Raw genomic sequence first — 72,089 nt, forward strand, 5'->3', positions numbered from 1 at the left:
CACGGTTCATGAAATATGTTAGTGGATCACTAGTTTAATGGACCACGCAAGAGCTTTGGTCCATGTAAGCATGAGTGTGAAATTATTAAAAAAAAAAAAAACAGTAAGTGTGTTACAAGATATTTGACTATTCAACTTATTTTGATTTATTTTACGTCATCGAATTTTCTGTTGTAGAGTGTTAACACTTATTGGAACTTGTAAGAACTTATTACAAATATTCTGAACTTATAATGTCTTCGTTCTTAGTCTATTGCAATAATAGGATTTTTACAATATTTATTCACCACCTTTTAACTACCTATTTTGATTTTTACATAAGGAAAAATATAGTCATATGGGGGTCTGGTTAGATTCATCTCGACAAGATATATTTTCAAAATATCGAATTTGTATAGTGTTTTTACCAAAAAGTACTTAAATATATTGAGGATTAGAGTTCTGCATTGACAAGCGTAAAAACTCAAATATTAAAAAAGAAAACGGATCAAGAAAGTATTAGTAAAAGATAAGTTGATAAAGGCTTATGGTTGTGCTTTTTGTATAAGATAAGTCAAAAAAAATTGATAAAGACTTAAAGAGTTGTAGTTGAAATTTATAAATATAGACCCTAAGATTCTTTGTTGTGTGGCAATGTAGTAATATCTAATATGATGACTATACCATGTGTACACTCCTAATTGATGTTTTAATTATATAAAGGGTTCAATACTACAAAGATAATTACCAAATATTTCTATGTGTGCGTTTGGTTTGTAACCTCTATTTTTTTTTTTTCCTTAGTATTATTCTCTACATTAGTCCCACTAATTCCTTAAATCATCACTTGTTAGATGTTGAACCATTAAAATGGTGACCTTGTTGTCAAAAAGAAAAGAAGTTGAAATCACCACTTTATCTATCCAGTGGGTCAACAACTCAATGCTAATAGAAATAAATAAATAGTGAAATCCAACTCATCAGTTCTAATAGTTTTTTAATGTTCTATTTCTAATGGGTTAACTACCCACCGAATTAATGTAACATTGCCCAAAGTGATCCATACAGTACTCCAATCCAAATGCAAACAGGTCAAAATCGAACATAGGGCTAGCTAGTAAAGCATAGATTGTGCAGTGCACTTGATAAAAATAAAAGTGATGGATGGTCCACTAATTGAAGCTGACCTACCAACGATACAAATTAAAGTGTGACATAGCAATAATGTAATGCTCTGTTTTTAATTATATAAGCTCAGCACTTGACTAATGTATACATCAAACAGAATATTATGCAAGACTTGTATATAAGGCCGCCTCATGATGCAACTATGGGTTCCACAATTTAGGTTGGTGACAAATATAGCTACCAAAACTATAATCAATTTACATACATTCACTCTATACTTTAATTCCATTTTTTTTGTCACTAGATGTCAAGTACTAACTATTATGGAACTAATCTTTGAAAACTATATCATCCTCTTCCAGATATCGTTGGCAATCATATGAACTACACATTTTTATCGTCTACCAGAATTCCATATGCTTCTATCTTTGTTTTACGGAATAAATATTTAACTTTATTTTTCACTAATACATTTGCAAATATATATGATATCGAATTTTCATAATCCCTTCTTGAATAATAAGTAATTATAAATTTTTGATGGTCAAAGTATACATTGAATAAGAGGAGAAAGTAAAAGCCACAACGAATTACTCACTTTGTATTCTTTTTATCTTTCCTATCTTCATTAATTTTTTTTGGCCCCCTTTCGAGAATTCGTGGTAAGATGTGTTAGGAAACAGGGTGTTGTAGTTTGATTAATGTGGAACAAAATCAATGAAATAATAAAGTTGAGAAAAAACAATAAAGATGAACAAACAAAGAACACAAGAATTTATGAAGTTCAGTCAATTTGACCTACGTCCACAGATGGAGGATTAGAACTTCTTTACTATAATGGAGAAAAACCAGAGTCCAAACAGAGTAATACAAGAAGTCCTAAAATTACCAGAGGCTAAAAGTGTTTCTAAAATTGTGTATTAAATAATGAACACCAGGAAACCCTTTTATAACACAAGGAACCCCGTCCAAAACCCTACAAGATTACTCAAAAACGGAAAAATCGAAAACCGCGTAGCTGCTAAGCCGCCCGATCGGATCGGGCGACACCCGCACGATCGACCGGTCAATTTTTCCAATCCTGTTGACCCCTCGAGCGCGTAGCTGCTAAGCCGCCCAATCGGACGGGCCTGCGGAACCGAATTCTGACGAATTTCAAGGCACAAAACTTAACAAGATGAATATCCTCTGAACTGCCCTCGCACAGAGCCACTCACCCAGAAAGCCAACACTCCCAAAAATGATGGCTTGGGTGACTTCCCAAAATTTATCTTCTTGAAATTTTCATTTCCCATTTTACACTTAATTATGCCTTGAACAAAAATGATGGCGTGTCAATTCAATTCTTTTAGAAAAGCGATTTTTCACCTTTTTTTCCTGATGTTCACCAGGTAATCCCTTATAAACCAACCCAACAAATATGAGCATATGACCTACTCAGAACTTATGAGAGATGGAAACCTTCAAAGTTTTTGCAGTCTATATGCTCTCAGCTCTATAGTAACCAAAACATTGCATGTTCCCTTGTGCTGCTTTGATAGAAATTTACTTTTGGAAGAAAAAAGATGAGCCACAATCATACCCATGGAGGGTACACAGTACACACCCTACAGAGTACAGAGACACATGCAATGACCGCAATGTAAGGGGGAAAGCTTGTGAAACTAACATGAAAATGTGCAAAGCATATTCTCATGAAATGACTTCAACAGAAAACAGGTGCTCAAAATGTGATTGCAATAATGTTCATTGCATGATTCATGCAAATCTAGCATATGATAATGTCATAGACTTTCCACTTTAACTAAAGATTTTAACCAGAAATTCTCAATGAACAAACAACAAAACAAAGAATGAAAAGATATTAATGAACTTCTATAAATGTAACATTTAGATGATCAGCTGAGAGTAGATATGAAGTCCTAATGAAATAAGAAATACAAAAATATGAATGACGAATAGGTGGTAAATCTACCTCAAAGTCCCACAATTTTAATTGAACAAATCTATGTGGCAATCACTCCCATGTACACATCAGATGCATCTAACTTCACCCCCTGTAATGGCAGGGTGTGTTCTATACAAGACATTTTAGTTATTGGCATCTACAACATCATATTACGCTCCCTCCAGCCCCAGCTGCTGGCGCTCCGATAAATATCTCGACTTTTTCTCAAAATTGCCCGCATCATATAGAGATATATATATATACGTTAAAGCAATAGCCAATAATCCTCTTGAGAGAGCGGCCAAAACAAAGCCATTCCTGTAAGTGTAGCACTGTAGAATGTGCATCAAGATCTTTTTTATACCTGATATTTGCTATAAATAGCCGTCATAGAAGAAACACAAGGGCATGAATCTTTTCTTCAGGTATATAAATCAGATACTAGTTAAGGGCTCATCGGATTGGAGACACTCCTGAGGATTAGAGTAGAAATAGTCCTCCTCTTTTGGTCTGTCAGGTATTACCAACCTCTTAGTCGGTTGTCCACTGCGATGGGCATGAGTTTCCTTTACAGCAAGTGAGAACTCATCCCAAGTTAGTGACCCAACAGTATACTTGTCAATTAAATCAACCAACAACCTTCTGTCCAACAAGATAGTCTTTTTGTACCCAAGGTACCTAAAATAGCATGAAATACCTATTAGAGAGAATTACCAAGTAAAAGGGACATGAGTATTACAAATTCACACATATTTTCAAGCCCCAATCAGACCATCAAAGTAGCTTCATATTTTAACTTATTTTGATTTATTTCAAAAAAAAAAAACAAGGTTCAGATGAGTTTTAATAAGTTGTAAAGTTAGTTCCACCAATAAGTACAGAAGTTCCAATAAGTCATTAAGATAGTTAGCAGAAGTCAAATCAGTTAGATAAAACACAACCTAAGCTAAGACTCGTAGAGAAGAACAAATATATATATTCATTATAATAATATCAAGAAATTATCTACATTAAAGCACCCAACGCACCAATTTTTATGAAAATCACAAACGTACCTGCGATGTCCCTCAACAACTTTTGCCATATTTCCATCATAAGTAGGAACAAAGATATCACTCTCCAGTGAAACAAGATAATCCAATGCAGCCATCTGAGATGAGTGATTCTGAAAAAATCTCAAGTCTGCGGGATCCAATAATGTCTCTTTTCTGACCTGTTGTACAATGTAAAAAGAACATGAGAGGCTATGAAACAACAGTGACACCTGAATGCCAATATAAAGAAAGATACTAAACGAGCTGTCATTAACTCACTAGCTTTGGGTAAGCCTCGGCAAGACTGGCTGTCCTCCTCTCACCGCCATATATTTCACCAGCTGCAATATATATCTGATAACTAGGATCAATATCTAAAGCCCGAAGTGCCAAAGTAGTCTCCTCTGGTGTCAATGGACAGAGTCCATCTTTCCTTTTCAAATCAGAATTTATAATCTTCTCTTTCCACCATGGGTAAGCATATCTACCAATTCAAATCAAAATATAAGTCCAAAAATTAAAAGCCGCTGACAGGGAAAACAAGAAAAGACAACTTCTGTTCTAGATTTGTAAAGGGTGGTAAATAGTATTCTTAGCACCTCATTCTGGTCAATTCATCCACCTCCTCAGTATTGCAACCTTGGGTACAGCCAGAAAATGCTAACATGTCCATTTCATATCGCAAATGAAGAACAAGGAATGGACCATTTTGACGCAGCAACTTGACAACCCTTTTCCCGAGCTCCTCAATCTGTGAAGTGAATCTCAAAGCGCTAAAATTCACTCGACATCTAAGCTTTTGAATTTCTACAGGTTGAACATTATTGGCAAGCCGAGCATCTGTTCTGTTTAGATGCAAGATCTTGTACTTTTGTATCAAAGGAAGTATCTGTAATTACCAATTGAAGCAATAATGTCTGAGAGAGAGCACTAGAAACAATGTAGAAGAACCATTAGTCAGAAAATTGCACTAACCTGATTGTTATAATAGGATATATCAGACCAACTAACAGGAGCCATGGTATGGACTCTTCCTAGCTCCATTCTTTTCTTGAGCCTAGGGGGAAGCTCCTTCAGAATTCTAACCTCATCTCTCAATGATGTTATAAAATGATTAACATCAAATATGTCTTGAAACTCACTGCCATATGAAGAACTTGAATTAGGCCAACTTAACATATGAAAGAGGAACATATATGTCAGTTTCTCAAAAGAGATAAACAATTTTCGGAGATATAAGAGTAACATGCCTAGGATCAGCCCAGAAAGATGTTTTATCCAGCTCAGGGACTATGAGAGTGACATTCAAATATCTTGCAATGGCCACCATGTCACATATCTGAAGAAAGCATCAACAATTAGATTGAGTTCAGCCATCAAAGTAGCTCACCGAAATTCACAAGACATGCAGAATATCATCAAAACCAATTCTAGGCACATCAATTAAAAACAACACGGCGAAACACTCACTGCTGATCTCATTTGATTAAGTCCTCCATTGCATGAAACCATTAGGTACCCATTGTTCTTATAAACCCCTGGAAACAACATAGCACTTCTCAAATCAATGAAAAAAACACCAACAGAAAGAAATAGCATGTTCAGTCTAACCACATGTTTCCACAATAGAAGCAACGGGCACGCAATAAAGACAAGAACATGGATGCCACAATTAGAAAGGACAAACTATCTACATAGACAGAACCTTAAACATATGTGCTACTCTTTTCCAAGTTAGAAGAATAAAGAAAAATTTGGGATTGATCATCAAAACAGAAAATCCCCAAAACTAACTAGTCCCATCCATGAAACTCAGCTGAAAATGAGACACACCAACAATTGACTACTTCATAGTTCAACATGGAAAGAAAAACAAAGCCCAAAAAACAGAATAAATGAAGTTAACCAAAATTACCATAGGTGGCTAATTCTTGTCCAATGAAAAAAAAAGGGATAAATACAAATCATTCAAGTACCAAACATAACATCAACTCGAGCTCCAACAACCACTAAAAGCTAAGGAATTTTACTCAAAACATTGACAAAAACCATAAATTTGCAAATACCCACAATTTGTTTTCAAACTATAAAGATGATTAACAGAAGAATTTTTTTTAAAAAAGAACTCACTCTTGGGAGGAAGAACACGAGGTGGTACAGAAACAGTAGATGACAACTTGAGATCCAATGGAGAATCCTGACTAAAACAAGAGGGCCAACCCTTCAAAACTTTAGGCCCCCAAACCTCCCCAAAAGTGGTCAAATTGACAATACAAGTCCATAGTAAAACTGAAGTTGTTGCTCTCACCATCCACAACTTAATCTTCTTCGACCTCGATGATCCACCACCGATATTCGAGGCCGAAGAACTCTTTGATTTCTCCTTCTTATTGTCATCACAAACTACAACTTTAACCCCCATACCAATCTTCCACCACCTCCTTCTTCTCCTGCTTTCTCTCTCCTCACTATTACTCTCTACCCTACACATATCCCCCTCTCCTCCTCCCTTCCTCCTCTCATCCCAAAACCTCGAAACCGGGTTAATGCAACACCAATGCAACAATCAACACCTATATATCTTGGTTTTGTTCTTCCTCAATCAAATATTCAAATGCAAACACTTTCAATTTCACCAATACATATCAAACTATCAATCAACCAATCTGTAAGATCCGTGTATACCCAATATTCAAATATTCAAACCCAGAAAAATCAAAATCCAAATAACTTACCCAGAATAGACCTGTATTGAAAAAATCAAATTCCCAAAACTTACCCAGAATAGAACTACCCAGAATTTAAAATTCCCAGAATTGATAATCACAAATTTGACTTAATCTCCCCCAGAAATTATAAATACATTACCGAAAAAGAGACAACAACAACAGCAACACAATGAGAGATCTTGGAACCCTAAAAATGAAGAAAATTATGAAGCCCAAATTGAATTGGATCTTCGAAAATGTAGACCGGATCCGGGAAGAATGGAAGGGTAAGATACTCCGCAGGTGGCGGATGTCGGTGGCCGGGAAATGCGGAAAAAAGGAAAGAGGAGAGAGAAAGTAAAAAATGGGGAAAATGGGGAAAATGGGGAAGAATTGATTATTATGATGATGATGAAGGTTGAAGAAGAGAGAAAATAAGTTATTTAGCAAAGATATACGGTGGGAGAAAAATGTGGGGAGAGTGTGTTTGTTTCCTTTTCCTCTAGTCTAGTCCCTTAATATTTTTTGTTGTTGTGATTTCATTTTCTCTCTCCTCCAGAAGCGCGGTGGAATTTCACGAGCCGACATTCGGTGTTGTCAACTGTCAAAAAAAAAACTCATCAATAATCATAAAAACTGCTCATTTTGCCATCTATATTTCATAATAGTAGTTGGCATTTCTTAATATGAGGTTGGTTTTTAACAACGATGAGCTTCTTTTGTTTTATGATCAAGCCAGATAAATTGCCATGTTTGTCTTGATGTTTTTAAGTTGGTAGAGACTAGGGAGTACCTATATATGGATACAAATAATTGTTGTTATCAACTCTGATTATATTCTTTTCAGAGCTTATAATTTATAAGGTGATTTAGGATATGTTGTCTTACTCTTTTAAAAAAAAGTTATCAGGCATAATTCATTCAGATAAGTTTCAATAAGGTCTAATAAGGTCTGATCAAGTTTAACAAGTTTCAATCAGGTCTAAATAGTCAAATAATAAATAAATTAAAATTAGTTTTTAATTAAAATACAACTATGATTATAATACAATAATCATATTATTGTCTATTATTTTACTATTTATATTAGTTGATTGTGTTATTACTAAAAAATAATGTAATCATGGTCAAATAAGGTTAACAATATTAATCATCATAATTATAATATTTTGTAATTCGTCTTTAAATAACTAGTGATAACATGTTATTACTCATCAAAAAAAAATTTGTCAAATAAGTTTCAATCAAGTCTAATAAGATTCAATTAGGTTCAAATTTGTCAATAAGTTCCAATTAGGTTCAATCAAGTCCAATAAGTTGAATCAGGTCCAATAAATTCAAATAAGTTTAGTTCAATTCACATAAGTTTGGGATTTTTTGGTGAAGAGCAAAGTACTTAGTACCGGTGCCACGAAAAGATGTGTTTTGAAATCTCGCATTGAAAGTCCTCTACACCCTTAGTAAAAAATTTAGGGTCTGCTTTGATGATTTTGATGCCTTAAATTATTTTTGCTTATCCTTTTTTTTATTTGAAATAATTGCAACCAACCTTTTTGGTGCGCAGTCATAATAGACAAGGTTAATAATTTGATCACTTTTATAACTCAATCACTTTTTTAATGGACGTTTAAATATCTTGATTAATTTCCATGTTTATTTTATCTATCATCCTCTAAAATTGTACGTCAAGGAGCTTGATTGCAATGTTTGCATGTTTAAGGAGGAAGTTACAAGCACTAGATTTAATTGGCTATGAAGGAAGATCAGCAGGACCATCAAATGCGCCATTCATGTACTATAGATGAGAGAGAAAGTTTTAGAAAGAGAAACTCTAGACAACAAAGAAAACCTAACATGCGATAATTATCACCCTAACCTTAGAAACTTCCCCAATTTTAATTTGGCTTCTCCTCAATGTGATTCCAGCTATTCTTAACTTTCTCCCTTCCTGAAAATCATACAAGTTATCTTTTGATCCTTCCTCTGTATTTTAGCCCTGTTTTACGCTTTAATTATGAGGTAGGTAATTTTTCGCCAATTCAATTTAAAGGATATGGCTATAGCTATCTATGGGGTAGTGAAATCATTCCAATTCTTCTCTTTTGCCCCAAATTCGATTAATTCTTACGGTTTTCATGTTGAATTTGTTTATAAAACTTCTCAAAGTAATTTTAATTGGGTTAAGGGTTTCGTGTTTCCTCCCATAAAATATGATCTAACTGGTATAATTAGGGTTTCTCGGGTGAGAGCATTTATTGTGAGTGAGAGTTATCTCTGATTATTTGGAGTGTTGTCTCGGGATAGAGTGTTGTTAATTGGTGACTATGTGCCTTCGTCGAATTTTCGCTTGATGATTCTGGTAAAGCATGCTCGTTTTAGTTATAATTTTCTAAATTTTCATGGTGAAGCATTTAATGTGATAGAATTGAGCATTCAATTGGATGAGAGAAGTGCTTCTTTCTATATTTCTTGTTGTCAAGACAAACATTCCTATATAAGGAATGCTCTCGTAATATCCATTTATTCTCAAACTCATTCCTTTTCTCATTTTCATTATTGTTTGTTATCCCTTTTTTCTGCAAGTTTGTTTTCATTCAAGATGGTTATTCCTAGTAATTTCAAAGATGCTTTATTAGCAAACCCTAACCCTAATTTTGAAAATGGAACTTTTGTTCCTAATTCAGTGACTCCCTCTAGTAGTCTTCCTCCTCAAAATGACCCCCACCCCCATTCGTTCCCTGAGGCTACTGTGCTTGATAGTTTGCCTCAGAAGGACATCTTTGAGCTCTCTAGGTCTTGTTTGCTTGGAAAGATGATATATGCTTCTTTGGACTTGCGTACTATTATTGTAAGAACAAAAGTACACTGGAAAATTATCAAAGGTGATGTTGACTACCTTGAAATGGGTAATGGTTAGATCTTGCTTCTTTTTGCTAATCCCTAAGTATTCTCTCTTATGTGGAGTGATCAGTGGTCTTGGCATATTCAAGGTGATCTTTTTGTGTTATCTCCCTGGGAACCTTCCTTTGACCGCTATATGGAAGAAATAAAGTAGGTTGACTTATTGGTATGTATTCCTAGACTCCCCACTAAATTGTTGAACTTTAATTCAATTGCCAATTTGTTAGCTTCTAATGATATTGGCGCTCTTGTTAAGCTTGACCAAAGGTCTTTATTATGCAGTAAAATACGTTTTGCTAGAGCTTGTGTTAGAGTTGATATTCAAGGTCTGTTGTTGGAGTTTGCTAAAGTCATTAGGGTTTGGAATTTAATTCATGGCTATGTGATATGGTCCGGGGATTTATCTTGTGGTTGCTCCTTTTGTGGTGAATCTGAATGTCATTGATGCTTGTCCTTTGTTGAATTCCCCTAAAATTAGGAATTAAGTATCCAATTTGCTTAAGAATCCTAAACAAAAAAATTTGTATGATACCCTTAATAAGGCTACTTAGCAAGCTATTCATGCATCCACAGCTCAGACAACTAATGTGGTGCATGTGAAGCCAAAGCATCTTAGTAGGGCCTTGGTTGCTAAGCCTTTGTCAAAGAACCTTCAATATAAAGTTGTTGTTGTTGGTATTCTTCCTACTCTTACTAGTAAGGGAGTGATTATTAAAGATGTTGAAAGAATTGCTAAACAAGCTCATGATTTGCCTGCTATTGTGCAAGGAAAAGGTAAGGGTAAGATGGTTGCTTCCCAATTTTTTATATCCGGATGGTTCCTTTGATGATGAGGCTGAGCTTATTATACCTCTAGTCTCTTCTCCTCTTGTCTCCTACTCTTATCCAAGTTTTCTGTCCTTCTGATCTTATTGATGAAAATTAGTATCTTGCCTTGGTTTTTCCTGAAGTTCCTACTGTTGAGGGCTTTTCTTTGCTCCTGCTAATGATGAAACCTTTTTCATTGAAGATCAAGTTGATAACACTATTTAATGAGATTAACTCTCTTGGTGAGAGTTCATTTCATTCCATGCATTCTGGCAACTCGATTGTTAAACAGATAAAAAGGATGGGAGTTGATGCTAACCTAGTTGAGCTCTCTTCTTAATCTGGGTCAGCTAATTAAGAGGAGAATTGAAGACAATGAGGATGAAGATGATGATTCATCTGCCCTGAAGAGGAAATGAACTAATCCAAGCTCTCTTATGATGAATGGTAGCCATTTTACTGCCCTTTTGTGATTAAAAATAATGTTCATTGCATGTTGGAACATATGTGGCTATGCTAGAAAGAATGATTTGGTAGAAACCCGGAATTTCTCTCCCTTATGTAATCTTCGGGGATTTCAATGAAATTTCTTATGCAAATGATTAAAAAAAAGGGTGCTCATATTTCTGCTGCTAGATTTCTAACTATAAATAAAATTTTGAGTAATCTCCCTTATGTTGAAATCCCCTTTATAGGCCCATGTTTTACGTGGAGGAAAAAAATCGGATGATAATAATTTTCATGAACAATTATATAGAGGATTAGCAACCACTTCTTGGATTTTTTTTGTTTCCACAAGCTAATTTAGTTCATAATATTTTTACTTCGTCGAATCATTGCCAATTTGTGATTAAATAGATTCCTAGTAGTACTTCAAAGGCTCCTCCCTTCCGTTTTGAAAAAATGTGGTGTCTTAGGAAGGAATATGACACTCTTGTAAAGAAAACATGGTGCACCCAATTTGTTGGCTCTCATATGTTTAGATTAGTTAAAAAGCGTAAATTATTAAAAAAAAAGTCGAAAGAATGGAGCAAATCTCAATTTGGTGACATTTTTCGTCAACTAAGAAAAGCTGATAACCAATTACAGGAGATTCAAAATAATCTTCTTGTTAATCCTTCTAACTCTTCTTATCGAAATAAACAAGAGATCTTTCTTATAAAGCGCTCTAGTTTATTGACTTTTAGTAATGAATACTGGAAGCAAAAAAGTAAGATTGATTATCTTCATCTTGAGATTCTAACTCTTCGTATTCTCGTACACATGTGTCTGTTAGATGTAATAGAAATCAAATTAAAGAAATTAAATCTTCAAGTGATGAAATAATTTCCAATCCTGATGTTATTTCTCAAGAATTAACTAATGCTAATCTAAATTTTCTGTTGATATTTCGATTTCATTTCACCCTGATTATGATTTTTCTCTGTTGGATAATATAATATCACATGAGGATAATGCTTTATTTTTTAACTTTGCCGATTTCTGGTGATGAAATGAAAGATGCTACCTAATTTGATTTAGCGCTAGATACCCAGGTCCACATGGGTTTCCCCCGTTCTTTTTCCAAAAATATTGGACCTTAGTAGGTAGTAGTGTGATAAGAGAGTTTCAAGCTTTTTTCTACTCTAGCAAAATTCTTAAGGAAATTAGTCATACATTTTTTGCTTTAATTCCTAAAATTGATAACCCCTCTTTTGCCAATCATTTTCTCCCTAGTAATCTTTGTTCAACCATATATAAAATTATCTCGAAATTCATCACTAATAAATTGAAGGATGTCATGGGTCAGATTATTCATCCCTTACAAGGTGCTTTTGTTCCTAATAGATTAATTCAAGTTAATATACTTATTGCTCATGAAATTTCTACTCTATTAAAACTAAATCAAGTTTTATTGGTTGGATTGTCATTAAGTTGGACATCGTAAAGCATATGATAGATTGGAGTGGAATTATAATATTACTACTCTTGACATATTAATTAGGTTTTTGTGCGCAGTGGATAGATTGGATTAAGGCATGTATTTCATATACTTCCTTTTCTTTATTGGTCAATGGTCTCCCAGGTGATAAATTCTCCCCTTCTCGTGGGATTAGACAAGGTGACCCTCTTTCTCCTTATTTATTTATTTATTTTGTATGATGAACTCCTTGTTAGATTACTTTCTTCTGCTGCATCTGGCTCTGCTAAACCAATAGGGGTACCTATTCATAAAATAGGTATGTGTGTGCCATTTCTTAACTTTGCGGATGACACTATTATTTTCGCAAAAAGCTAATAATTATTGATAATTGTTCATCAAATTTTAGATAAGTATTATTCGATGTCTAGTCAATTAGTTAATTACCATAAATCTTCTTTACGATGTACTGGTAATGTTTCAGAGGCAAATTAGTGTAACTTTGCCTCCATACTTCAAATGCAGGAAACTAGTGATTTGGGAGACTATTTTGGTTGCCTTATTATTAATACTAAGGTTACTAAAGAAACTTTTAGTTTCGTTAAGTAAAACTACCAGTCAACTCCCTAAATGGAAAGCTAATGCTCTTTTCCAAGATTTTGCTGCTAAGGCTAGTTATCAAATGCAAAGTTTTCTCTTGCCTAAATCTATTCTTGTGAATCTTGACAAAAATTTGTAGAATTTTTTTTGGAACAAAGATACCTGTAATAATTCTCCTAACCTATCGGCTAAGATCAAAATTGCAAACCTAAATCAACAGGGGGTTTAGGCTTTCGTAAGGCCAAAGCCAATAATCAAGCTCTCCAAATGAAACTCCCGTGGTGGTTTGTTAAGAATGATAATAATTTTGTGGGTTAAACGGAGCGCAAAAGATAATATATTAAAAATAATTATCTTTTTTCTATATATTAAAGCTTCTAAGTCGGCGTCTTGACAATGGCGTAACCTTTTAAGTTGACGTGATATGTTTAAAAAAAGTTTACGTTGCAAAATGGTGATGGCAAGACTATTAGTTTTTGGACGGATAATTGGACTTTCCAACATCCTCTAAAGTCCATTATTTCTCCTATCCCTGGATATGAGAATATTTTAGTTAGTAATTGTATTACATCTTTGGACAGTGGGACTCTTTGTTGCTTCTATCCCTTATTCCTCCTCATATTGTTTCTCAGATTTGTCCTATTTATATCCCTAGTGAGTCATAACTGGACATTTTATCTGGGGCCTCACTGTAGATGGTTAAGATTCTGTTAAGAGTGGGGCTTTGCTTGCTCAAGGGTTTCTTCCATCCTCTTTAGATAAACTTGAGTTTAATTGGATTTGGAAGCTTGATCTTCCTCCGAAAATTAAAAATTTTCTTTGAAAAGCTTGTAATGATGGTATTCCGACTAAACTTTGTCTTGAGAAAAGTCTTATTTTTTGCCTCAATAACGCGTGTACTGCAATAATGCTAGCGAATCTATAGGCCAATTGTGTTTCGCTTGCCCTTTTAAGGCTAGTTTTGATTGGGCTAGTCCCCCCCCCCCCTCCTGTTTAGCGACTATAGATCTTTCGTCCTTCAATTTGGTTTTAGAAGCTTGCCTCTCTCTGTCTTCTAAAGCAGAAATGAAGTTCTCTTTTATGTGGTAGTTTGTGTGGTTTTTTTTAGGAATAAGCTCATTTTCTATCATGAAGTGGTTTCTTCCGGAAAGGCTACTTTTATTACTACTAATTATGTTGCCTCGTGGTCTAAAGCTCTTCATTCCCAGTAAATGGGCTCTAAGCTTGCCTCGGGGCCCGGGGGTGAGCGTTAAGGGTAATAAACCTCTCAGAGCCTAATTCTTCTTGGTCCCCCCCCTTCCCCAGGGTTCTGTAAGCTTAATTTTGATGGCTCTAAGCTACGTAATGGTAATTATGCTCTGGGTACCGTTATTCGGGATTCTGCAGGTGATGTTATTTTAGTCGAGGCTCGTTCGCTAGGTCCTAACATTTCTATTCTCCAAGCTACAGCTTGGGGCCTTAAGGAAGGCATCTAGCGACCTTGTTGGTTAATATCTCTAAGTTGGTGATTGAAGGCGATAATCTGACAGTTATTAATGCAGTTCGGAAAATCTGGAAAGTTCCTTGTGAAATTAATAACATTATTATTGATATTAACTCTATTTTGCTTAAGTTTAATGACTTTTAGGTTTAACATTGCTCTCAGGAAGAAAACAAGATAACAGATCTTATGGCACATCGTGGGCATTCTTTCTCGGATGTTCATTGAATCTATCCTCCTTTTGATGTCGATTTCTCTGTTTTCGTCCATAATGATGCTTTAGGTTGATCTCCAGATTGAAGAGTCTTCCTAAGTTTTTTTCCTTATAAAAAAAATCAAATGCACCATCAATAGAGTATATTATAAATACTTATATAAACTAAGAAATGCTCATGACTAAGTAGTGTATATCAGAGTGCAGAATCGAGGCTAATCCTAAGTCTTCATCCATGAATTTTGGTAATCCTTCTATTATTTCTTAAGGTACGATATGTCGATATTGCTAAGATTTAAGTTGTTAAACTCTTTTGTGATGTCCTTAGTTAAGTGCAACAAAGAATATTCGATTATCAAGTACTCTCTCCATTTTATAATATAGTACTTGTTTCGTTCCTTTTTGGATTCACAAAATATAATGCTTATTAGTTATTCTCTTTTTTAAAATTTTACATTTTTTAATGATCTGCTGAAAAAAATTGTACCACCATCATTTATTTACACTCTTAATCATTTTCCCAAAAAAAATATTGGCACCATGATTTGCCTAAACGAGAAACAAACATATATTATGGACGAGCTGTACAATTTGCTCTTAATTTCCTTTGTCAAGAAAGACAATGAAAAAATACTACATCTGTTTTTTTTAGTTGCAACAATTGCGTTTTTTTGCAAACTTTAAGGTAAGAGGAGAGAGAGTATAATTTGACCAAATTGTCCATGCTTTTTGCACGTGGGGTAGGTAAAGTGAGAATTAAAATGGTCAAATTGCCCAAAAACCTTTACCAATAAAGAAAATGTTGCAACTAAATAAAAACACCTAAATATGAAAGAGACGACCTAAAGTTAGCAATAAAATTAGGCGGAGCCCAAAACGGCCCAAAACACCACTACCCACTCCACAAACCCAAAACACAAAAATTGAAACCCAAAATACGAACGTGCTGCTTCATTTGAAAACGCGATGAAATATATGTGTGTCACTTGAAAGTTTCCTCTTCATCCTCACTTCTCTCTCTCTCTAACAAACAAACTGAAATTCTTCTAATTTTCAACCGAAAAAGTCAAAAATCGAAGGAAAACGATCAATTTACATACAGAAAATCTTTACATCAACTTAGGTATGTGATGTCCAATCATATTTTCTTCAATTTCTAGTTCATTATAATATAAATTTCTAATAATTTAATGAGTTTTTTCTTAACTGCGATCTTTTTAGGCTTGTTCATAGAATTTATCTGGTGTCGTCACACTTTCACACAAATTTGGTGCTCAATAGAAAAATATGGAAAGATGAAAGAAAAAAATCGCCAAAAGCGGCAATAGATGAAGGTATTTAAACGATTCTACTAAATTTCAGTGTAAAATTCAGTATTAGGTTATGCATGTATTATTTAGAGCACTCGATTGAACTAATTTTCTAAATAAGACTTTGTTTAATTTTCTCCTGAATTTAGAGCACTCAATTAACCTATTCTCCTGAATTTCAGTATAAACACCCCAATTTATAGCTTATTCTATAAGATTTTGCTTGCTTTAATTTTTGTGTAATTTCATCCTTATTTGATCTTAATTCCAGCATTTCAATGATTCTATGAACTCATGTATTTGCATATTGATTTCAAATTTCAAATTTTAGATATTAGGTGTTTGATTTTCATTGTTGAATATAGGTTTAGCGTTGTGAATTTTCTCTCCAGTTATCTGATGATTTCTTAATGAGAAACGTGTAGATCTGCATAATATTTAGATCCTACAATTGAACTAATTACAATTGAACATTCATTTTCTACATCATTGAATTTAGTGACTAATAAACTTGTATAAGTAACCAATTTATGTCATTTAGTGTCTTTGGATGATTCGATCGAGCTTTTGATTGATAGTTTTCATGAGTAAGGACTATTTCTTGATGCATTTTGTGTTTTTCGACATTCGTTTATCTTGTTGTGTTGTATTGCATTCGTGGTGCTTGTTGTTTTAATAGGTAATGAACATTATTGTTGATTATACACCATATATTTTATTGCTTGATTATATTGTTGAATTGATATACTTGTTGTGTAAGGTCATTGGTGGTTATTGTTAAATTAAAACAGATTGGTGGTTAATTTAAATGCTTTTTCGCATCTTAGTCTATTTTGTGACCACTATAAACCTTTTAGTCACCAGTTTATGTTAATTAGAAACCATGTATTGAGAGTGTTTCAAAATATTTTGTTTGTTTGGCTCACTAGTTTATGTTACATACTTTCAAGTTTATGTCATCAGTATTCTATTAAGGGGATTTTTAAATAATTCAAACAAAACCAATATTCTTAATTGTGACCACTATAATCCTATTAGTCACCAGTTTATCTTGATTAATGACCTAGTATGCATAAGTAATTTTAAATATTTGGAGAACATAACATTTGAAGTATAAAACACTAGAAATCAGTATTGCGTTGTGGGTATTCTTAATTAAGATATTAGCCATAAGCCTAAAACCAATATTCTTAATTGTCACCACTATAAGCGTATTAGTCAGTAGTTTATCTTAATTAGTGACCTAGTATGCATAAGTATTTTTAATATAAGCCATATAGTCACTATTCAATGTTCTTAATTGTTACCATTATAAGTTAAGCCATATAGTCACCAGTTTATTTTATTTAGTTACCAACTGTGGAACTCTTTGAAAATCATAAGTGATTGAGGATCGAAAATAGGTCAAAACAAAAATATTATTCAATTGTAATGAAGAAAAACATCGAATTAGTTGATAAGAGGTTTTTAGTGTGTCGTTAAGGCACTAAGAACCGCTTTCCAAATAATATTTATAGTCCTAACAAGCAATTACTAAGAGAATAGTAAGGGCAAGTCAAGGGTCGATCCACAGGGAAACAGGGATTGGTTAAAGTCTAACAAGTCTAGACTGCCTAATTGAAGAAGTTTTGGGGGTTTGAAAGAGTTTTGGTATCAATTAAGACTAACTAATAACAAGAACAAGCAACTAATACGAGTTTAAATATCAAATAAAATACACTAGAGTTAAGGCTACTAGTATGAATAAGAACGGATGATGATTGTTAATGCGATTGCGAAGCAACAAAGACGATTATGCAAGGTTTAGTTTCCCTCTAAATTACTTGAGTCCTCTCTCGAATGGTCCTCAAGAGTAATCACTTAATCTATCAACTAAATCCTCTCTCGAATGGTCTTTAGTTAATTGATTAAGAGATTCAATAAGTTTGGAAAACCCCTAATGAAGGATCCTCTTAATTTCCATCCAATATCTTGGTATAGAAATTAAGTTGATTCTTGGGGATGATAAAAGAGTTCAAAATACGATTTAAGAACATTTGAAATCAAAATACCAAAGTATAAATGTGATCAATATCTATCCTAAGGTCTCAAAACACCAAGATCAATGCATAAGCTTCTCCATACATCACAATCACATCAACATCAAATTTAAAACCCTAATTCATACTTTCACCCTAACCCTAGATTATGAAACTACTCACTAATCATGGAGTTAAAGCAATTAAACAATGAATCTATGACTAATCTAAGGCTAAACATGATTAAGAAATGATTAAACTAATGAAAACCACAATTGTTAAACTAAGAGAATGAAGATCTTAAATAATATAGAACATAAACAAACACCAGAGAATGAAATAATAAAAACTAAACTTTGAATTGAATTGAATGAAAAGTACCTTGAATGTAAATCGAATCACAAACTATGATCTCTAATCTCAATTACCAATGAAAACTCAAGTGTTTTCTCTCTAATACAAAACCCTAAAAAGTTGTGTGAAAAACTAGAATAAAGCGTAACTCCTCGAAATAAAACAAAAACTCGTTTAATGAAGCCACGAGCTCCCTTTTCCGGAAACGACTGGTGCGTGCGCACCAAGATGAGGTGCGGGCGCACCAAACAGAGGTGCGGGCGCACCAAAATCAGGTGCGGGCGCACCTCACCATTCTGCCTCAAACCGGACAGTTCAACTTAAAACGAGCATAACTTCTTCATTTTATATCCAAATCAGGCTTATGACCAGTCGTTGGAAAGATATCGAAACGAACTTTCACCTCCAACTGGAATTACCTTCATCTGATTTGTGGTTTGAAAGTTATGTCCATTTGAAGTTCTCTGTTCAAGATTTCATTGTGCAATGTGCTCCTTTGTGCGAGCGGACATGGGGAATGGTGCAAGCGTACCATTTATCAATGTGTGCTTTGTTTTCATTGCTACCTTTTCCAACTTTACAAATCGTATCCATCTTAGTAGTTTCACCTATATCAAGAACATGGCAAAACAAGGTGAAAGCACATGTACTAGAAATTCGGTCAAAATGACTAAAAATCTAGCAAAATATCACTATGATCAAGTATGATCAAGTGAATGAAATAGAAGGGAAAAGGGAGAATAACGAGGGAATAAAGGGGAGAAAGAGGATCAAAATGAGCTAAAAGGAGTCCATAAAGTACGTTTGAAACACACTTATCATTAGTGACCACTTGAAATGAGTCAAAATAAAAACATATTATTAACTAACCATTATAATCTTATTGGTCACCACTTGAAGCCTATTAGTGACCACTTAAAGCCTATTAGTCACCCTTTTAAATCACTGTAAGAAAGTCAAAAAAATCTTGCAGGAGGAGTGTAAGAGCCAAACTCCTTTACATCATTGGAAACATAGATTTCTTACGACATCTGCTCCTCTTGCTCTTCTCAATTCCACTTTTGGCCTCACACTTCTTCCTTTTGTTTTAACCCAAGGAGGATCAAAAACAGTAATAGTAGAGGAATCTGATGCAGTTGATTCTCCAACACCTGATTTTGAATCAGCTAAGTTAATATTAGCAAGAACAACCAGCACATCAACAAGATCATGCATATAACCCTTCTCCATTATCTTCCTTGCCTCTTCGTTGTCATGACTTCTTATGATGAGATTGTTATACACCCTACACATTTGGAATCGCCAAGGAACGCAATCTTTCTTTAATGATGACATGTTTAGCCGCTGCTGCTTCAAAAGGCCCCAAACTTCTGTTTTGGCAAACTTTGTCCACTGTCTTAAAATATAAGATGAAGGTATCTCACTAACCGAGTTCATGTGAAGTACCCTAAGGCAATGATAACATAACATCCCCGCCTCCTCAAAATTCCTACAAGAACAACTAACAAACTTGTTGACATAATCAAAAGTGACTTGGTGTGTCCGTTGTGGATGCTTCTCAGGCCACACTTTATAAACTAATATTGTGTCATCCATAGTCAACAACTCACATATAATACCCAAAGAATACCCAAATTCTTGCTCAAAATCCCTAAACATTGTAGCTGTGTAAATTTGACTAGCATGTCTCAACATATCCGTCATAGATAAATAAGACTTAGGGACAGATTTAGAATCCACAAATTCATCATTGGTTTCAGTTGTCTCGATAGTAAAATAGTGCTCTGGAACATACCAAAAAGTTCATACAAGCTTGTTCTCTTAGAAGCTAGAAAAAACCTATAGCATTATTAGTACTTCACTACGCTAGGAAGACAAAATTACAGCTGAGAAGAAGTCCTTGCTCAATATTGTGGACCACTTATCCTTCAACTCATACAAACGAGAAAACCACTTGTCTCCTACTAGGCTATACTTCTCCATCATATGATCCCAACTTGCCTCAAACTCGACGTTATCATAACAACCACGAAGGCATTTCTTAAAAGCATCGGAAAATGTGCCATCACTCTTCAAAGTCCCAAAGTGACTAACTGCATTCTGATAAAGATGTCACTAACATAGTCTCACCCTTGTGTTAGGAAACACCTACATACCACAATTCTATTATAAACACACTTAAGAAATTCATACCCAGTTAAAGCCATTAAGTAACCATTTTATGTCATTTAGTGACCAACATAATCCCGAAACGTTACATAATAATTTAAAGTCATTTAATGCCAGTTTTCTATTCAGTACCCAGTATACTTTTATAATTACTAGTTTAATTCATTATGTGACCACTTTTACATATAAGACAAAGAGACTCAAAAATTTCACAAAAATACATGAGACGAAGCTTTGGTGATGGCTTGATCCTGGTCTGTAAAATATTGACACGGACAAACTCCACCCATACATTTCTTGAAAACCTCAAAGAGCCAAACAAATGAATCCATTGTCTCGTTCGACAAAAAGCAACACCCAAACATTACGTTCTTCCAATGATTGTTTATACCCACAAATGCACCACATATCAAATTATACCTATTTGCACGATATTTGGTATAAGAAAAGATAACATCTCCGTACAATTCATAATCATCCTTCATCATAGAATCATGCCAAAATAGATACACAACCTACCGATGTTATCCAATTTCACCCTATAAAAAAGTCATCCTCATCAGCAGCCCTTTGGCTAAGCTTATTGATGACAGCTTGTGCATCACCTCCCTCAATTGCCTTCATCTTAAGCCTATCACAAAATTGTAATGGTGACGAGAATTATGACCAAGGGCCTCCGTAACCACCATATTGGTGACATTCATATCGATATTGCATAGCAGGTCGTATTGATGCTTCTGTCATAATAGTAATTTCTTTCGTTTTGCCATCTGCAATGGCCCTCTCCGAACGGTGGTAATATTGCCACTCAGTACGGGTAAGCTCATGATTATGCACAAGCATATGACCTATCTTTTAATACATCCCATAATCATTTAACTTCACCCGGCCCTCATCATTGCATTACACCCCGTCTTTGTAACAATAATCCTCCGCTGCTTCCGCTTCCTCTCATTGCCATCCTCATCAACAACAACATCAGGAACAGAAACAAAATCACTTCGACCATCTGGTTTTCCATGACACGAGCAAACAATATACATTTCCTTCGTTACATACACATTTCCTTCAACCCTACCAATCCTAAATGTATAGTTCCTAATGCTAAAACCCAATGCTCCAGAATGCAGATGATACAATTTATAGAATTCCTCAATTGTTTTCTTATGCACACCAATAAGACTACCACTAACATCAAGATCATTTTCTGCCACAAAACACAAAAAGACACCAGAAAACCTTAATCAGTGACCACTTTAGGCCATAAAGTCACTAATATAGCAAAATACATAATGTCATATTAAAAAATAATGTAACAACAACATTTTCTACCACAAAACACAAAAGAGACCAGAAAAGCTTGATTAATGACCAACTTATGCCATGAATTCACTATCATAATAATTGAATCAACATATACTAGTTCATTATGCATAATTTAATCAACATATATATGACAAAATGTACTAGAAAATGAACACAAATATAAAAATTTGTGTTACCAGTGCATTCTTCAACAATTGAATCAACTGCTTGTAGTTGACTATGAATCATTGCATCTAATGATTCATTTTCATTATGTGTTGCATCAACTACTTGTAGTTGATTATGAATGATTGGATAAACTGGTTCATTTTCATTATGTTGCATCTAATGGTTCATTTTCATCTGCCAATAAAATTTTTTCAAAACCTTCATACACTTCATAATCCATTCTACAAAAAAAAAAAAAAAAAGTCAGCGATTTAAATTCGAATTCGACAATTCATTAACTGAAATTGAATTCGAATTTTAACAAACATGATTGCTGAATCTCCAAATCTAACAACTAATTCAAACAAACTACTGATTTTGGACAGAGACTTGATTGAAGCATATAAATAAGTTTGATTGCAATCAATAATTACAAAGCCAACAAAAACAAAGTGTAGACGAAATTGAACAAAATCTTCTCCAAATTGAACATAATACAAGCGAAATTATGAAGAAAGTACCTTAATCGAGTTGAAAATTATAGCAGTAGCTATTTGTGAAGAAATTCGAAATTACACACAGCAACTATTAGCTAAAAAATTCAGTGAAAAAAGAAGAAACTTTATATTAGGAACAATTGATTACTCATTGTTTTCATCAAAAATTGATTACAAAGAAGAAAACGAAGAAGATCGAGAATTGATTGCAAAGAACTAATTGCCAAGAAAACGAAGAAGATCGAGAATTGATTGCGAAGAATTAATTGCAAAGAAAACGAAGAAGATTCATAGAATCAATTGCGAAGAACTTTAGTTGTTTAGTATAAAGAGAGAAAATGGAATTTGGTTTTCTGGTTTTTTGATTTAGGAACATAATAAATATGGCTGAATTTCATGGCTTAAATAGCCTGATGTGGCAAAAACAAATATCAGGTTTTGATTATGGATTGGGGCTGAACAAATTATTGAGTTTGGGCTGCCTAATTTTAATGTTATAATTAGGCAGTCTAGCCTAATAATTCGGGATAAAGAAAATTTTGCAACTAAATAAAATTACCTAAATATGAAAATTATTGCAACTAAGAAAACATATGAAGGATTGTACTTTTGAGTATCTATTATATTATTTTACTGATATATAATTTAATATTTCAATAGTAAAAGTATATACATAAAGTTACAAAATATAAAGAAAGGAAGTAGAAACAATGTAAAGCTACTAAAGGAGTATGTTTTAAGAGTACGGTATACCATTATCTTAAATATTTATATTTTACCTTTTTAATCTTTATCTATTAATCATGAAATTTTATATATTTGCATAGGCAAATTCTTTAGAACTTGTGCCATGACCTAGAGCATTACCATGAAAATGGCTCATCAAATTTGACTCAGATAAATATGATCTTATAGGATGACCGAAAGCCAGGTTTTGGTCATAGATGATAGATGTTGTATTGATCTAGATTTTGTGTTATTTACCACTCCTTCTGTTTTTTAAAGATCTACTCGCTTCCTTTTTCCATCCATTTTTTGAAGATCTACTCACTATACTTTATTCCTCGTTTGGCAAAAATATATATAATAACTTAACCACCCTTGGCACACACTCTCTAATCCGTGGATTGTGTTACCATGAGCACAATGAGAATTGTGCTCACACAATGCAAAATAGAACATATACGAAAACGAACTTTTTTACTGTTGAAATAGAATATTACAAGAATTCACTTACGAAAACTAACATTATACTATTTAAGTGGTAGTCGAAGCTGCAACAATGACTTTCATTTTCAATTATATGAATTAGGCTAATTTATGAGTTTATTCTTCCCACTTTCTCTTTCTCACACTCTCTCTTTTCGTTAATCTGGTTTTACAATTTATTTAAAAGGGTTTGGCGGGTTATTTTCAGGTTGAAAGTTTCAACCCGAACCTAACCCGTTTAGTTTTCAGATCGGGTTCAGGTCGACTCATTTAGTTAAACTGGTCGAAAACTTCAAGCCGAACTCGCTTATGAGGTTTCGTCCAGTAGTGTTGTCCATCACGTTCCCGTCCCAACCTCTCTTTGGTCTTTTCGTTTTTCAAGAGGTCTCATTCCCCTTCCCGATCCCTGGTTATTGATGATTGAAATTTTAGATTTTAGGCTTCCCTTCCCCGATCCCCCGTCTAAATTCAATGTCGGGCTTCCCCTTCCTTCCCTCCTGTTAATATCAGGATTCCCCTTCCCCTCCCCCTGGTTGTTGGGCTCTCCAACATGTTAAGTTTGCTATCAGTATGTTTGGTAATGTCTTAAAATGCGTGTTCAATCTCCGAATAATTTAAGTGCATTGATATTTTCAAATTGCTAAATGTTGTCCGGGGTTGGTTGTGGCCACCAACAAGTCTTTGTCGGTTGGGTCCGGATCAGTGGTTCAAGGTTGTCACGGTAGAGTATGTTGTTTTTTGGGAATATGTGCTGAGGGACAAGGTGACTCGAGAAGTTTGTGAGCATGGACGAGGCATTGGAAGTTTTTTATGGTTGGGACGTATGTTTTTCAGTTTTGCAAACCAGAGGTGTATTCGAGAGTTCAACTTGTTTGGCTCTTTAATTTCTAGCTTGGCATTGATCTTAATGGTCCTTGCCTTGACAATTTCACCTATGAAGGCGGCACCCCAGTTGCATCTCGGGGGTTTTGGCACGCCTACTCATTTGCGTTTTTCCTACCTCAAGGGGAAACCTGAAATACTCTCGCGCGAGAGTAATGAGTCACAACGGAACGTGACTCTTTAAAACATCATGAGCCCAGAAACCCAAGCGATAGCAGATTGTTGGGATTGCTCATGCGATGAGGCGCAACGCTCGTCGTCGGTTGTTCGTTGTCCGGATCGTGAAGGTCATCCGCTTCATCTAGCACTTCCATCAACTATCCATCCGAGGTTTGAATCCACCATCACAAGCACTAACCATCGACACCCCCCCTTCCTAAGCGACTTGTTATCATTTTTTCGTATTTTTGTTTTAGATGGAATGTACGAGCTCATAAAGTTCCTTTATGCTATGTTTGGATAGCAAGATTTCATTTCAAATCCTGGATTTGGATGAAATCTATTGTTTGGATGGCATGGAATTTGAAATCATGAAATTTGTCCAAATTCTTATCAAAAGCCTATATTAGTAGAATTTGAAATTCAAGCTATCCCTTGTCATTTGAAATTCTCTCCTCATACATATCTCAACTCCATGAGTATCTCTATCCCAACTTTACTCATTCTCTTTCTAATATTTATTTCTCTCTCCTTTACTAAACCCACACTTTTTCTCTCTCCTCCATTAAACCTCGATTTCTCTCTCCTCTATCAAACCCTTACAAAACAATGATTAGGAATTGAAATACAAACTTTAAATTCCAGATTTCAATTCCATTATTTGAAATGAAATACAAGTTTCCAAACACTACCTTAGGTTGGTTTGTTTGGTTTAGGTTTGGTAGTATCAACACTAGGTTGTACTTTTTCTTAAATACTGTACGATTTCTCGTTGTAAAAAAAAAACAGTGGGGTGGATTTTGTTATTTTGATCATAACTCGTTGCCAAAATCATGCGCAAGTAGAGAGAAATAGATGATATAAAGATGATCAAACTCCTCCTTGGTGACTTGGTCATGTTTCACAAAACTTACACTTCCCATGATTTCAGTATATATTTTTTTTCCAATCATCACACGATTTGCACCTCTCTTCATGTTTCCTTAGTCTTATGTTGCTTGTACCATCAGAAATTCCATAGTAATTCAGTTAATATATCATCATGAATAGCTTCAAGTTAAGAAATCGCCCTTGTAAGAACTCCCCTGAATCTTATTTGCGTTGTTGTCACTTGTTCCTACCATTTTAAGCATCCAATGTAATTATATGGTGTGGATACATTACTCCCACTCGTAATGCAAAACATACTTGATTATTCTAAAAACTAAACGCTTAATTACATAGCAACCAGACTTTAATTATTGGGGTCCGTTGGACATTCACATTACTGTAAGTTTCCAGTTTTTGGTTTTATAAATATAAGTCATATGCTATAAGTGGATAATAAACGTAAAACTATTAATACTTATATCAAATATGGCAATTTTGAAAACTAACAACTAAAAACTGAAAACTATTCTTTCTAGTTTGCAAATTTTTGTTTTTGTTTTCAAAAGAACTGAAAACTGGAAACAAAAAACGATAACAAACAAACCCTTAGGTTATTTTTTTTCAAATTCAATAGCTAAATTAACCAAATTGTTACGGTTAAATAGTACGACTAAACAACAGGCACTCCTATATCTACATGTAGTTCACATTATTAGATCTCACTTTATGTTCGTTTCATTAGAAATTGCAATGCCCATTAAAGTTTATTTCCTGTAGTGCCTTTTTGGTTGAATACAATTGCTTCCTCTTAATGGTGGAAATTAGGAAGCAGAACTTCCACAAAATTGCACTTCCACTGTTGTTGCCAACCACACAATTTCACTTTCTTTAATTTTTCATCCACTCTTTGGTGCATCAACTTTTTCAATCATATACACTTTCTATAGTATATTTACTAGTCTTACATGCACACAATGCATGCGATAACATGTGAAGTAGTCTTTACATTTTGTTTTTTCAAAAAACTGATGTTTATTTTGAATGTCCTACTTTCCCTCTTTTTTTCATTCAAATGAAACAGGTAGTTATCTCCCTATTTTTTTTTTCTTTTATTCCTTTTTCTATTTTTTGATGTTCCCCGTGTGTTGCCTTATATAATAGAGATCTCTATCTTCGATTTTGTTTTACAAATTACAAACAACTTTTTAGCCAATCTCCACCTTTTTTGTTTGAATTAGGACGAAGAGATGATATAAAAGCATTAGATTTTTTAAATATAACTTACACACCACAATTTCTACGGCTTATTTGGAGACCTCCAGATGAGCAAATGAACAAAAACCGTATATGCCGAACATCAGCACCAACAAATCAATCTATATACAAAGACAAAATACATGTACATAAAAGATCCACAAGAAAGCATCAAATAAGAGAAGTGCCCATGGACCAAAACTGACAACGAAATAGATCCTATACACCACCATGTACTCCAACCTAAAGTTCTTTAAGGAAAACGGAGCAAAAAAAACACAAGGAACATTACTAAGAACAAAAGCTATTGGAACCAGGCATAAGAAGATTTCCATAGAAAAAATTGCTTCTAATTGACATGACTTTGGAGTTTCCATCTTTGTTGCTGATCCAAGTAGCCATCTTTTCCAAGAAAGGAATCCACTCTTCAAATCTTTAGCATCCATTGCAAAGTATAACTCACTTTTTGGATTCTTTGGCGCGCTCATCTTCCTGTAAAAATTTGCATTATTACAGGTCAAGTTAATAACACCTACTCTGTGAAGATGATCTGATTGCACAACTGATCAAATTTACATCTAGCAAAGATATGTAACATAGGTCCAATAACAAACATGTTTCTGCACTTGCAGCTAATATACAGCTTTTGTGCATTGAAGTTTCTGAGATTTTCAGTAACATATCAAACATTGTTCAACTGAAGATTTTAGATTTAATTTTAAAATAATTCGAAAATTCGTAATAACAGTTAAAAGTGGGATAGATTATAGAGATAAGAATTTACTTACCGAACTATCACCTATCTTGTCGAAGTCATCATCAAAGCCATCATCTACATCATCTGTAAAACAAGTTTATAAGAAATGAAAAATGAGAGTTAGGCCAAAATTAGATCATAAATAGATAAAATGAGACATTAGGAATCACGTATGAGCAAACAGCATTAATTGATAAGAAATCTGGAGACCAAATCGATATTGGCTCAATGAAGCATATACAAGGTGAAATACAAAATAGGATGTCATAGCTTAACTAGATGAATTTGTATGTACCTCAAAAGTAGTAAACAATTGTATTGTGCTCACTATGGTTGCTTCCTAACATGGGGATCAAAACTCAAGCAGTTTCCACTGATAATTTGATATAAAAAGAATCACTAGTTCTAGCTAGATTTCACAAAGAGACATCCTGTGTGATACATTTCTTTGACATAAAATCCAATAGGTATTAACACCAAAAACAAGCATAAACTGAAAAGACATAGGAGAAAACCATTTCCTAAGACTAGTAGGACTCATCATTTCCAAGCTAATCATGATAAAGTTGAAGAAAATCTAGTAGCATGCCTGTGTGATTATTGCAGGTCATCACACTTAAAACAACAAAGTATGATGTATTTAATGAAAATCAGTATTCCACGACTTGAGAATTTTCTGGAAAGAATATCTAATACTATTACTAATTTCTTAACAAAAAGCTGTTGAAAATTCAGACGTCCAAAATTGTCACTTGCCTCTTTTCTAGTACATTCTTATAGGACTTGACTTAGGTTGCATATGTGCCCACATGGATAATGATCGCATACATAATATATTCACTAAAACATCCCACTTCTCTCCCCCTCTAGGGAGTCTAGGCTCAAGATCCCTTCTCCCTTCTGCATATTCCTTCTTCACTGTTCTCCCCTCGACTTTCCATCAATTTCTCTGTTCTTCTAATCTTACTCCATTTCTTTTCTTAAATCTCAACCACCTTAACTGTGATGCAAAGAACAGCTAGCATAAAGAAAATTTCAGAATATCTCTGGCAAGAAGAACAAATATTAGATAGATGTTTCTGTACCATTCTTATGCATTTTGGACAATGAGCCGGCAGTTCCCTGTAGAAGCCTCATTAGCAGGTAGCAGTGAGATACTTGAAGTATGATATGACTTCCAAATAACAAGTTTCTTTTTAGAGTTAAGACTTCAGACCACTACAAGGACCTAAATTTTGCTAAATGCTGTTGTTAAGCACCTCAATTTCAAGTGTATCATTATGAACCTCAAGTAATAGTTGTTACCTTAATCATTAGAGTTGCTAAGAGAAGGGGAAAATAAAATATTCCTCCCACCATACCTCATTATCTTCTTCCAATCTCTTAAAAAATATTACTTTTCTTACTCGTGTCTCTCATTTTTCACAATCAATATTTGTTCTTTTTTCTGCTATCCTCAATCTCTCAATTTCAGTGAATTTGTTGACTTGAACATGAAGCTAGTCAGCTGCATAGTTTTGTACTTTCCGCATTTTTCTTACTTGGAACATTTCACATTTGAGGAAGTCCCATATTACTTGCAACATCGACATTTTGGCAACATATTCACTCTTTCTCACTCCTATCACAAGGGGTCCCTATGGTATCTCTCTCTACTACATTCTTATGTCATGTTCCAATGTGTGTGTGTGTGCGCCTCCCCCTGGATAAACATCAAATCCCTCTGTAATGATTTGACATGGCTGAAACAATATGATGAATATGACCAAGGATGAACTTTGAATTGATAACTGGAAAATTACAGGGAATAAAAGATAATTTCAAGCTTTTGAGAGGTTTGAATCTCTCGCAAAAAACTATTAAAACTCTTAAAAATGTTTTTCCATACCTTCCCTCTATATAGTTTCTATCCTAGCTAACTTATTCTCCAAGCCACTAATTACTAACTCATAAAGCTATTCCCTTTCTTCTATATCAGTTTATTGCACCCTCAAATTCCACCTCTTTTTCTTGTAGATGTATACGAATAACTCATATTTTTCAACTTCAAAACTATGTAAACATGTCTCAAATTTTGAGCGTAAAATCAGTTGAATTGCCATTCTCGTCTCCACCATCACATATAAACAATCATAAATGCAAAATCAAGCCTTTCATATCACAAAACTAAAGTGTCCAGATGCTATCTTTATTTCTGAGTATAAAGATAGGTTTTAAATTTGGTATATCTGCTCTATTATTTCTCTTTGCTAGCACCATACTCAAATCATGCAATCTCACTCCAATAAAAGCCATGAAATAGCTATTTATCTTGAGCTTAACAGATTTTCAGTATCCAGCCAGTTTGTGAATACAATAATCAACCGGCTAGTAGAAAGAGAAAAGTATCAGGTGTTGAGTTTGATCTGATGAGATCTAAACAGATGGATAATCTGTGGAGAGATTGAAAGTCTAAATTATTTGTACGTTGGGATTGAGGGTTTTGAACAATATAGGGAATACTTGTTCTATGAACAAACAATGAACTATTTGTTGGAGGCAATCCCTAGCCCCCTTTGAAGATTACATCTCGAGTGATCAACATATATCACCACAAAAGGACTTCTACAGGCAAAGGAGAAAGAGATGGAGGGTGGAGGAAATAGAATGGAATACTGAACATTGGGTGGTAGTCTAGCACTCTAGACTCTGGTGGGGAAGTTTATAAAATTTTGTTTAAGAAATGATGTATTCATTGCTTTGTTTTGCTTTTATGGAGGACAATTCTTTACCCTAGTTTTAAAATGACAACAGTTTATGTAACAGCAATAACACTTGAGATCCAAAATGATAACACCTGAAATTCCAGGTCTCTAAGGAATAAGGATAACATTTGACAATTCAAGTCTTTAAAGATACTTTTTGGCAAAGTCTGGTCTTTAAAGTGGTCTTAAGTTATTCCTTTTAGGTATCCCTAATAATCCACAAGCCACTGAAACCTGAGTTTGAAAAACACTTCGGAGAAATGATATTTTACAATTAGGTAAATACCTCAGAGTAATTTGTTACTTCAAGACATTAAATAGTCTTCCTAAAAATTTTGCTAGATTTGTCCTCCACTTCATCGTCTCTTTTGTTGATGTGTACGTTTATAGGCTTATCCTATCTCACATGACTTATCTCCTATTTCCTAATCACAGGTTTGGTAACCAAAAGAGTGCATGCAAGCTATACAATCACAGTAGCAGAACAACATATAAAGTATTCATTAGAAATATAATGGGATTTGACTAAGTGTAATATGTTTTCCCAAAATGTCAAAACAGTGATTTTCAAAAGCACCTGGCCCATCACTGTCTCCAAGGTCTCCTAGAAGAAAGACATCCAAATCTTGCTCAGCCGACGACGTTGATGTCTTGAGTGTCCGAGTGGGTTCTGCTCCATCAGGTTTAGACACAGCAACACTTTCAACTATTTCCTTTTCCTTTTCTGCTTTAGCTTTCTCTTGTTCTGCAGCCTTTAACTTCGCCTCCTCGTTGTACTTTTTCTCATACCTGATTATAGCAAGAAAAAAGTATGGGACAGCTGAACTAGAAGAGGCAACTAAAGAGCACTGAAACAGTGAGCCAGAAAATGATGCTAAGACAATACTTGTAGAGCAATTCTATGTGTGCATTTCAAACTTACGTAGTATCATGCATACATTTAAAGTCATTTTGAAGCCAAAGTTTTCACATTTCAAGGCTTTTTTTTACCAAATGCATACACATGCTCAAGTAAAGTGGGACTAGCCCTTTCAAAGTTCAAATACTCTCTCTATATATTGAACATGGTAAGAGCGAATAGCAACAAATCAGAAACAGTGTGAGACAATTGTACTCTGTAAGAGGAAACAAATCATGCTATGGTGAATGCTTAAAAAGCCTCAGCAAAACAAAAAGAAAACACCACATATGTCTTAACATTTCCATTTGGATCCTCAAGTGAAAGCAATGTGATGAAATCATCTTTCATGTAAAGGCAATATAATATGTTGAACAAGTGCCAAAGATTTAAATACACATAATACATTTTACCTGGCAGGACTCAGAAGCTCCATCAACAGACCTCATAATCTAAGACCACAGTAGAGTTCTAAAGCGAACAAGGGTAGACAGCAACAATATAAGTAAGTCATTAGTCAAGTACGTGCTATTAGAAATTAATTACGGAAATCAGTTGTCAAGAAAACGAAATTTAGCGACTATGCAAGAATGTATTCCATAGCTGATCTCATCCATGAAACAGCAATATCCTTTAAACAGCGACATCAAGGGACCATTTCTACTCTGGTAATCATCTTCACAACTATTACTTCTTGTCTTACTTTACAATATCTACAACGCTTCTTCCACCACACATCATGCTGAGATATCTCCTAATAAATTGTACCTAATTCTCAATAGCTGCTTAGTTCTTGGAGAATATATCTGGCTCAAGCTTCAAGGGATGCAATAACGTGTTTTACTCTTTCACTGGCATTAAACAAAACCAAGACTAAGCATAGTTTAACAATTGAAACCCCCCCCCCCTCCCTCTATTCCACGTGCAAAGTTATTCTCTTGCATCCCAGGCCAGCCACAATTAGTGATGGTTTCACACAAAATAAGAGCTGGCCAAACTATTACTCCATAGTCCATTTATTAGGGGTTATGTTTTACCCTATTTTAGGGTTGCTTTTTTACGTCTCTTAGAAAGCTACTAACACTTCGCCGAAGAGTTTCCTGTACATGTAATAGTTATCCACAGGTAATAAATGACATGTATGATAATTAGCAGATGCAACAGGAAGCAGATAAACTAAATACATACCTAATTACCTATAGACTTTATTCTTTAAAAAATAAGTTACTTACGGAGCTATATGGCTGTTGACAAGCATAAAATAAATTCTCCAGAACTTTCTTTCTTTCATAACACGGGGGCACAGCTCATATCGTAGCTTTGAAATTTCCTGCCAAAAAAAGTACATAATAAGACAAGGCAGACAACATAACCACTGACATGTATATGACATTCCAAAAGCAAGCAATATCAAAAATGAAGAAAGCAAATTTAGTGTCCCCTTTAAACCACTCGATTAAGAGAAAAATAATGGAGAAAATGGGGTTGTATTTTACTCCCAGTCAAATAATAAAGAAAGATGGAGGATGAGGGATATGGAAGCAGCTAAATTCTCAAATTCCAACCCATTCACCTATGATGAGGGATATTTGTCTTCCCTACATCTTATCTTCTCTTTTCCTTTCAGTTGTCAATCACACTCAAGCGAAGCATGAAGCAATAAGGATAGAAGCCACCGAGCTATTCAAATGCAGAATCAGATATCATGTATTGCGACAAAGAAATGTGAAGGGGGAAAAAGAAATGCAACCTTTACTGTTGACAACATAAGAGTGGCATGTCTTGCCTGCCACTCTGTAAGATCCTGTCGCACATTTGAGACTGCGGGAACATCAGACATTGGAGCATCATCTGCAAAAAAATGCAATACTTAATATCAGCACATAGCAAAAATTTGAGAGTGATAATAAAAAAGAATCTTTGAGAGAGGGTTTTATCAATAAGACAAACCAAATGATAGTATGACAACTCCTTTTTCATTTATAACAAACGTCTAGCTTTCCTCTCTCCAATACCCCGCCCAAAGTAGCCAAACAGGAGTGCAACAACCAACATACTTACATAGAAAGAAACAAATGGGATAAAATCTGGGTGGGGTAAAGGTGATATAACCAAAGATACAGGGGAAATTTATTCACTCAACATGACATCATGCCATGGTAATTGCAGAGACCAGGAGCAACAACAGAACATCTATATGTATATGAGAAAAGCAATTAGGGGCATTTCTGTGATTACACTGAACATCAATGTCAATAGCTTCTAAAAAACTTGCAAGCAAAATTTCGAAGGATTTTGACACATCAATAAGAATATTTTTTTTTGAAATCATCTCATAAGAATATGAGTCTCATCCCAAAAATTGCGGGGATTTGGTTTCAGCATGTCAAAACAGCATATTTGGCAAAGCAGGGTTGGAAATAAAAACCTTTGGGCTTCAATTGTTCAACAAGAAAATCTACACAATTCCTCTTTCTTTGAAAACAAAGCCAAGCCTCGGATTCAGACCTTCAGAAGCCAGTTAGAAATACTAAGAATACCTTACATAAAGGTATCAGGTTCGAAATGGGTGATGGCACTGATGTTTACTTTTGGACAGACAATCAGTACTCTCATACTAGCTTAATTGAATTACTTAATCTTGACCTTAATACAATCGTCAATATTAGCTTGAAAGTTAAGACTGTATTCTCTTTTCAAAGGCAATGTTATGTTTGCTTTTCGGAGGCAAAGTAATGCTCTCTTTTCGCAGGCAATGTAATGTTCCTTTTTCACAATCCTTGGTTCCTTACTTCCTTCTCAAATCCTGCTCGGCCTCAAGTGATTTCTCAGCTAACACTAATTGCCTCGCTCATGGCATCCATTGCCAAAATAAGGTCTAGTGGTTTTTTAATTGAATATGGCTTCTTGACAGTATGCCTAGGTTGAAGATACTTTTGTGTCAGACCCTTCTAAATGGTCTTCCCACTCGTGATAATCTCCTTCGTTGTTCATTACAAGTTCCCTATTCTGGTACCCTTTTCTACCTCGAAAAATGAATTCTTTGATGGTCAGTCACCCGTCACTTCTGATTCAGTCCCCTGCATAAGAGAATGGTTTGGGTTTCATATCACTTCCCGATTTTTTTCAACTACACTTGCCTCTCTCCTGTCCTAGCACTGTGCTTCGTTATCTACGTTTATTGTTGGCTCTAGAGTATCTAGACAATATGCAATATTACTGTGTTCCAAAATGCTCAACCTATTCCTAATAGGATCTTTTTCCATGCCTGGCACTCCCATCTTATAAGGCAGGCCTGACGTTTCATGGACAATGCCTGTTCATGCCCTGAGTTTTGTTTTACTCGAAGGGTTCCCAATGTTATCAATTTTATACATTTCCACCTCTACGTAATTCCTTCAGGCTCACTTTTGATGGTTCAGCCACCTTGCATATGGCTATCACCGATTTTATAATTCAGGATAGCTTGTAAAGGTTCTTGCTACTCATTCGAGATACCTTGCTTCCCCTCGTGTTGCCGAAGCCTGAAACCTTTTCACGGGCCTCCTTTTTGCTAAGCAACACAACTTCGCAATCTAGCTATGGTGGGTGACAAAGACATTATAATTAACGTTCTTCATGGTACTTGCAGATGCCCCTGGATTCTCCATACTCTAATTGACTACGTCCATCACCTGCTCGCAAACTTCACCGATCTTCAGATCTATCACTCTTTCCAAGAAGCCAATAGGGTACCACGATACATATCAAAACTATCCCATACTTTGTCTACTCCAGCCATTGTTGTTTCTTCTGGGTCTGATCTGAATTGTCAGTTTGCCACTCCCTCAATTTTATTTTATTTTGATTCCCTTCTTTCTCTAGATACTGTTGGGTATCCTTAACATTCCCTCTTTTACTTCTATTAAAAGGAAAAAGAGGTTGGACGTGGAGAAGCTCCCTAACCAAGTGCCTAAATCCTCATATAGTAATAGATTTACTTCCCCAGTCCCACATAAAGTTCCTTATTGCTAATGTGACGTCCCAAAATAAAGTTCTTATACCTTACTTTACTCATTCCTTCCACTCATTTTATAGTATATAATTTGAAGAGAACTCCTTAAATTCGCGCCAAAATCAAATAGGTGTTTTAATCTGGGACCGAGAAAGTATATAGTCTATATAGATGTATGAAGAGACTATGAGAAAAATGTCAAAGATGAAGGATCTTTTGATATATTTACATAAGATGCATCCAACTACTTCTTAATCTTTACATTTCAATTTGGATCAAAAATTTATAAAAGGATATAAAGAGACCAAAATAGGACTACCATGCAAATGACTTAAAACCAGTTCAAAACCAAATCTCTCTATCGCATTAGAACATCATTACTAGCACAACAAGTTGTTTCCTTTGTGACACTGCGACAAAGAATCGCCCAAACCAAGTTACTTTCACCAATAAGTATTGACCTCCTGGTCATATCTTTTGTTGAACTCTTTTTTGGTGAATTTTTTAGAACTCTTTAAAGACCCTTTTCTCATAGAATTTATCAGCAGTCAGTTTTAACTTTTTCGCATAATCTCCATGTTTACCAGCCTACGTATTCCCCTCAGGCCTCAACTTCTAGACTCCACAATCAGATTCTTTGCTTTGCTATTCCACCAGCAACATACAACTTCAGCTTTAAGTACTCACAGTGGACTTTTGAGATCCCCCATTTCTCCACATCTTTCAATGCGCTCCCTATACTTTTATCCAGTCTCAGGGTCACATCCAAATATACACTAAAGCAACATCTGATGCAAATGTAGCTCTTTAGTTTCTCCCTCTCTGACTCTACTTGCTTGTTCCTTCCTACGACAAAGAGATGGCAACATGCAAACTATTCTCACTTTGGGGACTTTTGGGAATAATTCTCCACAGTCCTGAGGTTTATAAAATGTCTCATAATCTATGTGTTTTTCCAATTTCGCTCAATATGACCCTCTTATTAACAAGCATATAGTTCATTCATACGTTGATGATAAGATGTACACACAATAATATCCTACCATAGAATGTAGCAAGCAGAAGAAATAGATTAGTTTCTCTACAGATCTCAAAAAATCATATGTTCTTCCCTTCCCTTCTTCCCGAGCCCAAAAATGGATAAAAATGTGAAATGCATAGTACGGTCAAACAAAACACCAAATTGAGCCTCCCTTGAGTTGAACAATTCCCCTGTTCCACACTACCAAGTGACAAAATGACCTCTATGATCAAAGAGAACCTTCATAACTGAAACTCAAACTTCCATAATACACACATTACACTAAAACCAGCAAGAAACCAACACATTCAGCGGAAATGTTCCCAATAACATAATATATCTACCTTACAAGTAAATCCATTGTGCTTTTTGCTAAACATTATAGAAAAGAAGCCTCAAAAACTCATACTAGGGATACATTCAACTTAGAATGTAACGAATCATCAATGCTTCATACCTAAGTAACCCAACAATCATTTCAGTGCCCTCTTCACTTAATTTCCTACTTTTCTTATACTTTCATCATGTCGTTTCCTTCTCTAAAATAAGAAAATCGCATAAAACTAGCCCAACAGAGCTACAAACCAAACTTCCAATAATCACATCGAACAACCAATACTCACCAATCAAAACATCATAACAAGATCCAAAATTAACCCACATTACAAAAACCCATTCACGAAAAACCCACATTATTAAAATCACAAACAAATCCAAAATCACAAAATTAAGAACATAAAAAAAAAAAAAAAAAAAAAAAAAAAAAAAAACCATACCAGGAAGTGGGAAATCCTGAAAAGTACTCATTTCAATCTCCTTAACAAATTCCCTCAATTCATCAGAAATCCCAAATCTCTCAAGCTCTTGAGAAGAAACCTCCATTTTCTTTTGATCATCCGACGACTTAGAAGCATCGAGGAGAGAAAGAGACTTGATCTGATCAGCGCGCATCATGATTTGATTTGATGCTTCAGCAGCCAACTCTTTTGATCGTTTTGCGGTCTCAGATACGATGTCAGCGATCCGAGAACTGCCGCTTATTGTAGAAGTGAGTTCTTGGGAACGTTTTGCTGCTTCTTTTGTTAGTTCTTGCGATTTTGTTGCTGCTTCTTCTGCAAACTTCTTTGCTTTGCTCCAAAAGTCCATTTTTTTTTCTGGGTGCAATGTGAGTTGGGAGTTTGGGAATTTTGGTGATTAGTGTGTGTATGAATGTGGGATTGTTTTTTTTTTTCTGAAGTTGAAATTGAGCTTGTGAGGAGATGATGATTGAGTTTTTGTGAGGATGCGAACTTGGGTGCTGTTGCAAGGAAGGACTGTGGAGGATGATCACGTATTCACGTGGTCTTGGAAACTGGAAAATAATCTCAAACTTTACCCATTTTTTTCCAAATTTTTTTCTATGAATAATGTTAAAATGGGTATAAATTTCTCACATGCGTCAAAGTTCAAATTAATTCCATAATTTTCGCCCAAATAAACTACTACTCAGAGTAGTGGTTCACTTTAAAATTAATCGCTACTCAAAGTAGCGGTTAAGTAGAGTAAACAGCTACATAGAGTAGCGGTTTATGAGAATAAACCGCTACTCCAGGTAGCGATTCCCTGTAGGCAGCAACTAAAACTCTGGTTTATATGAACCGCTACTCTTTATATGCACCAGAACCCACAGCCAGTGATGCTTTCCCATAACTGGCTAAAATGCCAGAAACATTACAAAATAAACTCTCCAACCAGCAATTCCAGCACCAAATCTCTCCAATCACCCAACAACACAAAGTTTATCCACACATCAATCACCAAACACCAAGTTCATGCAAATTTAAATTTATCCAAGAATTTCTTAATGATGAAGAGAGATTAAGAAAATGACATATAACGATAGATCAATCACAAACATAATTTAAAATGTAACATAGCGTTAACTAACTAACTACACAAACAATAAATGAAAGTGTTAGGCCTCCATCTTCTTCTTTGTGTAGGTCTAGATGAACTAGGTGTGGACTCATCAAACTCCGCAATGGTATCAAGAGAAGACGGAGTGGTAGCTGAACGTCGTCGATAGATCCTATGACAGACTGGAGGCAAAAGCTTAGGTGTCGTGGTAGATGTGTGGGCAGCGGACATAAAAGATGTAGAATTCGATGTATGTGCAGCAGAAGTAGGCACGCCCTATAAGATGTGGTCATGTCCATATCGACCAACAATATTAATGCACAGGCCCCTCATGGTCTGCAATGTGTGCGCATACAACTGGCGCCCCATATCTAGAGGCAATGACTCAGCGGCCTCCATTGTAGTACTGCACCTATGACCAACATCAGATAAAGTATGTGCCTGTATAGAAAGAAAAATATACATTAAGTAGTTTCAAAAATAAATAAAAGTATAAATACAAATCATGTGACTTACCAATACTATATCTTCAGATGCAGGATGATAATGTGTAGAAGGGAGTCGCCTCAATGAATCCGTCATGCGCAACCTCGTGATGCAACGATACCATATCATATACTCCTCAATGGCATGAGTACGACCACTAAACGGAGTACCATGAACAACATGTCTCTCGCGCTCACCCCATTGCGCTATGTAAAGTCGATGTTTGAGCGAATAATTCTTGTTCTTCAACCTCCGATCTATGCCATGAATGGATGTGCTCGCATCACAAGGTGTAGGAATAATCTGCTCAAATCTAAACTGGCCCATAACTCAATCGGAAAAATGAAACTCCACAATGTCGAAACAAATAAGTGGAGTCAATGTGCGCCACACATGTCGATCAGCTTGACATATAACATGTAACAACGCGAGTCTCACCTCAGTATACGGATGCCAAGTCATCTACAAAGAAAGAAGGTTGCAAATACTAGGCATGTGAGAGAGGTCTACTAATGTATACTTCCTCTGTTTCTTTTTACTTGCAACAGTTTGACTTTCACGCTTGCCAATGCATAATTTCAACCATCAATAAGTTTACTTACCGATAAATAAAAATTATAAAAATATATATTCGAAAAATATACATTCAGACGAATCTAACAAGATCCCACATGAATATGTTTTTCCTTAACTATAAATCACCATACATAAACTAAGTAGAGTTGGTGAATAGTGTAAAAGTCAAACCGTTGCAAGTAAAAAGAAATGGAGGAAGTATAAGTTAGGATGTGAGACGTTATCTACCTACTCGTCCGTCTGATGGTTAAGTGCATCCGTGTAGTAAGAAAGCCCACTTGCTAAGAGGGACCTGGTGAGGTGTACCGAAGCCAACTGAAAATAAATACACATTAATATTCTTCTAAAAATGACATTAAATAAATAGCATTAAAAAATGTGAGACAGTGCATATTACCTGACGGCTAAGGGCTCAACCCCCCGGAATATGCTGGAAGCCTAAAACAGGAACGCTATCGTCAAACTGTGGAGGTGGGTCCCGCACCCTCAAAATCTCCGGCATGTTTATGTGTATGTGGTCCTATACCCAAAGCTGTAACAATACAGGTCCACCTAACTCCCTCGCACCCCTCTGTGATTCCCAACATAGCTGTCGATACAAGTATGCATGGGTCGCACTGCCCCAACTATATGTCCCTGCTACGTCCAGATCAGCGAAGAGCGGGATATAAATCACCTTGACTGTATCTCCACTCTTGTCAGCAAAAAGAATGGAACCCATCAAGACAAGAATGTAATCCTGTGCGAATCTCTCCACTGTCTCCTCGTCAGCATCGTTCGGCAAAAACAAAAACTTAAGTCGAAGCCATGTCAACCTCAGACGAACCCTGGAGAACTTTGGGCTCTTTCTCTGGAGTGGTGGGACAAATCCCTAACAACTCGTGCACGGTTGTAGCCTAATTAGCCTCGCTTGAACCAGTAACAGGTACCCTGTGCACTCTAAGTCCAAGGATAATAGCGACATCTTCTAAATTAATCGTCGCCTCCCCGACAGACAAATAAAGTTATGTGCCTCCTGCCTCCATAGCTCCACTAATGCCATCAGAAATGGTCGATTGATCTCCAAACCTCCCCCTACCAACCGATGGATGCCGAGAAAACCAACACGCTCAACATACCAAAGAAACCCTATCTGAACCTCCCAGTCAAGAGTGAGACTATGATGATGCAACCGACATGATGATACCGTTTCCGCTACTCCCCTTCAGGCATCCTCACTCTGATGCTTGTCCTGGAGGGTGAGAACGTTGCGATCAGTGGGACCGGAAAAGATGGATTGCGCCATCAGACCTAAGAACAAGAAAATTAACATAAGTTTGTAACACAATGGAAAAAAAGAGCGACTATGATAATAACAACACATTATATCTTAGTGAATATGATCATATAAATTTATGTTTGTAATGACAACAGATTTACCCAGATGTTCCCTCTTCGTTCTTATCAGGGAATCTTTGCTTGTTATGTCCCAAAACCTTACAAATGCTACAACAATATTTGTTGGGCCTGTCAGCTGCATTCATTTTATTTTTTATTCAAGCGGACCTCGGACGTCCAGCTCAACACTTTAGCCCCTCATCAACTATAATTCTCGGACCACAATATGACATATTAGTTGTAAACCGCTAATCTCAGTAGCGGTTATACCTTGTAGACCGCTTATACCAGTAGCGGTTTCCTTAGTTTAACCGCTACTCCTATTTACTTTGGCGACAATTAAAAATAATAATTTTTTCTCGCATCCAGTTCTACGTGGATGATATGCAAAGAAATAAGATGGACTTTGACGCAAAACAAGAAATAAAACTTGTTTTTCCAATATCTATGGAGAACATTCAATTTATTCTATGTTATTGTACCTATTAATTTTTTTTTTCACATAGTACCCTACAATTTTTTAGTTTTCTCTATGATACCCCTATTATTTCTTATTCAATACAAATACATAATGGCCCACTAACTCCATTATTTTTAGGAACCCTATGAACTTTTCTCCTCTAATTCCGAAATTCTGCTTTCAAATCATTTCTTCTTCTAACGGTATCATGAAGATTTTCAAATTTAAAGAAGCAACAATAAACCTACAGATTATTGGATTTTGGTGGGAAATTTTGCCTCCAAATGTTGTAAAATAAAGAAACTAACAATCAACTTAATGAAGGGGTACCATAGAGAAAACTTTAAAAGTTGAAGGATATTATGTAAAACAAAAAACTATAAAAGGTATATTGTAGAATTTCAGAAAATAAGGATACTCCACAGAAAAATCCAATTTTTTTTTTTTTTTAAAAAAAGCTCTAAATTAGAGTCATATAAGGGGCTTTTATTATCAAATAATCTAATTTCATCACAAATTTTAATATTATGATGAGAAACTAGTTTTCAAGTGTCGAAGAGATGCCTTACTTGGAAATTACAGTATCCAAGGCGAGTGACGAAGAAAACACGCCAGTCCCTCACCAGAGCCGCGACACCGTCACTCTCTTTCCTTCACTTCCCCTCTCTTGTGCCTTGACTCTGCTTCGTCGCTGCTACTGCTTCTACTTCCGCCGCTGCCGGAGTTCCGAAGGTCGACGCTGAATCTGGGCAGTTTTTGCCGCCGACCTCCCGTGTTGTCGCCTGTGTCGCTCGCTAGAGCTCGTCGAGGTCTCTGTCGTGTGTTCTTCGTCCCTGCTCCAAGTGAGCAGAGGTACTATACCCCCTTCCCTCCTTTCATTTCCCTATAGAATTTGTTTTCAAATGATAAGAAATGCAAGCCCAATTACTACCCTTTTGTTAATTAATCTAAGTTGGGCTTAGAAACTGATTTACATTAGTTAAACTAACTCCATTCAATTGTTGCATGTAGATTATTTGGGCTCAAATCTGATTTTTTTTAGCTACTTAATAATTAATGGGCTAATGGAGTTAAAACTAAAATTGATTTGCCTAATTAAACTACCTAATTCATTTTATTCTTTGACTTGTTGAGCTAATGAAAGACTAAATTGATTTAATTAGTTTTAATTAAGATACTTAGTCTAATTCTTTTAATTGGGTTAATTTATTCCTATGATTAAGTTATGCTATACTAAATATTTTTAGTATAGGAAATGGTTATAAATGATTTATGTTAGATAATTTTCATCAATCTATGTTGATGGCATTTTAACAACAAAAAATTAAGGCATTGAAATGTGATGTGCTCATGAGAGGCAATCTATCTTTCTTGATTTTAATGTTCTTAGAAAATTGTATACTAATGAAGTTATGTTCTTGGTTTTGAACCTGCTATTTATGAAAGTTGTATGTATATTGTTGTATATTGTCGCTGATGGTAGTTTATCGAATTGTGAAAGTATGATGACATTTGTGCTATGTATGCTAAAAAATATTTAAAGATATGAGATATTCTTACAGATATCCGAATTATGCAAATGTATACGTTATGATCATTCTGAAACAAACTGAAACTATAAGAAGTATGACTCTAATATGAAATAGTTGCTATGTAAATGATGTTTATCAAATGATCTTGAGGCTATGTGGTATGATGATCATGATGTTATGAAAATATGAGTATGATGATGTTAATGATGTTTCATGATTATGATTACAATGATGTAATGTAGTTATGATATGTAAAAGGAATGAAACATGATAAAGTAAAGTGGAAGATGGTTCTTGGCATGTATGTGGGAATCGAAAGTGTCACCTATGATGTGGCCCGCCTTTCTGATAATATGTGGGCACCGAAAGTGTCACCTATGATGTGACCGCCTTTCTGATAATATGTGGGCACCAAAAGTGTCACCTATGTTGTGGTCGCCTTTCTGTATGTGTTTAGGGAGACGTCCCTATATGTGATACTTGCCAAGTTACCGATGTAAATAAGTAAGATGGAAAGATAAGGATAAAGCTTATGAAATGATATGAAATATTGTGATGCTTCTTATATGTTATGATACTATGAAGTATGATGACTCTAATGTTACGAAAATGTGATTATGAATGCAATTATGTGTTATGATTTCACACACTATGTTATCGATGTATGATGTGAAAGATATGTGATGACTTATGCATATAATAATGATTACGATCAATGACATCATGGGTGATTTCCGAAGTATATGTTTAAGAATGGTATATGGTATGTGTAACCTTTCATGTCCAGTAAATATGTGTATGCCCGTATATGATATATGTGATGTTTTATATGCGCTCATACGCATGAATACGAGTATATGATGCTGATTATGTGATATGATTATATGACCTGATTATGTTTTACAATGTTTATGTGGCATGATGAGATATACTATGAACGATGATGTTATGACTCGTGAAACCTGGTTATCATGGTTTATGGGTGTTGTTCGGAGATATGAATATGTGGAAGTTTGTAAAAGTGGATGGTTCTGCTGACTTGGCATTATGAACTGAACTGGCAAATGGGTAAGTTACAGGTGGAGGAATTATGTTACGATATGCGAATGAATACGGGCCAAAATGGTCATATGATAATGTTAATGCTATGTCCAAAACATGTACTTGCCAATGAACTATGGTCACACAAATGTTCCTTGTCAGCAGGCTATTCAACAATGACGTTTTCTTATAGTATTTTCGAACAATAACCAATACAATGTATGGTTTATGATACCCTTCTTTATGTTAAACACATGTTCCCTATTGTTATATAGAATTTGGACATAATTAAGCTACAATATGAGGTACTGCATATATTGTAGTAAGTTATATGTATTGTTATGAGTTGTTAGCAAAACATAAAAGCAACAAAGTCGCAGAACATTATCATGTTTATTTAAATTCCTGATAAGGAGTCGATATATGAAAGCATCATAATGAAATGTACTAACTACTTATAGAAAGGATTAAAGATAGTTATGTGATTCTTCCATGCTAAGCTTGGTTAACGCGTTGAAGTTGTGACAAGTAAAAAGATGAACGAATAAAAGAATAAAGGATGGATTAAGTTATGCATCGATGTTAATGTTGCTATGTGGTTGTAATATGGTTATGAATAGTGTGAACATGATGATTATGTGGGAGTTGTAGACACCAAAGCATGTATTAAGAATGTTTTATGGGTTAGTACTCAGTGTTATGCTGATATGCGTCAAATGTTTTGTTTTGTCACTATTATGGCCTGTCACTTGGTGGGTGGCAGTGTTACAATGGTTTCAGGTTGGAATTATGGAGCACCTCTTCCAAGGTAGAAGCAATCATGTGCTAAGAGTTCAACTATGTTGGTTTTATGTTCTTTTGAGAAGAGGACATTCCACTTTGTATTAGATAATAAATTTTTTTTTTTTGATAATTATTGTATTAGATAATAATTAATGAGTTAGTTTTAAATCTAGTTTTGGATGAGCAATATTGATCCTGATTCACTTTAGTTGTACTCCGCGGAAGCGTTGATTTAAGGATTTGGGAATATTCTATTAATTTGTACCAGGTTTCTCAAGCATTTTTCCCATTTCGGGTTGTCCAATTTACAAAGGAGACTCTGTCGAAATTTCTAGAGAATATTAATCTATTATTAAAGTGTTTCTTTAAAGAGTGAAAAAACTAAGTAATATCCTTGTAAGTTAATGTTAAATGTTGCCTTGTATTTTCCCTTAGTGGAAAGTACGGCGGTAACACGTCAACTAAGTTAAGTTTTCCGCTGATAATCTTGATTAGTTAACTTAATAAGGATGTATGAAAGTCAGGGCATTACAGGTATGTAGGTGTTTCCTAACACAAGGGTGAGGCCATGTCAGTGGCATCTTTATCAGAATGCAGTTAGTCAGTTTGGAACTTTGAAGAGTGATGACACATTTTCCGATACTTTTAAGAAATGCCTTCTTGGTTGTTATGATACCCTACGTACTAGAATAAATGCTTATTGTTACGGTCAGTAAGTGGCCTATTGCAGCAGTTTTGACCACGCATCAATTAAGGCTCAACAATAAATAATTAATATAATGCTGCGGTTTTTAACCGCAACAATATTTTAATGTATTGTTGCGGTTTTTAACAAAAACCGCAACAATATATTTATTTTATATTAGAAAAATTCAGTATATTGCTGCGGTTTCTAGGGCAAACAATAATATGTTTTATTCATAATAAAATAAACAAGCATATTGCTGCGGTTTAGGGTATGACCCGCAGCAATAGGCACTGGGAAAGTAAAAAAAATATTCAAAAAATAAAAAAATAAAAAAACAAAAAATAGAAAAATAACAATAAGCATTCCAGATGAAACCAACATCAAATCTCTCTGAGATCTTCGTTCCAGATGAAGGAAAAAACAAAAAAAAACAACCTAACCAGATATATAACCAACATCAAAAACCAAAATTTAACTAGATATTAAACTAAAATATGAACTCTTAACATAATTTGTAAAAATAAAGTAAAAACGGAAAAACGCAAGATCTAAACATCAGATCTAAATAAAAATGAAAAAAAAAATGAAAAAATACAAAAAGAATTTGAGCGACGATTTACGACGTCTGATGGGACAATTTGCGAGGTCTGCTGGGACGATTTGCGAGTGAGGACGACGTGCGAAGAGTGTGAGCGACGGCGACATGCGAGGTTCGCGCGCTGGGCGACCACGATTTGCGAGAAGACGAGGCGCTTACTCTTTGAAGACGTCGGCGAGCAGATAAACGGTCGGCGACGACTTGCGGTCGAGGAAGAGAGAGACACGTGAAGAATGTCGAGGAAGAGAGAACGGCCGACGAAGGCCTGCTTGCTATCGACGAAAAGAGAACGGCTAACGAAGGACTTTCTGTCGACAAAAAGAGAACGACCGACGAAGAGATGCAGTCCAGGTTGAGGGGAAGAGAGATGCGGTCGACGTTGAGAGGAAGAGAGGTTGAGAGAATGAGAGGATGAGAGGAAGGAACGGCGTGTATGTGAGTGATAAAAGTGAGGAAGGAAATAATCCTTAACTGATGACATGTATGTTTCATACTTTATTTAAAAAAATATTTTTTAATGACATTGCTGGGGTTTCTGACAAGAACCGCAACAATATATTAAAATATTATTTTTTAATATTATTTTAATACATTGTTGTGGTTTTGTTCAAAAACTGCAGCAATATGTCTAGTCAACCTTTTTTCAAAAAATTTCCTCTTCATACCTTATTGCTACAGTTTTAGCCAAAATCGCAACAATATGGTTATTTTATATTTTTCTTTTTCTTTTTACGTGGTATATTGCTGAGTATGGGTAAAACCGCAACAATATCATTGCAACAATAAACATTTATTCTACTAGTGATAGCGTTGAGTTTGAGGCAAGTTGAGATTATATGCATGATGGAGAAGTATGGCGTACTAGGAGAAAAGTGGTTTGCTCGTTTGTATGAGTTGAAGGATGAGTGGTCCACAACATTGAGCAAGGACTTCTTCTCAGCTAGAATTTTGTCTTCCCCACGTAGTGAAAGTACTACTAATGCTATAGGCTTTCAAGCTTCCAAGACAACAAGCTTGTATGAATCTTTTAGTATGTTCCAGAGCACTATTTTACGATGGAGACAAACTGAAACCAATGATGAATTTGTAGACTCTAAATCGATCCCTACGTCTTATTTACCTATGGCGGATATCATGAGACATGCTAGTCAAATTTACACAGCTACAAAATGTTTAGCGATTTTGAGTTAATTTAGGTATTCTTTGGGTACTATTTGTGAGTTGCTGTTGACTATGGATGACACGATATTAGTTTATAAAGTGTGGCATGAGAACCATCCACAACGGATACACTAAGTTACTTTTGATTGTGTTAACAAGTTTGTTAGTTGTTCTTGTAGGAATTTTGAGGAGGCGGGGATGTTATGTTATCATTGCCTTAGGGTACTTCACATGCACTCGGTTAGTGCGATACCTTCACCTTATATTTTAAGGCGGTGGACAAAGTTTGCCAAAAACAGAAGTTTGGGACCGCTTGAAGCAACAACAAGTGAACATATCATCATTAAAGAAAGATTTCATTCCTTGACGATTCCAAATGTGTAGGGTGTATAACAATCTCATCATAAGAAGTCATGACAATGAAGAGGCAGGGAAGATAATGGAGAAGGGTTTATGCGTGATCTTGCTGATGTGCTGGCTGTTTTTGCTAATATTAACTTAGCTGATTCAAAATCAGGTGTTGGAGAATCAACTGCGTCAGATTCCTCTACCAAAACTATTTTTGATCCTCCTTGAATTAAAACGAAATGAAGAAGTGTGAGGCCGAAAAGTGGAATTGAGAAGAGCAAGAGCGGCAAAGTGGAACTCTTTGAAAATCATATGTGACTGAGCATCAAAACTAGGTCAAAACAAAAATATTTTTTAATTGTAATGAAGAAAAACTTTGAAATAGTGACCACTTGAAATGAGTCAAACAAAAACATATTATTGACTAACCATTATAATCATATTACCCTTTTAATTCATTGTAAGCAAGTCAAAATAATCTTGCAGGAGGTGTGTAAGAACAAAACTCCTTTGCAGCATTGAAAATAAATGGTGACTATATGGCTCATAGTGGTCACAATTAAGAATATTCAATAGTGATTATATGGCTTATAGTGATCGCAATTAAAAATACTTATGCATACTAGCCTGAGGAATGAGAGAGGAGCAGGTAAGGAAATAGAGTGAGAAACTCAGAGTGAATCTATGAAAGAAGGGAAGAGAGAGAAAATAGTGTGATTTTTACCCAAAAAATGCAACATTAATACTGGCCACGCGATCAAAAATTAACTGTGTGGATCTTGTGTTTTCAGTTTTCAGCCTAAAAGTGGTTTTCACAAGATCCTATTCCTATATATATATACTAGCCTTTTGTGCACGCGATGCGTGCGAGGATACATCTAAATGAATCATGATGGGTTGGTTTGGGTTATTTTTATTTTGAGCAATAAAACTTGTGCACTGCCTGTCTGATTTAATTTAGGAGAGGATTTTTTATAAAAATATATTGTTTGTTAATCAGGAACAGTTGATCCATATACTTATTCGCCACTTAAATCGATGAAGATTAATTTTTCTCCTTTTCTAAATGTTCACACTTTGAGTTCTAATTATATTTGAAATAAATTTTAAATTTTACATATACAATCTGCTTTTGCATGAAATGGTCATTTAATTTTTCTCCTTTTCTAAATTTTAACACTTTGAGTTTCAATTATAATTGAAATGAAATTTTAAGTTTTTCATACATAATCTGATTTCGCATGAAATGGGCATTTTTAATTCTTTTCTAAACTTTAACATTTGAGTTCAATTATATTTGAAATGAAATTTTAAAATTTTCATACACAATCTATTTCGCATGAAATGGTTTTCGCAAATTAATGTAATTTTTTTTTTTCTGAAAATGGATTGTTGCAAAAGTTGTTCGCAAAAAGGTTTGATATTGTTTTGTTTTTTCAAAATTATTTCTGAACATGGATATTTTGCAAAAGTTTTGGACAAAAATTATATTGGAAGTTTTAAAAAAAGAACTAAATGTGTAAAATGAATTAAATTCATACACATCTTTTTCTGATTTATATGAAAATGATTCAAATTTAAGTTTAATTATATAAAAGCCCTCTTCAACTAATTGTATTATCTCCATTTTTTCAACTACATAACAGTCGACTAATGTGAAATAACTTTGAAGATTAAAAGAATTATGTACCTGTTTGAAAGTTCGCAAATCGCCGATGGACGAATGTGTGATATCACTGTCAAAATCTTATGTTTTTCTCAGATTTGTGTTTATAGGTAATTTTGTGAGTATGTAATTGTGAATGGTTATTGAGAACAATGATTTGTAAGTGAATTTTGTGAATGTTTTTGTATGTATTGACGTCCTAGTATATTAGTTTTGCTTGTAAGTTAATTTTTAGTTTTTGTAAAGTTTCCTGATCATTTGAGTGATTTGCGTGATTTTTACAACGTGATTTTCTCAATTCTATGAGTGATTTGTAAAGTTTCCTCATATAAGTGATTTCTGAGTGATTGTTGAAAATTAATTTCCGATGGCTTTGTTTGACCCTCATGTTGGTATTGGATTCCTTTTGTAATTTAGAAAGGGAAGGGGGGCAAAATAGTCAGTTCAAAAGAGGACACCGTTGCTCCCCCTTCCCTTATGTAATAGAGATATACTAGTTTTCCACCCGTGCAAAAATGCACGGGAAGTTTATTTTTTTGATTTAATTTTTATATCAAATAAGAATGTGTATATATTATGTTATACATGGTAAAACACTGCAAGTTTACATGTAGCATTTATTGAAGAGGAAACACGAAAAAATCCTTTTATCTCAACGAAGTAAAACATCACAAATGAATTATTAAATGACAATAATAATGAGAGTATTTTAAAAACATTTTGAACCACGTCTTTGTACTATACATTTGTGGTAACATTTGAGTTTTCACGTTCTTTATCAGCTATTAATGTTTTTGAAACCCTTTTTGCTAATAACTCTTGCTATGACAATATATATTTAAAATTATATAATACGTCCCTTGAAATCATGGTGTATCTATATTTATATAAATATGTAATGAAATAGTATAAACATAAAATTAGAGCAGGCAACCAGCAATGCAAGTTGGGCTGGCAATCAGTTCAAGTTTGGTTGGATTTGCTTTCCGGTTTACTACACATCTAATAAACAGGTTGAAATACTCAACCCTGACCCGTCCTATTTGATAAGCGAATTACCCGTTGAACCCATTTAATCATAATTAGTATTATACAAAAATTAATTATTTTCTTAAAAGTATAGAGAGTTCACTGTTGAAAGTATGCATGTTTAATATTTCTTATAATAATTGTGATCAATTTTAGCAATATTTACTTTTTTAACCAAATTTTAGATTTATCAATATATTTTTCGAGAATTTTCTACATATATGTAAGTTAGCAAAGTCAAAGCATGTCAATTTCGAGTCGAAAATGTCAACCTCAACCTACCTGTTTAATCAATGGGTTAGAAAATCGGTCAAAGTTCCAACCCTAACCTGCTTATTTTGGGTTAGGTTCAGGTCGTATTTCGTATTGAGTTAGCTTTTGCAAACCCTACATAAAGTAGTGACATTATAATTTACATGTATAGTAAATGTAAATTAACAAAAAATTAAAGAAAAAATACTTTTCAATTTAGTTTATTAAAAAAATAACATGTAACTCATCTTATCAAATAGACAATAAATTTCATGTATATTGTAATATATAAATTATATATATATTGTAATGTATAAATTTTTTCTTAATATATACTAAGAAATGAATATAGAAATATCAGTTATTAATGTTCATCAAACCCTTTTTGCTAATAACTCTTGATATGACAAATATATTTAAAATTATATAATACGTCCCTTGAAATCATGGTATATATTTTATATAAATATGTAATGAAATAGTATAAACATAAAAGTAGAGTAGGCAACCAAGTTGGGCTGGCAATCAGTTCAGGTTTGGTTGGATTTGCGTTCGGGTTTACTAAACATTTAATAAACAGGTTGAAATACTCAACCCTGACCCGACCTATTTGATAAAAGAATTACGGTTTAACCCATTTAATCATAATTATTATTATAAAAAAAATTCATGTATATTGTAATATATAAATGAAATATATATTGTAATGTAAATTTTTCTTCTAATATATACCTAAGAAATGAATATAGAAATATCCTACACGATATTATGATCTTGTAATGAGAATCGTATAAATTAAAATGGGTTTAACCTTAAACAAATAACTAAATGGGCTTGTTATCTAAAATGATATAATATTGTATTAAGAATAGTCTAAAATTGGCTTGCAACCCGTGCGATGCAATATACTGAAATATAAATTATCTATAATAATCGATTATTATTATAATCCATATAAATGATTAAATGGTACTAAGTTAATAGCACATACATTGCTTAGGTTAATTTAATTAACTTTGAGTAACATTTAGTGGTCAAACTTGTTCAAACTCGCTTTAAGCTCACATAAATTTTCTTACAATGAATCTAATTGTTTATATCAATATTGTTACATATTAAAAAAAATATCTATTCCCCCTAGATAGCATGTTTTCATTTGCGGGTCAGCAAAATATGTGCTGATAATTAATATTAATAACATATATCTAAGAAAAAATATGAAAACCCAAAATATTTCAATTTAGAAATTGAATATTTTGTGATATTTACATTAGAATCATGAAGTGATCATACACAACTAAATATTGAAATAATTTAAGAAAGATATAAATGAGAAATAAAAGATTAGATGGCTTTTAAAATTTGTTACTATTGACTTGCAAATAATTTACATCTTGACTATTTGAGAAATAATTTATATTAAGATTATCTGGACCCGTGCATAATGCACATGGATTTTTTTTAGTTCTCAAATAGTTTTTTTTAATTCCAAAATTATTGGAATGACTACATTTAAAATTGAAAGATTATAAATTGTAAATTTATATTTCATGATATAATTTTTTCATTAGGGCTGTCAAAATTAAAGCTGATCCAATATGATAACCCTCTCGAATCTAACCTGAAAATTTCGGATTTGGGTTAAAATTTTCAACCTGAAAAAAAAGATGGGTCAGCCAACCCGACCAGAAAAAATAATGGGTTAGGTTCAGGTTGAATTTTTGAACCTCAAAAAATCCGAATAATCTGACTTTGAAGTGGGGTCAAATTCAAGGCAGCCAACCTATGTTTATCTAACTTGTATTAGACCAAACTCGTTTCTTGAATATTCTAAATTTGATTAAGTTGGATTTGAATTCAAGACTCACTCAATAGTTGAATTATTGCAATGATTAAATTTAAAATCAGGTCATTTTGGGTTGGTTTCGGGTCAACCTGAAATGAAAAGTCGGGTTCAAATTCAATTTTCGACCTGAAATCAGAATCAAGTCAAGTTTGGATTAGGGGTAAGTGACCCGAAATAGAAATCAGGTGGACTTGAAATTAATCCAACTCGAACTTATTGCTACCCCTACATTATTATGTAGACAAATGACACGTAAAGATAATTATTGTATACTACAATAATATCTAATAATAATGTACTCTACTGGAGTAATAATTAAGCAATATAAAAAGTTGTGAAAATTATCAATCCCGCAACTCCAAAATAAATTGTCTACATTATAAATCAAAATCTACGACTACGGGTAAGTTACATAAATGTAATGTAAAATGGTAAGTTATATCAATATTAACATTGTTTATTATTAGTTAGCAACTGTGCCGGAATTATACACGAACTAATATGATTGTAAAGTACTTCCATTTGCTGAGTGAAACTTACCAAATTTATAAGATTGTAATTGATCCATTTTACACGTGGCACTATAAAAATGAGAATAAGTATAATGATGACATGTGGCGAAATGAGTAATAGCTTGACACATACGCAAATTTTTCTAATTATATATATATATATATAGATAATCCAAAGCAAATAAATATCATTTCTTTAATGCTTTTCTTAGATGTATGTTATTACTTTTTTCTCCCCATAAAACTAAAACGAGATTGTAGTCTTGTAAATTAGTTGGTTAATGTGTCCGTATTTCAAATGAGAGGTTGCATGTTTGAGTCTTCACACATACATTTTTGTTGATTACTTTGTATCATTTGTCTGGAACTTCGGAGGGAAGATACATGTGGCAGCATGCCATTTATTTGCTTTGGATTATATATATATATATATATATATATATATATATATATATATATATTGAATTTTCAAAATAAGTTAGTAAGATATTAAATAATAATGGCCATGTTTCCTCAGTTTGGTTTATGTCCCACTCTATGAAATTATTATATGATAAGTTAGGTAACACTGTTTAATTCATAATGTACAAAACAATAAATTTAGTATTGATTTTAGGAAATTTAATTTCCTAAAAAATGCGAAATATTATTTGATAGACTATAAAGAGTATTGTTTGATATACTATAGAAAGTAGTACTTTCCGCAAAAAGTCTCAATAAATTAGCAAAACCATACACTTCATTTTCGTTAAGGATTAGTAAACTACTCACCTCCTTTTTTTTTGGAAAAAGAAGAGTGCATCAGTATTATATTCTTGTTAAGTGCTAACTAAACAATAGACATAGTACATCAGTTTTTCACTCCCCATATGGCCATATTTTGGAGTGCTTAGGTGACCTTTTCCACTTCATTGCATCAAATGATAATAGGATAACATCTTATGCAAATGTTTGACCATGAACAACATTACATCTTAAAATACACCTGAAAATATAGTTGTTTTACAAAGTCTTTACTAATAAAGAGTTGATTAAAAACTACAAACCTTCTAATCAAGAGAATATCCAATTAGGAAATTGCCAGAATTACAAATTTTACTAAAAGAACGAGCATTTTCTATAAAAGTGAAACTTCTCATAACGAGTTAAAAAAAGTACTTTCTCCGTTTCATAATAAGTAAAACACTTACTATTTTAGAACGTTTCAAAATAAGTGAAACATACCTTAAATGGAAAAAAGAAAGTTATAAAATGACAAGAATACCCATCACAAACTTGTGTGGTTTGCTTTTCTCTCTCCTCCTTTTGATAATGAAAAGGGTATTTTATAACTTTTTGGCTTTTGGAAGTGATGTTTATTAAATCTTGTGCCCAATCTCTATGTTTCACTTATTATGAAATAGAGGAAGTATATATGATGACATTCATAGTGTCACTAGAGAGCTTCAATGAAACAGTAATTGTTCTCTCAATGTCAGCAGATTTCTCATTCATTCATTCTTCCTAGCCGTCATACAAACATGTGAGACCTTATATAGGCAGCACATTGTGGATCCCTAGGTCATGGAATCAAGTGTCCTCTCACAGTGAGACACATATACAATCTGACATTTAGCTAGCAGACAAACAACATTAAGCTGGCAAAACAAAATAGAATCAGGACCACACTACTACATTATATGTCCTATATTAGCTACCCTACACCAGCAGCATAATATAATTCCCTCTAGGAATGTACACCTCTTTAACACACCCCCTCAAGCTGAGAGTGAGGAGGCATCTGAACTCCCAGCTTGCCAAGAAGACTCTGATGTTGGTGAGTGGAGAGAAGCTTAGTGAACACATCAGCAACTTGATGCTTGGTGGAGACATAAGTAGGAAGCACAACTCCTTCATTGGTCTTATCTCTGATGAAGTGACAGTCAATGTCCACATGCTTGGTCTTCTCATGATGAACAGGATTGGAAGCAATAGCCAGGGCAGCTTGATTGTCACAAAATACAGGAGTCTTGTGCATGTTTGTAACCCCAAGGTCTTGAAACAGCTGTTTAAGCCACATCACTTCACAAATTGTGAGTGCCATTGACCTATACTCAGCTTCAGCACTGCTTCTAGCAACTACCGATTGCCTCTTGGACTTCCAAGATATTGGTGAATCACCAAGTAAGATGCAAAAACCTGATGTGGACCTCCTAGTGCTGGCACACCCTGCCCAGTCACTGTCACAGAAGGCTTGAAGATGAGCTGAAGATGTGTTGGCAAGAAGTATACCTTGACTCATTGAGCCAGCAAGATATCTAAGAACCCTTTTTGCTGCCTGCATATGAACATTGGTTGGCTTATGCATGAATCTACTCAGTACATTTACAGTGAATGTCACATCAGGTCTTGTTAAGCTCAGATAGATAAGCTTCCCAACAAGCTTTTGATACTCTTCAGCACATGGAAGAAGATCTCCAAGAGTAGAGCTAAGTTTTGTGTGGCTATCCATAGGAAGCCTGACTGGCTTACAGTTCATCATCCCATATTCTTTCAGCAGGTCTTGTATGTACTTCTTTTGACTGAGAAAGATCCCTGTGTTGCAATGATCCACCTCAATTCCCAGGAAATATCTTAGGATCCCTAGGTCCTTCATCTGAAAATGACTGCTCAGCAATGCTTTTGTTCTCTCAATAGCATTCATACTATTACTTGCTATGATCAAGTCATCCACATAGACTAAGATCACAAGCATCACATCTTCCTGCTGTTGAGTAAATAGAGAATAATCAGATTTAGCTTGAGTAAAACCATTAGCTTTCAGAGCATTACTGAGCTTAGCAAACCATTGTCTGGGTGCTTGCTTGAGCCCATACAATGATTTGTTCAGCTTGCAAACTTTGCTGTTGTTCAATTGTTTCACATAGTCTCCCTCACTTTGCACTGCAAGTCTGTGTCCAAGCCCCTGATATCCAGGTGGCAGCTTCATATACACATGCTCTTGCAACTCACCATGAAGGAAGGCATTTTTAACATCCATTTGATGTAAATGCCATCCTTCTATGGAAGCAAGAGCAAGCAAAGACCTCACAGTTGCCATCTTTGCCACAGGGGCAAAGGTTTGATTATAGTCAATTCCATGCCTCTGTCTGTTTCCCATAATCACTAGCCTTGCTTTGTACCTACTCACACTCCCATCTGAGTTGTATTTCACTTTGTACAACCACTTACACCCTATAACATTCTTCCCAGCTGGCAAGTCAACAATATTCCAGGTGTGATTATCTTCTAGAGCACTAAGCTCCTCATTCATAGCTTCAACCCACTTACTATCCTTCAAAGCTTCTTTGAACCCAGTAGGTTCCTTCTGAGACAGAGAGTGAGACATAAAACAGAAGAATTGGTGGCTAGTGGGAGTTTGAGTCACACTCTCAATTTTTATAGGTTGTGAGGCTTTTGTGGAGTTAGGCTTAGAAGATTTTGTGGTAATGGTGGATGGTAGGTTTAGTTGATTTGTGGTGGTATGGCTAGTGTTTGTGGTGATGTTGTTGGCCACATAGTCCTGGTGCATGTGGGTGTTCTATGTCTTCTGGAAGACCTTCTCACTTCTCTTATTTCTTCTGCAACTCCTGTGTCAACAACTTCACTTCCACCTTCACCAATGTTGTCATCACCTTCACCAGTGTTACTTTCACCATTTTCTTCTTCTACAGCATCACCATTTCCACCACTTATCAATTCCTTCCTCATATTCTTCCCTTCATTCTTAGTGAACAATTTGTAAGGAAATATTCCTTCATAGAACCTTACATCCCTGCTTACAAATGTTGCATTTGTAGCTAGATTCAGCAACTTATACCCCTTTTGAGTATAGGGGTATCCCAGGAATACACATGGCACTCCCTTACTTTTGAACTTGTCTTGTTCCCTGCTAGGGTTCCTAGCAACAGCAAGGCACCCAAAGGTTTTAAGGTGTGAGTAGGTAGGTGTTCTTTTATACAGGATTTCAAAAGGACTTAGGTTGTTTAAGACAGGTGTGGGTAGTCTATTAGTTATGTGAACAGCACACATCACACAATCTCCCCAGTACTGAAGTGGAAGCCCACTTTGAAATCTCAGGGCCCTTGACATTTCTAGGATGTTTCTATGCTTCCTCTCTGCCCTGCCATTCTGTTCAGGCCTATCCACACAACTAGTTTGATGTATGATTCCCATTTTTGCAAAGAATGGTCTGCATTGCTTATCATCAAACTCAAGGGCATTATCACTTCTCAACACCTTCACTTTCTTCTCAAACTGAGTCAATGCCATATGAACAAAGTTCTCAATAGCTTCAAAGGCATTTGACTTGTGTTTTAATAAATGCACCCATGTAACTCTGCTGTAATCATCTACTATTGTTAAGAAGTATCTTTGATTGTGCCTGGTTGCCAGCTTGTATGGACCCCATATATCTATATGGATTAGTTCAAATAGTTGAGATGCTCTTGATTCACTCAAACTGAATGGAAGTTTGGTGAATCTTGCAAGAGGACAAGTGATGCATATGTCACTTTGTTCAGTTTTAAATCCTACAAGACCCTTGATCTTGCTGATTCTCCTTACTGGTGCATGTCCCAGCCTCCAATGCCACAATGTGGTCCCACTGATCCTAGGGACATCAATTATGGTGTCTGGCACTTTCACACTTCCACTTGCATTCATTGCAAGGTTTTTTTCACTTCTCTGCAGCATATCTTGCTCCTTCATACCTCTTCTTTTCCATTCATCCACTATTTCACTCAGTGGTTTATCAATTAAATAGTACAGTCCATGCATGGCCTTTCCTACTCCCAGGACTCTTTTGCTCTTCTTGCCATGTATGATACAGAACTCAGAGAAGAAATCCACTTAGCAATCTTCATCTCTTGCAAGTTTCTGAACAGATAGAAGGTTGTGCTTGAATGTTGGAATGTAAAGCATATTCTTGAGTCTCAGTTCACATTTCAGCACAGCTTCACCACTATGAGTAATCATAGTAGTTTCACCAGTGGGTAGGTTTATGTTCTGCTCTACCTTCATCTGAGTTGCATTCTTTATCATGCTCAGGGACCCAGTCATATGATCTGAGGCCCCTGAGTCTATTATCCATTCAGATCTTACACAATCAGCTAAATTGCAGCTCACCATACCTGCATAACTATAATCCATTTCCTCTTCAGTGTCTGAGCCATGATTCCTGGAAGGAGTTGGCAACATTCTCATCAGCTGCTCAAGCTGTTGTGGTGTGATGCTTGCACTGCTTGCTGCATTTGAGCTGCTATCCATATTGCTTCTCACATTAGCAGCACTTCTTCCACCCCTATTACTCCTTCCACCTCTATTCCATCTGCCTCCTCTGCCTATGTTCCATGGCTCCCTTGCCTTTTCTTTTCCTTCTCTTCCAAACCTAGGATGTCTGCTTGGATATCTACTCATTCTCCAGCATTTTTCTTTAGTGTGTCCTACTTTTCCACACTCTCCACAGGTCATTTCACTACTCTTGCTTAGCATAGCTATAGCCTCAATCTCTTCTTTCACAGGCTTCAGAACTTCTCTCTGGCTTTCTTCTTGATGAAGATAGCTACATGCTACATCTACTGATGGCAGAGGACTCATCATTAGAAGGTGACTTCTTTGAACAGCATACACTTCCTCCAGCCCATTAAGCAATTGAAACAACCTTTGTTCTTCTTGCTGTTCATTCATGGCCTTGACAAATGCATTGATTTCATTTGTCATGGTGGTAATAGGTGGCAAGCTGTTTAGTGACTCAAGCTCTTCCCATACACCTCTCATTTCTGTATAGTAGTCTGTTATGCTCCTCTCACCTTGTTTGGTTTCATACAGCTGTTTACATAGCTTATACTTTCTTGACCCATTGGTCACTTCATATCTTTTTTCAAGTTGTTTCCACATCTCACATGAGCTATTCAGGAACATAATAGATTTTTTAATAGACTCACTAACATTTCCTATGATCCAAGATATCACCATGCTATTGCAAGTATCCCAAGCCTCTTGCTTAACATTATCAGTTGCATCACGTTTTACAGTTCCAGTTACAAACCCCAGTTTTCTCTTAGAGGCTAAACCTATTTCCAGGGATCTCTTCCAGGATCTATAGTTCATGGATCCCTGAAGTTTTTCTACATTTATGGAACTACTCCCATCTGAGGGATGTAAGTATAATGGATTTGAGCTATCTATTCCAGGCACCATTTCTTTATATATTTAGAACTTAATGAGAGATAGATGATTCACCACACACCTTAACTCACAGAATAAAATAAAGCTGAAGTTTTTAAAGACACAGACTTTATGTATACTAAGGACTTACAGAATGAAATCATCGTTTGAAGAGAACACAACAACCTTGCTCTGATACCATGATGACATTCATAGTGTCACTAGAGAGCTTCAATGAAACAGTAATTGTTCTCTCAATGTCAGCAGATTTCTCATTCATTCATTCTTCCTAGCCGTCATACAAACATGTGAGACCTTATATAGGCAGCACATTGTGGATCCCTAGGTCATGGAATCAAGTGTCCTCTCACAGTGAGACACATATACAATCTGACATTTAGCTAGCAGACAAACAACATTAAGCTGGCAAAACAAAATAGAATCAGGACCACACTACTACGTTATATGTCCTATATTAGCTACCCTACACCAGCAGCATAATATAATTCCCTCTAGGAATGTACACCTCTTTAACAATATATTTTCTAAGAACTGCACCTAAAGAGGAAAATAATTCTTTAAAAATATGAACTTTTATGTTGAACCAAACAACCTTTTAATAAAAAACAATATCATATCGAAAAAAATAAAATTATATATATATATGAAATATAAAAAAAACATAACGACAGAATAATTATGTAAATTGGATGATAAATATCTTCAATCATTCTTGGTGGGAGATCATGTTACAAGATTATGTTTTTGTAGTAAAAAGTAGGATAACAATCTTAACGACAGCAACAAGAAATGAGCACACTTCGAGAACAAACTATCAAGTCATTTCATCAAAATATATTAAAAACCATCATTAGAATCCATTCAAGAGCTGAAATTATTAAAATCAATTATAAAATATACTTCCTCCGTTTCTAAATAAGTGCAACACTCCTTGTTTTCACGTTTGCCAATGCATTATTTTAACCATTAATATCTTCAATTATCAATAAGTAAAAATTATAAAAAGTTGATATTAAAAAAATTCACATTCAGACGAATCTAACAAGATCCCACATGATTATGTTTTTCCTAAAATGTAAATCGCCAAAGCTAATTAAAATTTAAACTGTGAATAGTAAACACTATGCAAATGTTGCACTTATTTAGAAACGGAGGAAGTATACTCCAACAGTCCAAAATTCCAAAAATTGAAAAAAAAAATGAACAAAAGTTAAAAACCTAGGTTAGCCAACAATATACATATAGCACACCCAGATTAATTAATATATATATTATAAATAGTAGTATACTACAAACAAAAACACCCATTAATCAACCCTAATAAGTAATAAACACCCAACAAATGAGTTTTGAAAAATAAGAAAAGGCTGGTAGTAAAAAAAAAAAATTTTACATCCATGCACAATTGCTTATATATAATTTCCCCTTATAATTGTAAATTTTTTTTCAGATGTTAATAAAAAAAATTAAAATTAAGGAAGAAAAAGAGGGAGGTGACTAGTAGTAGAATCAGACCATTGATGATCATGATGATGTGCGGCTGTGATTGACTCATTCCAGTAACTTTGATGATGATCAACGGTGGAATTATCAGGTACATGATCAAAGAAACCTTGATTATTTCCAGCCGTTAAATTCCAATCTAGTGTAGAAAGGCCCACATTACTTCCCCTGTTCTGCAAAATATCTTCAATCCTAACCGTCTGATCTACAAGATCAATAGAAGAAGTACCTCCAATTTTATCTTCATCTTGATGGACCCCACATATCTTCCCCATATCCCACTCTTGATTCTGCATATACTCAGTAAACGACGTCGCTGCAGCAGCAACATCAGAAGAACAACTATTATCATTACTAATATTAGTAATGTTATGGTTAATATTAGTATGGAACCTCCTTTGAGCTTGTAATAAGTACGCCGAACTCTCGTCGTCGTTATTGGATTGCCCAGACCCATTTTCAGTTCCGTTAAATTTATCAGCAGTATTGTCTTGGGGGATTAGGTTGATAAACCCATCAGAAGAAAATATATCCGACGACAGCTCGGAATTCTCCACTTCCGGAATCTGAAACAAACCACCGCGTACGGTGGGGGGAGTGGAGGAGCTTTCGCTACTCGAATGCGAAACCCGCGCAGTTTTATTATTATTACTAGTAGCGGCGTTATCGGAAGGACTAGAGGCAGAAGATGATTGTCTGTTAATACCTTTACTATTCTTTGATGATCTTTTGGACTTGCGGCAGCCACCACCAACAGGTACGTTACGAAGAACGCCACCTTTAGTCCAGTAACGGCGACAGTTCTTGCAAAAGTGGCGAGGTTGAGAGAGATTGTAGTTGTTGTAGTAACAGAATTTGGTGTTTAAGGAGTCACACCTCGGACATTTCAAAGCCTGTTGGTGTGGTGGAGGTTGTAATGGGAACTGATTTTGGTAGGTTTGTAGTTGCTCTAATTGGGTTGGTCTTTTTAGCAACACCCTACCTCCGACTACTCCGTCGCCGTTGATTGGCTGCACGTCTTGCATTTGGGGGGAAAGAAAGAGATAATAATAATAAGGATGATATTTGTAGAATTAGGTGAATTATTAACCTCTCAAAGAAGAGAAAATAGAGATGATATAGTCAAACGAGTGTGTTTTTTTCTTCACATGAGTTAGGAGTTAGGAGTAGTGAATGAGAGATATTGGAGGAGAGTGAAAACAGTTAAGATGAGGTAGTAATGATGATTGATGGATGGAGTAAGAGTAGAGTATGAGTAGAGGGAGTGGCACTAGGACTGGGACCGTACAAGCTAATTCTAAATCTTTTATCCCATGTTTTTACTATCATTTGTATCATTTAGGTTATGTTTCATTCAACTTATTTTAACTTGTATGAAATTATTTTATTTAATATGAAATTATCTTATTTGAATTTATTTTAGCTGTTTTTTGAGCTTATCTTATTTTAAGTTATCTGCCTATCTTATCTAAATTTATTTTATCTTGTCGTATGTACTTATATATTAATTGTGTCGTCTTATGTAGTTAGTCCCTTTTAATCAACCTTTTGATTTTATCTTATTTGAAATTTTTTTGATCTGAAATAAGTTAAAATAAGATGAACATAACGAAGTCTTACTTTTATTGCTCTACGTTATTAAATTTTATTTAATTATTGGTTATAAATGGTGATAATATGGTAATTAGTATACTTCCTCCGTCGATTTTTAATTGCTACATTGTTTTGACACAATTCTAAAGACATTTTTTAACCCTTAATATCTCTTAGTTCCTTAAAATAAGTATTATAAATAATTAATATTATAAATCTACACACCGGGACGAATCTAACAAGACCACATATGAGTCTATTTTTACTTATAAAGAAATAAAAATAATCGTTCAAAGGTGGTAGTTGAAATTTCGAAAATAAAAATGTACCAATTAAAAAGAAGTAGATGGAGTATTAAATTACATTACTATTGTTTATGATCATTAACCAAATGTACCGTGAGTAGTTTGGATAATGGTACAAATAGGTGAGATATAAGGGTGTTTGACAATTAGAATTTTGGAGCAAAAAGAGAGTTTTGGACCATTTATTAGAGTTTTGACTAGTCAAAAACTCTAAAAGAGGTGTTTGGTAAAAAAAAGTTTTAGAGAAAGTTTTGGAAAACAAGCTCGCAAATAAAAAAGCTCCTAATAGGAGCTTTTTCTTCAGAGGATTAGGTAAAAATATGTTTCAACGACTTTTTTGTCTTTAATAATAATACTACACATATGTATTAAAATGTCTATAAATGTCATTTCGCACAAACACATATGTATCAGTTAATTGTTACCAAACACATTTATATAGGACTGGCAAAAGTTGACCCAATCCGAGAACTCAACCCAAACCTAACCCGAAATAATGAGTTGGTTGAAGTTTATGACCCGTTTAACTAAATAGGTTATCTTGAATCCAACTTGAAAACTAAACGGGTTAGGTTTGGGTTGAAAATTTCAACCCAAATATAACCCGCCTAACCCTTTAAATTTATTTCGTCAAATTCAGGCAAGGGCAATAAAATGCCTTTTCTGGGCGAAGCTAGCTCAATTGAAAAATGTATATAGAAATGAAAACCCTTGAAAATGATTTTTTTTTGTTTATTCCCCTCTTTGTATCTTTCTCTGTCCATTGTATTTACTCAATTCTGTTTGCAAATCTGATATCTCATTTCTCATCAATAGACATCCAAAAAAATTGAGTATACATCAATACAAAACCAGTCATATTGATCTTGTAAAACCAGAATCGTGAGAAGAGAGCTAGCGTGAAAAAGAGTAAGGGCGAAAAATAAACTCATAAATTAGCCTAATTCATATTATAATTGAAATGGAAGTCATTGTTATAACTTCAATACTAAAGATATAGAATAAGATATACGAAGGCTATAGAAAAGGACTCAATAAATTATTGGCAAAAGTTATTGGAGCTTAATGTTCGAAATTAATTATATATTTTTTCTTGCATAATTCTCACCATAGTTATTTTTGAAATTCGGAAGAAAATTTCAATTACGTTTATAAACAGGTCGAGTTCGAGTTGGAATTTCTGACCTATTTAGGTAAACTGGTCGGGTTCGGATTTCGGGAGTGCTGATCCATTTATGTAAATATGTCAACATGAATTTGACCCGACCCGACCTAATTATCAATCCTACATCTATAAATAAAAATTGTCAAATTTATTCAACAAAAAGTTAAAACTTTAATAGCAAAATCTAAACGATAACCGTTATAAACTATAAACACTATTTGTTTAACAGTGATAGAGGATTTGTTTTCCATGAAGAGAGGGGGGTGGGGATACACAGCCGTCGGTAGAGCACACGTGGACGGGGAAGATTGAGAGGAGGGGTGTGTGATGTCCACAAATCAAGGATTGTCGAGTTGTCGGCCACCTCGAGAGGAGAGAGAGAGAAAGGGGGGAAATTGCTTAGATGGGTGATCTATGATAGTGTGTGTAGGAGGAGAATGGGGTTAAGTTTCAAATGGAGGAGAGTGTGGCACGTCGGCTAGTTTGATTCGTGACTTGTAAATGTTATCAGGTTCATGCAAATTGCAAATGCAATATATGATTCCACTAACTGATCTGTACAAACTAGTGCTTTTGTCATCTTTCTTAATGTGAGAAATTGCCAATTTGGATTCTTGAATAATGTTGAATAAGTCAAGAAGATATTGTTGTTTTCATTTGTAATACTCGTTTAGTTTCATAGAATGGACAATTTTAGTTCCCAACTTCCCATTATGTCCATTCTTATGTCGATAGAGGTATTATGGATTTGGTAGAGAGTGAATGGTAATTTAGTGATTAAAGTTCTTTTTCCGATTTTAAGAAGTTTTGAGATCGATTTTCGCTCTACATAAGTTGAGAATCCCCTTATTCCTTTTAACTTGTTAAGATTTCTCCTTATCTTATTAAAAACAAAAATCCTGAAATTGATATTAAATTATAGTGTATTCTTAATTTCTATAAAAAAAAGAATTTTCTTTCCCTTCTCTCAGCAAACCGTCACTCTACAATATGTAGTTGAGTGCTTAAAATTTCTGACAACCCGAGTTCATATTAAACCCTTATAAAGTTAAAGTGATACCACCAAACATCTCTTAGTATTAAGGAAGAGGTGGTAGCTCAGTGAAGTATCATCCCGAATTACAAGATATTGTCCAGGGTGCGAATCATCATCCCAACAATATATTGTGACATTTACTTCTGGGTTGTTTAGCCTTGTACCCAACTTTTGAGCTGATGTGCCCTACATGCTAGTAGTCTAGCAATGGTTTGATTTCGAACCAATTATTTTTTTAATAAAAAAAATATCTCTTCGTACTAACAGACACATGAGAAATTAGTAATACACACTAACACACCTATAGATGAATGTGTATTTATACTAAGACTTTCATATAATTCTTGTCGCAACAAACTTTGGACTTGCTTTGTGCTTTTGGCGTAAAGATGCTAGTTTTAAAATCTGATTGGATTTCTCATCTCCTTGCCTTTGAGGTATGAAAGGTTAAAAATAAAAGACAATTATTGACATGTGTTGAGTTTCTTGATAAGGTGGTCAAAATTTAATTTTCTGAAATCTTATTCTAAAGATCTAGGTAGATTGAAGTTTCAACAGCTTATGATCCACAAAAACAACAAAAACAAGATGAGTTATTGGTTTGCCCAAGTTTTGACTCGACCGGCTAACATTTTCAAGTAACCCAAAAACGACCAACCCTGATACGTTAGTCAGTGACTCACACTATCTTAACTTTCCCAATAACCAAGTCCATGGCCAACTTTTTCCAACTTTCCAATCTTTTTGTTTCAATATTGTTTGTGGTGTTGATCTCGAATCCCCGTGCCGCTGTCTCTTATTACCAATCTAGCCCATGGCGGTTGGATTGGATCGTATATGCTAGAAGCAACTATTCTCCAAATTATCCTTTTGAAACATGAAAGGATAGGAGTTAGCTCAAATGGGTAGAGCCCTCCTCTTTGTCCCTTAACCTCAGGAGTTCGATTCTTACCCCCAACATTATGTATGTTGGGGTATTTTCTTAACATGTTATACATGCCTTACCAGCCAATGTATTGGTGTTTCCTACAGACTAATAGCCTTGTGCCCTTGTAGGGGTTAGCCCTTGAACTAACTTAATTTTCTAATTAAAAAAAAATTCTTTTGAAACATGGAGTTTGTTTTTGAATTTGTAATCAGATTTAATTTTCCTTCTTCTTGTTTTAAAGTTTGTGTAGGTTTGTACAATCAATCTTGAATATTATAAATGAATCCTTCTTATAGGTTTATTGTCTTAACTAATATATCTTTTATGAAGTATAATTACCTAGATGAAGATTACTACTAGGTACCATGTTTTCATTACCATAATCAGCCGAATTATCAATGTTAAGGATTAATGCCGACCATTACACAGATAACCACTTTATACCTAAACAAGAATCAAAAGTCACAACTTATAACTAAAAATGTTTGATATACTATGCCAACATTGTATGCAACCTAAAAGTACTATATCGAAAGTTTAACATCAACTTCATTGATCAACCAATGCGGCGGTGCCTTCACTTAAAATTCAATACAATATCATTACGCCATGAAAGGCTCTCCTTAATTATCCTCTCTACATCCCTTCATTCATTGATAGTGAAAATTAAAACTCAAAATGACATACTATATGACATATGTCATTGCTTGTATAAACAGACTATTGATGTAAATATGCCCACATGCACATGGGACGGTGTGGGGGTCTATTCCCTTTACTTGTAGCACTTCTGGTATATGTCCACATCTTACTCTCTCTTACAATATTTCATAACTTATGCATCTTCAATGATATACATATAGGCAGCTATTCATTCCTTTCTTTGGCTAGGCAAATCTTTTGGATTATTGTGTATATTTGTTGCATCCTAAGTTCATTCCCAAGTGTTTCTAATACACACTAATTTTACTTCATATTTCTCTATCCTAAAGGATTGGAAAAGATATGGACTTTTGGAAGTCATTAGCTTAAAGGGGTCACAATCAAATACTTCACTTTTTTGTTTCTTTTTTCTCCTAAACAATCATTATAACAGAAATATTTTTATACAATCGTTTTATATTGGGTAGTATTTGCTAAATGATTTTTGGGTGATTATCTTTCCTTGACTTTTAGCTTTTTCATATGATTAACTAGACTGAAAAGCGTTTGAAAATGACTTTTGGGATAGATGAAAAGCCAATAATTGATTTTAGTAATTTTTATTGTCTATTAACTAATCAAATAATTTTAGAATTCTTTTCCAATTAGTATTCTCTCCGTTTTGATCTCTCGCTCTTCTTTTTTGAAATCTTTTAAGAGACAAAAAAATCAAATTAAAAAGAACAAAAGATAATATAGGGAATACAACTTCTTAAGCCTGAAATGTAAGAGAATTACATCGTCACGTGATATAACATGCACATACAAAATCTTCTCTCATTTTTCAATCTATTGTTATTCTTTATTTATATTTACTTGTTTATTTTGGATATACTACCTCCGTTTCCTAAAGATCTTCCTCGTTACTGTTCCTACAGATACCAAGGAGGATCCATTTGTGTGGGGTATGGGGTGGGTAAAGTAAGAGAGAGAGGGGGGGTTAAGATAAATAAACAAATAAAAATGGGTTAAAGTAGGAGAGAGAAAGGGAGTAAAATTGAATTAATAATGTAATGGTTGACCATATAATAGGGACATAAGATGGTAAAAAGGGATTTTTTTTCCAAATAAGGAATAAATTAAAAGAGGAAAGATCTTTTAAAAACGCACTTAAACGAAAAAAGAGAAGATCTTTAGGAAACGGATGAAGTATTAATTGTCTCATTCATTAAAAAAAGCTCCTAAAGCAAAATTCTCTTGTCAAACAAGCTGACATAAAAGTCCATGACTATTTCGAAGAGCGTCTAAAAATTCAGCAGTTTTTTAAGTAATCAATTTATGCGCTTCTAATCAATTTATTGGCAACTAATATAAAAAGACAGACAATGTTGAGATTAAAGAAATTTGTCATTTGTAGTACATAAAATTGCACGTTACTATCTAAACCCACCAACAACTACATGAGTGGTTAAAGGCCTCCTTCTACTAAGGCCTAGTCGGTGGGTGAAGAGACACCCACTTATGATTTATCGATGGGCCCCCATATGTGCTCATGGACTTGGGCCCGCCCCACCACCCAATTAGGACGTTGCACTCAAGTACAAATGACTCTACAATAGTAGATCTTGTTTTTTTATCCGAGTGTTTGGTTAAATTATACGGGTACTGCTCTAGTTCTATGCTACTATGTCTGATAACCTTTCTAGTTTCTACTATATCTGTGACAGATACTTGTTTTATGGACAATTAGCCAAACAGGTAATTTAACTTAGCATGAAGTTTTTGTTACATTGGTACAATGGTATTTATTTTGTCAACAGCGACAAATAAGTATTATTATGAGCATGATGATCCCTATGTAGACTTGATTATGAAAGACTATATTCTATTACGTATTGGGGTTTTGATATATGCAGCTTTTAGGATTGCAAATAAACATTAAGCATATTTTCTGAAATGTATTATTTGAGGAAGTAATTTAATTGCGTTAGCTTCTTATATGCAACCCTTTATTTGCCTATTTATTATTAATTGCTAGTTTTGATCCGAACCGTATATTATTAACATTTTGATATATTTGTCTCAAATTAACTTTAGCTTTCAAGTTTTTACGAGAAATTAGCTTATTAAAAATTTGTTGTCCCAAACTATTTTACTTTTGCCATTTTGTTGTTGATAGCTGAGTATCTTATATCGGTTTTCGGCGTTAGACTTCTTTTCCAGCTTTTTTTAATGTCATGTAATACAGGGGCGGACCCACTATGGGTTCACTGGGTTCAGTTGAACCCATAGTGGATCATATAAATTTCTATTACTGCTGTGTTGTATCAAAGAAAGAACTTTGCCTTGGTGGTCATAAGCCTAAGTTAAAGTTTGTAGCTTGTAGATTGTCTTCGGTTCGATCCTTTTACTGGGAAAAAACTTCCCTTTTGCAATTATATTTTTATTGAAATCATTTGAGGCTTCAATTTTGTTTGTTTACTGCAGTAGGTCAACTCTCACTCTAAGATCATGGTTGCTAGCTTGTGCATTGCCTCACAGTAACGTGTTTAAGAGTAATTTATAATTTGTGAGATTGTGTAATTGTTAGGTTCTTTTTCTTAATTCTTTTCTTTGCTTCGTTTTAGCCAAAAGCAAAACAGAACAGTAAAAATTTCTCCAACATAGATTTGATGATGGGGGTTTATATATATTTTTTATTTGAAATCATATAACTATGTTCTATCTACTTTTATATTTTAATGTTATAATGCCAGATGGTATATTATTTCGCTATTTCATCCGATTATCTCGAGATTATTACTCAAATAAATAATGTTTTACCTTACTTATATTAAAATTATTTGTAATTCAACGTCAAGCACTCGTGCTCGGAAAGTATACGTGTCCAATAATCAGAATCAAAAATTTAGTGAAACTTCTCCATAATTTTGGCCCAAAATGAAGTGTTTAAGGGGCAGATTGTCTTTGAGCGCCTTAAACTTATATAGGTGTGATAAATGGTGATTTGTTTGTTTTCGAACCCGTAGGTTCAAATTTCTCGATACGCCACTGATGTAATATCACTTGTGCTCTTCAAAGCCTTTTTTTTTCAATTTTCTAACCTTATTTTTCTCATTTCACTATGCGCTCTCACTCTCTCTCATATATATTTCGACACGTTGTACCACAAATCAACCATTAAATTCCTCTTCTAATACTTAAACTAAAATTGAAACAATCACCCTCTCAATCACACTCTCGGTCTCCTCGTATCTCAAACAATAATTTCCACAAATGTAATTTTATTTCCTCCCACAATTTTGAACTGAAAAAATCAACGACGGAAACTGACATAAGATAACTATCAACAACAAAATGGTAAAAGTAAGGCAGTTTGAAACAACATATTTTTTAAGCTAGTTTCTCGCAAAAAACATAAAAGTTAAAGATAATTTGAGACAAAAAATACCTATAAATGTAATATATATTGAAATAAAATTATAAAGGGTGTTTAATTTTCTTTAACTTAACTTGTAGAGTCAACCCAAATCATAATTCATACGATTTTGAATCAAAAACAAGTGACCTAAAAGCAAAATAAACCTAAAAATAACCTATATCGTAGAATTTTTTAACCGCAATCAGATTTGACCGACCTACGAAGAAGCCTATCTAAATGTCTTCTTCAGACTTGAATGCACAATGCTGGGAATAGGAAGAGGAATGGGAATAGAACGAGTACACACTGCAGTACACAACAAGATAATACTTGTCGTAACTATCAGTCTATCAATGGCCTTTTCTGTTTATTTGGAAGTTTTCTCTTTTGCATTAATTGCTGCCCATCTTTTGCATCATTTTCACCTTCTGAGAAAATGAAATTACTTTTGTCCATGTTTAATTTAAACTCCCTTTTTTACTACTACTGTCTACTACTATGAGTCTAAGTCTATAACCTAGTAAAGGACGCCCGTACGCTGATATTTTTGTATGCCTTGCATTTGTTTCTTCTAGAAACCATTATGGATACTATTGGGCTTTCTCAATATCGGAATTGCCTTAGATTTGTTTTCCCCACTTTTTTTTGGAATCCATTAAACGACTAATTCATTAAAGGTCTTTATAACATATATATACACCTAATACATAGGTTTAGCTATTTGTTTTTGGCTTTATTCAATAAAATTGTAATTTTGGTATAGTTAATTATAGATATTATTCTCATAATCGAAATTAGATATACATTAGTGTTTGTTCTATTAGACAATGTTTGGGCTTATTCCCAAGGCTAAACCAGTATCAGCAAGACCAAGGCCCAACAGTTTCCTCAAGGACTCCAGGGGCCCATCTAGGGGGATATCTTCCAGCTTTCAGTTCCTTCCAGCTGGCTTACAGCTGGGAATCCCAAAGCACTATAAATACCCAACATCCTCATCAATGAGAAGGTATTGAATTCTTACCTAACAAACCAGAGCATCTCTCTAGACTTTATCTCTCTAGCTTGATCACTGACTTGAGCGTCGGAGAGGCGATCCCGGAACCACCTCCGGGGCAGTCTAACCTCACCTTTTGCAAGATTCCGGCGTACGGACTATTGACACAGGACATTCAGATCTGACCCGGTATTTTCTTAACAAGGCAGTTAGCATCCTTAATTTCTAGACAGAAACAGACAACAAAGATCGCATTTTTTTCACTTCGTTCAAATAAGAGTTAGACCCGTAAGCAATTCTTATGTTTTTCAGTATGATCTCTATCATCATCTCTATTCCCTTTATCAATTCTCTTATCCCACCTAGATCTATGAATTTTTCTATCAATATTTGAATTTTTCGCCAATTGCAGCCTTTTGTAGTTGCGAGTTTGTTAATTGCAGCCTATTCATTTCAAACTCTTCAATTGCAGTCTCATAAATTCAAGGTACCTTTAAGTTGCATCCCAATTTGGATTTGAGGCCAAAGATGACGTCATGATTAACCATGGTTAACCTCCAACGGGAATTTTTTGTCTCAACCCTTTTCCAAAACCCTCGATTTCTCTCTCTCTCTCCTCTGACCTTTATTTACGTTTAATTTATTTCCATCGTTTTTTTCTCTGTTTCTTCTCTCAACCATTAACACATTTGACATTGTTTTTCTCTCTCCTCTACTTCAATTCAGTGCATTTTCATTTGATTTGGTGTGTTGCGCATCATAAGACAAGTTTAGTACAACTAAATTTTTGGTTCTTTTCCCAATTTTTTTGGTTCGGGATTTCAAGGGTTTTTTATTTCAAAATTTTTGGGTGAAACAATTAGGGTTTTTTTATCTCAAAAATTAGGGCTTTTGATTTCAAAACCTAAATAAGTGCAATTGTAATCATGATTTCATACTTATGTGGCATGAATTATGTTTAGAAGGGTAGAGGTTGGAGTCAAGATGGTAAGAGGTGTAATTGTGGGCTGTACATTTCAAAAACGAGAGCTTGGACTAAGGACAATTCCGGGAAAAGGTTTTATGCATGCCCAAACTATGATGCTGACACTAACACAAGGGGACGCAAGTACTTTAAGTGGATTGATGAGGAAGACCCAACAGATTGGCAGAGAGATGTAATATTAGGGCTAATGGAAGACAAGAGACAACTACGCAATGAAGTGGATATGCTCAAGAGGAAACTGAAGGAATCAGTTGCACTTGGAAGGAAGAAGGATACAAACAAAATTATGTTGAAGATGAAGAGGACAAGGGTTAGTTCAGGACTGAAATGTGAGGTTTGGGTAATATGTGCACTTTTGGCCATATTGTTGTTTTGGTACTTTATCTTAACTTGAGATATTTTCAGTCATTGCCACCTATTTTTTAAAATGCCAGCACGGTGATGAGAGCGGATAGAGGAGAGAAGCCAGAGAAAATTGTGGTCTTGGAGAGAGAGGAGAGACAAAATGGAGGTCAGAGGAGAAAGAGGAGAGAAAGCAACTGGAGGTCAGAGGAGAGAGAGAGAAATCGAGGGTTTTGGAAAAGGGTTGAGATAAAATTCCCGTCGGAGGTTAACCATGGTTAACCATGACGTCATCATTGGCCTCAAATCCAAATTGGGCTGCAACTTAAAGGTACCTTGAATTTATGGGGCTGCAATTAGAGAGTTTGAAATGAATAGGCTGCAATTAACAAACTCACAACTATAAAAG

At 34.7% G+C, this 72,089-nt stretch overlaps 5 protein-coding genes across 5 annotated transcripts; all 5 read right to left on the minus strand.

Moving 5' to 3' along the window:
* Window positions 1-2,961: 2,961 nt before the first annotated feature.
* Window positions 2,962-7,435, minus strand: LOC104893938 (hypothetical protein). Its single transcript, XM_010680079.4, has 8 exons — window positions 6,220-7,435; window positions 5,560-5,627; window positions 5,340-5,428; window positions 5,065-5,230; window positions 4,689-4,978; window positions 4,369-4,573; window positions 4,111-4,268; window positions 2,962-3,733 (listed from the first exon to the last, which is right to left on the minus strand). The coding sequence occupies exons 1-8, from the start codon at window positions 6,578-6,580 to the stop codon at window positions 3,490-3,492; spliced, it is 1,581 nt and encodes a 526-aa protein (XP_010678381.1). The 5' UTR covers window positions 6,581-7,435; the 3' UTR covers window positions 2,962-3,489.
* Window positions 7,436-19,383: 11,948 nt separating this feature from the next.
* LOC109134924 (protein FAR1-RELATED SEQUENCE 1-like) lies at window positions 19,384-20,085 on the minus strand. Its single transcript, XM_019249341.1, has one exon. It carries the CDS (start codon window positions 20,083-20,085, stop codon window positions 19,384-19,386), a length of 702 nt encoding a protein of 233 aa, XP_019104886.1.
* A 6,901-nt stretch (window positions 20,086-26,986) lies between these two features.
* Window positions 26,987-37,692, minus strand: LOC104893937 (uncharacterized). The gene is made up of 6 exons (XM_010680078.4): window positions 37,085-37,692; window positions 33,044-33,144; window positions 32,526-32,623; window positions 30,973-31,184; window positions 27,683-27,735; window positions 26,987-27,386 (listed from the first exon to the last, which is right to left on the minus strand). The coding sequence occupies exons 1-6, from the start codon at window positions 37,452-37,454 to the stop codon at window positions 27,354-27,356; spliced, it is 867 nt and encodes a 288-aa protein (XP_010678380.1). The 5' UTR covers window positions 37,455-37,692; the 3' UTR covers window positions 26,987-27,353.
* A 19,736-nt stretch (window positions 37,693-57,428) lies between these two features.
* Window positions 57,429-58,778, minus strand: LOC125497700 (uncharacterized). The gene has a single exon (XM_048645360.2). The coding sequence runs from the start codon at window positions 58,776-58,778 to the stop codon at window positions 57,429-57,431; it is 1,350 nt and encodes a 449-aa protein (XP_048501317.2).
* Window positions 58,779-60,021: 1,243 nt separating this feature from the next.
* On the minus strand, window positions 60,022-61,508 carry LOC104893936 (dof zinc finger protein DOF5.4). Its single transcript, XM_010680077.4, has one exon. It carries the CDS (start codon window positions 61,292-61,294, stop codon window positions 60,239-60,241), a length of 1,056 nt encoding a protein of 351 aa, XP_010678379.1. The 5' UTR covers window positions 61,295-61,508; the 3' UTR covers window positions 60,022-60,238.
* Between the last annotated feature and the right edge of the window lie 10,581 nt (window positions 61,509-72,089).

This window comes from Beta vulgaris, chromosome 5 (assembly GCF_026745355.1).
Source record: "Beta vulgaris subsp. vulgaris cultivar EL10 chromosome 5, EL10.2, whole genome shotgun sequence".
Taxonomy (NCBI): Eukaryota; Viridiplantae; Streptophyta; class Magnoliopsida; order Caryophyllales; family Amaranthaceae; genus Beta; species Beta vulgaris.

Excerpts from the sequence above, each read along its gene's own strand:
- LOC125497700 (XM_048645360.2), bottom strand. The coding sequence starts at position 58,778 with ATGGTGCCTGGAATAGATAGCTCAAATCCATTATACTTACATCCCTCA.
- LOC104893936 (XM_010680077.4), bottom strand. The coding sequence starts at position 61,294 with ATGCAAGACGTGCAGCCAATCAACGGCGACGGAGTAGTCGGAGGTAGG.
- LOC104893937 (XM_010680078.4), bottom strand. The coding sequence starts at position 37,454 with ATGGACTTTTGGAGCAAAGCAAAGAAGTTTGCAGAAGAAGCAGCAACA. Across the intron at positions 33,145-37,084 it reads TCAGGATTTCCCACTTCCTG|ATGATGCTCCAATGTCTGAT; the intron begins GTATGGTTTTTT and ends ATTTTTTTGCAG. Across the intron at positions 27,387-27,682 it reads ACAAGATAGGTGATAGTTCG|GAAGATGAGCGCGCCAAAGA; the intron begins GTAAGTAAATTC and ends AAATTTTTACAG.
- LOC109134924 (XM_019249341.1), bottom strand. The coding sequence starts at position 20,085 with ATGACGGATATGTTGAGACATGCTAGTCAAATTTACACAGCTACAATG.
- LOC104893938 (XM_010680079.4), bottom strand. The coding sequence starts at position 6,580 with ATGTGTAGGGTAGAGAGTAATAGTGAGGAGAGAGAAAGCAGGAGAAGA. Across the intron at positions 4,574-4,688 it reads GATGAATTGACCAGAATGAG|ATATGCTTACCCATGGTGGA; the intron begins GTGCTAAGAATA and ends TTGAATTGGTAG. Across the intron at positions 4,269-4,368 it reads CCGAGGCTTACCCAAAGCTA|GTCAGAAAAGAGACATTATT; the intron begins GTGAGTTAATGA and ends ATTGTACAACAG.